The following is a 72,089-nucleotide window of genomic DNA, read 5'->3' as shown; positions in this document are numbered from 1 at the left end:
AGAAAAATAAACAGTGTTTCAGTTGGAAGACTTTCAACAAGGTATGACTTCCAGCAGGACTGTACTCTTCCGCACTGAAACCCAGAAAAATAAACAGTGCTTCAGTTCGAAGACTTCCAACAGGACTGTACTCTTCCACACTGAAACCCAGAAAAATAAACAGTGCTTCAGTTGGAAGACTTCCAACAGGACAGTTCTCCTCCACACTGAAACTCATAAAATTAAACAGTGCTTCAGTTGGAAGACTTTCAACAAGGTATGACTTTAACAGGAATGTACTCTTCCACACTGAAAGCCAGAAAAATAAACAGTGCTTCAGTTGGAAGACTTTCAACAAGGTATGACTTCCAACAGGACTGTACTCCTTCACACTGAAACCCAGAAAAATAAATAGTGCTTCAGTTGGAAGACTTTCAACAAGGTATCGCTTCCAACAGGACGGTGTTTTTCCACACTGAAACTCAGAAAAATAAACAGTGCTTCAGTTGGAAGACTTTCAACAAGGTATGACTCCAACAGGAATGTACTCTTCCACACTGAAACCCAGAAAATAAACAGTGCTTCAGTTTGAAGACTTCCAACAGGACGGTACTTTTTCACACTGAAACCCAGAAAATTAAGCAATGCTTAGTTGGAAGACTTTCAACAAGGTGTGACTTCCAACAGGACTGTACTCCTCCACACTGAAACCCAGAAAAATAAACAGTGCTTCCGTTGGAAGACTTTCAACAAGGTATGACTTCCAACAGGACTGTACTCTTCCATACTGAAAACCAGAAAAATAAACAGTGCTTCATTTGTTAGACTTCCAACAGGACAGTTCTCCTCCACATTGAAACTCATAAAATTAAACAGTGCTTCAGTTGGAAGACTTTCAACAAGATATGACTTCCAACAGGACTGTACTCCTCCACACTGAAACTCAGAAAAATAAACAGTGCTTCAGTTGGAAGACTTTCAACAAGATATGACTTCCAACTGGACTGTACTCCTCCACACTGAAACCCAGAAAAATAAACAGTGTGCTTCAGTTGGAAGACTTTCAACAAGGTATGACTTCCAACAGGACTGTACTCTTCCACACTTAAACCCAGAAAAATAAACAGTCCTTCGTTTGGAAGGCTTTCAACAAGGTATGATTTCCAATAGGACAGTACTCCTCCACACTGAAACTTAGAAAAATAAACAGTGCTTCAGTTGGAAGACATTCAACAAGGTATGACTTCCAACAGGACTGTACTCCTCAACATTGAAACTCAGAAAAATAAACAGTGCTTCAGTTGGAAGACTTCCAAAAGGGCGGTACTCCTTCACACTGAAACCCAGAAAAATAAATAGTGCTTCAGTTGGAAGACTTTCAACAAGATATCGCTTCCAACAGGACGGTACTCCTCCACACTGAAACCCAGAAAAATAAACAGTGCTTCAGTTGGAAGACTTTCAACAAGGTATGGCTACCAACGGCACTGTACTCCTCCACACTGAAACTCAGAAAAATAAACAGTGCTTCAGTTGGAAGACTTTCAACAAGGTATGACTCCAACAGGAATGTACTCTTCCACACTGAAACCCAGAAAAATAAACAGTGCTTCAGTTGGAAGACTTTCAACAAGGTATGACTTCCAACAGGACTGTACTCTTCCATACTGAAAACCAGAAAAATAAACAGTGCTTCAGTTGGAAGACTTCCAACAGGACAGTTCTCCTCCACATTGAAACTCATAAAATTAAACAGTGCTTCAGTTGGAAGACTTTCAACAAGATATGACTTCCAACAGGACTGTACTCCTCCACACTGAAACCCAGAAAAAATAAACAGTGCTTCCGTTGGAAGACTTTCAACAAGGTATGACTTCCAACAGGACTGTACTCTTCCATACTGAAAACCAGAAAAATAAACAGTGCTTCAATTGGAAGACTTCCAACAGGACAGTTCTCCTCCACATTGAAACTCATAAAATTAAACAGTGCTTCAGTTGGAAGACTTTCAACAAGATATGACTTCCAACAGGACTGTACTCCTCCACACTGAAACCCAGAAAAAAATAAACAGTGCTTCAGTTGGAACACTTTAAACAAGGTATGACTTCCAACAGGACTGTACTCCTTCACACTGAAACCAAGAAAAATAAACAGTGCTTCAGTTGGAACACTTCCAACAGGACAGTACTCCTCCACACTGAAACCCAGAAAAATAAATAGTGCTTCAGTTGGAAGACTTTCAACAAGGTATGACATCCCAACAGGACGGTACTCCTCCACACTGAAAACCAGAAAAATAAACAGTGCTTCAGTTGGAAGACTTTCAACAAGGTATGACTTCCAACAGGACTGTACCTCCACACTGAAACCCAGAAAACTAAGCAGGGCTTAGTTGGAAGACTTTCAACAAGGTGTGACTTCCAACAGGACTGTACTGCTCCACACTGAATCCCAGAAAAATAAACAGTGCTTCAGTTGGAAGACTTTCAACAAGGTATGACTTCCAACAGGACTGTACTCTTCCATACTGAAAACCAGAAAATAAACAGTGTTTCAGTTGGAAGACTTTCAACAAGATATGACTTCTAACAGGACGGTACTCCTCCACACTGAAACTCAGAAAAATAAACAGTGCTTCAGTTGGAAGACTTTCAACAAGGTATGACTTCCAACAGGACTGTACTCCTCCACACTGAAACCCAGAACACTAAAAAAGTGCTTCAGTTAGAAGACTTTCAACAAGGTATGACTTCCAACAGGACTGTACTCCTCCACACTGAAACCCAGAAAAATAAACAGTTCTTCAGTTGGAAGACTTCCAACAGGACAGTACACCACCAAACTTAAACCCAGAAAAATAAACAGTGCTTCAGTTTGAAGACTTTCAACAAGGTATGACTTCCAACAGGACAGTACTCCTCCACACTGAAATTTAGAAAAATAAACAGTGCTTCAGTTGGAAGACTTTCAACAAGGTATAACTTCCAACAGGACTGTACTCTTCCACACTGAAACACAGAAAAAAACAGTGCTTCGGTTGGAAGACTTTCCACAAGGTATGACCACTCAACAGGACAGTTCTCCTCCACATTGAAACTCAGAAAAATAAACAGTGCTTCAGTTGGAAGACTTTCAACAAGATATGACTTCCAACTGGACTGTACTCCTCCACACTGAAACCCAGAAAAATAAACAGTGTGCTTCAGTTGGAAGACTTTCAACAAGGTACGACTTCCAACAGGTCTGTACTCTTCCACACTTAAACCCAGAAAAATAAACAGTCCTTCGTTTGGAAGGCTTTCAACAAGGTATGACTTCCAACAGGACAGTACTCCTCCACACTGAAACTTAGAAAAATAAACAGTGCTTCAGTTGGAAGACTTTCAACAAGGTATGACTTCCAACAGGACTGTACTCCTCAATATTGAAACTCAGAGAAATAAACAGTGCTTCAGTTGGAAGACTTCCAAAAGGGCGGTACTCCTTCACACTGAAACCCAGAAAAATAAATAGTGCTTCAGTTGGAAGACTTTCAACAAGATATCGCTTCCAACAGGACGGTACTCCTCCACACTGAAACCCAAAAAAATAAACAGTGCTTCAGTTGGAAGACTTTCAACAAGGTATGACTTCCAACAGGACTGTACTCCTCCACACTGAAACTCAGAAAAATAAACAGTGCTTCAGTTGGAAGACTTTCAACAAGGTATGACTCTAACAGGAATGTACTCTTCCACACTGAAAGCCAGAAAAATAAACAGTGCTTCAGTTCGAAGACTTCCAACAGGACGGTACTCCTCCACACTGAAATCCAGAAAAATAAACAGTGCTTCAGTTGGAAGACTTCCAACAACACAGTACTCCTCCAAACTGAAACACAGAAAAATAAACAGTGCTTCAATTGGAAGACTTTCAACAAGGTAAGACTTCCAACAGGACGGTACTCCTCCACACTGAATCCCAGAAAAATAAACAGTGCTTCAGTTGGAAGATTTTCAACAAGGTATGACTCCAACAGGAATGTACTCTTCCACACTGAAACCCAGAAATATAAACAGTGCTTCAGTTTGAAGACTTCCAACAGGACGGTACTTTTTCACACTGAAACCAACAGAAAATTAAGCAATGCTTAGTTGGAAGACTTTGAACAAGGTGTGATTTCCAACAGGACTGTACTCCTCCACACTGAAACCCAGAAAAATTAACAGTGCTTCCGTTGGAAGACTTTCAACAAGGTATGACTTCCAACAGGACTGTACTCTTCCATACTGAAAACCAGAAAAATAAACAGAGCTTCAGTTGGAAGACTTCCAACAGGACAGTTCTCCTCCACATTGAAACTCATAAAATTAAACAGTGCTTCAGTTGGAAGACTTTCAACAAGATATGACTTCCAACAGGACTGTACTCCTCCACACTGAAACCCAGAAAAATAAACAGTGCTTCAGTTGGAACACTTTAAACAAAATATGACTTCCAACAGGACTGTACTCCTTCACACTGAAACCAAGAAAAATAAACAGTGCTTCAGTTGGAACACTTCCAACAGGACAGTACTCCTCCACACTGAAACCCAGAAAAATAAATAGTGCTTCAGTTGGAAGACTTTCAACAAGGTATGACATCCCAACAGGACGGTACTCCTCCACACTGAAAACCAGAAAAATAAACAGTGCTTCAGTTGGAAGACTTTCAACAAGGTATGACTTCCAACAGGACTGTACTCCTCCACACTGAAACCCAGAAAAATAAGCAGTGCTTAGTTGGAAGACTTTAAACAAGGTGTGACTTCCAACAGGACTGTACTGCTCCACACTGAATCCCAGAAAAATAAACAATGCTTCAGTTGGAAGACTTTCAACAAGGTATGACTTCCAACAGGACTGTACTCCTCAACATTGAAACTCAGAAAAATAAACAATGCTTCAGTTGGAAGACTTCCAAAAGGGCGGTACTCCTTCACACTGAAACCCAGAAAAATAAATAGTGCTTCAGTTGGAAGACTTTCAACAAGATATCGCTTCCAACAGGACGGTACTCCTCCACACTGAAACCCAGAAAAATAAACAGTGCTTCAGTTGGAAGACTTTAAACAAGGTATGACCTTTAACAGGACAGTACTCCTCCACATGAAACCCAGAAAAATAAACAGTGCTTCAGTTGTAAGACTTTCAACAAGGTATGACTTCCAACAGGACTGTACTCCTCCACACTGAAACTCAGAAAAATAAACAGTGCTTCAGTTGGAAGACTTTCAACAAGGTATGACTCTAACAGGAATGTACTCTTCCACACTGAAAGCCAGAAAAATAAACAGTGCTTCAGTTGGAAGACTTCCAACAGGACGGTACTCCTCCACACTGAAACCCAGAAAAATAAACAGTGCTTCAGTTGGAAGACTTTCAACAAGGTATGACTTCCAACAGGACTGTACCTCCACACTGAAACCCAGAAAGATAAACAGTGCTTCAGTTGGAAGACTTCCAACAACACAGTACTCCTCCAAACTGAAACACAGAAAAATAAACAGTGCTTCAATTGGAAGACTTTCAACAAGGTAAGACTTCCAACAGGACGGTACTTCTCCACACTGAAACCCAGAAAAATAAACAGTGCTTCAGTTGGAAGACTTTCAACAAGGTATGACTTCCAACAGGACTGTACTCCTCCACACTGAATCCCAGAAATATAAACAGTGCTTCAGTTGGAAGATTTTCAACAAGGTATAACTTCCAACAGGACTGTACTCTTCCACAATGAAACCCAGAAAAAAAACAGTGCTTCGGTTGGAAGACTTTCCACAAGGTATGACTTCCAACAGGACAGTTCTCCTCCACACTGAAACCCAGAAAACTAAAAAGTGCTTCAGTTGGAAGATTTTTAACAAAATATGACTTCCAACAGGACTGTACTCCTCTACACTGAAACCCAGAAAAATAAACTGTGCTTCAGTTGGAAGACTTCCAACGGGACAGTACTCCTCCACACTGAAACCCAGAAAAATAAACAGTGCTTCGGTTGGAAAACTTTCCACAATGTATGACTTCAAACAGGACTGTACTCTTCCACACTGAAACCCAGAAAAATAAACAGTGTTTCAGTTGGAAGACTTTCAACAAGGTATGACTTCCAGCAGGACTGTACTCTTCCGCACTGAAACCCAGAAAAATAAACAGTGCTTCAGTTCGAAGACTTCCAACAGGACTGTACTCTTCCACACTGAAACCCAGAAAAATAAACAGTGCTTCAGTTGGAAGACTTCCAACAGGACAGTTCTCCTCCACACTGAAACTCATAAAATTAAACAGTGCTTCAGTTGGAAGACTTTCAACAAGGTATGACTCTAACAGGAATGTACTCTTCCACACTGAAAGCCAGAAAAATAAACAGTGCTTCAGTTGGAAGACTTTCAACAAGGTATGACTTCCAACAGGACTGTACTCCTTCACACTGAAACCCAGAAAAATAAATAGTGCTTCAGTTGGAAGACTTTCAACAAGGTATCGCTTCCAACAGGACGGTGTTTTTCCACACTGAAACTCAGAAAAATAAACAGTGCTTCAGTTGGAAGACTTTCAACAAGGTATGACTCCAACAGGAATGTACTCTTCCACACTGAAACCCAGAAAAATAAACAGTGCTTCAGTTTGAAGACTTCCAACAGGACGGTACTTTTTCACACTGAAACCCAGAAAATTAAGCAATGCTTAGTTGGAAGACTTTCAACAAGGTGTGACTTCCAACAGGACTGTACTCCTCCACACTGAAACCCAGAAAAATAAACAGTGCTTCCGTTGGAAGACTTTCAACAAGGTATGACTTCCAACAGGACTGTACTCTTCCATACTGAAAACCAGAAAATAAACAGTGCTTCATTTGTTAGACTTCCAACAGGACAGTTCTCCTCCACATTGAAACTCATAAAATTAAACAGTGCTTCAGTTGGAAGACTTTCAACAAGATATGACTTCCAACAGGACTGTACTCCTCCACACTGAAACCCAGAAAAATAAACAGTGCTTCAGTTGGAACACTTTAAACAAGGTATGACTTCCAACAGGACTGTACTCCTTCACACTGAAACCAAGAAAAATAAACAGTGCTTCAGTTGGAACACTTCCAACAGGACAGTACTCCTCCACACTGAAACCCAGAAAAATAAATAGTGCTTCAGTTGGAAGACTTTCAACAAGGTATGACATCCCAACAGGACGGTACTCCTCCACACTGAAAACCAGAAAAATAAACAGTGCTTCAGTTGGAAGACTTTCAACAAGGTATGACTTCCAACAGGACTGTACTCCTCCACACTGAAACCCAGAAAACTAAGCAGGGCTTAGTTGGAAGACTTTCAACAAGGTGTGACTTCCAACAGGACTGTACTGCTCCACACTGAATCCCAGAAAAATAAACAGTGCTTCAGTTGGAAGACTTTCAACAAGGTATGACTTCCAACAGGACTGTACTCTTCCATACTGAAAACCAGAAAAATAAACAGTGTTTCAGTTGGAAGACTTTCAACAAGATATGACTTCTAACAGGACGGTACTCCTCCACACTGAAACTCAGAAAAATAAACAGTGCTTCAGTTGGAAGACTTTCAACAAGGTATGACTTCCAACAGGACTGTACTCCTCCACACTGAAACCCAGAACACTAAAAAGTGCTTCAGTTAGAAGACTTTCAACAAGGTATGACTTCCAACAGGACTGTACTCCTCCACACTGAAACCCAGAAAAATAAACAGTTCTTCAGTTGGAAGACTTCCAACAGGACAGTACACCACCAAACTTAAACCCAGAAAAATAAACAGTGCTTCAGTTTGAAGACTTTCAACAAGGTATGACTTCCAACAGGACAGTACTCCTCCACACTGAAATTTAGAAAAATAAACAGTGCTTCAGTTGGAAGACTTTCAACAAGGTATAACTTCCAACAGGACTGTACTCTTCCACACTGAAACACAGAAAAAAACAGTGCTTCGGTTGGAAGACTTTCCACAAGGTATGACCACTCAACAGGACAGTTCTCCTCCACATTGAAACTCAGAAAAATAAACAGTGCTTCAGTTGGAAGACTTTCAACAAGATATGACTTCCAACTGGACTGTACTCCTCCACACTGAAACCCAGAAAAATAAACAGTGTGCTTCAGTTGGAAGACTTTCAACAAGGTACGACTTCCAACAGGACTGTACTCTTCCACACTTAAACCCAGAAAAATAAACAGTCCTTCGTTTGGAAGGCTTTCAACAAGGTATGACTTCCAACAGGACAGTACTCCTCCACACTGAAACTTAGAAAAATAAACAGTGCTTCAGTTGGAAGACTTTCAACAAGGTATGACTTCCAACAGGACTGTACTCCTCAATATTGAAACTCAGAGAAATAAACAGTGCTTCAGTTGGAAGACTTCCAAAAGGGCGGTACTCCTTCACACTGAAACCCAGAAAAATAAATAGTGCTTCAGTTGGAAGACTTTCAACAAGATATCGCTTCCAACAGGACGGTACTCCTCCACACTGAAACCCAAAAAAATAAACAGTGCTTCAGTTGGAAGACTTTCAACAAGGTATGACTTCCAACAGGACTGTACTCCTCCACACTGAAACTCAGAAAAATAAACAGTGCTTCAGTTGGAAGACTTTCAACAAGGTATGACTCTAACAGGAATGTACTCTTCCACACTGAAAGCCAGAAAAATAAACAGGGCTTCAGTTCGAAGACTTCCAACAGGACGGTACTCCTCCACACTGAAATCCAGAAAAATAAACAGTGCTTCAGTTGGAAGACTTCCAACAACACAGTACTCCTCCAAACTGAAACACAGAAAAATAAACAGTGCTTCAATTGGAAGACTTTCAACAAGGTAAGACTTCCAACAGGACGGTACTCCTCCACACTGAATCCCAGAAAAATAAACAGTGCTTCAGTTGGAAGATTTTCAACAAGGTATGACTCCAACAGGAATGTACTCTTCCACACTGAAACCCAGAAATATAAACAGTGCTTCAGTTTGAAGACTTCCAACAGGACGGTACTTTTTCACACTGAAACCAACAGAAAATTAAGCAATGCTTAGTTGGAAGACTTTGAACAAGGTGTGATTTCCAACAGGACTGTACTCCTCCACACTGAAACCCAGAAAAATTAACAGTGCTTCCGTTGGAAGACTTTCAACAAGGTATGACTTCCAACAGGACTGTACTCTTCCATACTGAAAACCAGAAAAATAAACAGAGCTTCAGTTGGAAGACTTCCAACAGGACAGTTCTCCTCCACATTGAAACTCATAAAATTAAACAGTGCTTCAGTTGGAAGACTTTCAACAAGATATGACTTCCAACAGGACTGTACTCCTCCACACTGAAACCCAGAAAATAAACAGTGCTTCAGTTGGAACACTTTAAACAAAATATGACTTCCAACAGGACTGTACTCCTTCACACTGAAACCAAGAAAAATAAACAGTGCTTCAGTTGGAACACTTCCAACAGGACAGTACTCCTCCACACTGAAACCCAGAAAAATAAATAGTGCTTCAGTTGGAAGACTTTCAACAAGGTATGACATCCCAACAGGACGGTACTCCTCCACACTGAAAACCAGAAAAATAAACAGTGCTTCAGTTGGAAGACTTTCAACAAGGTATGACTTCCAACAGGACTGTACTCCTCCACACTGAAACCCAGAAAAATAAGCAGTGCTTAGTTGGAAGACTTTAAACAAGGTGTGACTTCCAACAGGACTGTACTGCTCCACACTGAATCCCAGAAAAATAAACAATGCTTCAGTTGGAAGACTTTCAACAAGGTATGACTTCCAACAGGACTGTACTCCTCAACATTGAAACTCAGAAAAATAAACAATGCTTCAGTTGGAAGACTTCCAAAAGGGCGGTACTCCTTCACACTGAAACCCAGAAAAATAAATAGTGCTTCAGTTGGAAGACTTTCAACAAGATATCGCTTCCAACAGGACGGTACTCCTCCACACTGAAACCCAGAAAAATAAACAGTGCTTCAGTTGGAAGACTTTAAACAAGGTATGACCTTTAACAGGACAGTACTCCTCCACATGAAACCCAGAAAAATAAACAGTGCTTCAGTTGTAAGACTTTCAACAAGGTATGACTTCCAACAGGACTGTACTCCTCCACACTGAAACTCAGAAAAATAAACAGTGCTTCAGTTGGAAGACTTTCAACAAGGTATGACTCTAACAGGAATGTACTCTTCCACACTGAAAGCCAGAAAAATAAACAGTGCTTCAGTTGGAAGACTTCCAACAGGACGGTACTCCTCCACACTGAAACCCAGAAAAATAAACAGTGCTTCAGTTGGAAGACTTTCAACAAGGTATGACTTCCAACAGGACTGTACTCCTCCACACTGAAACCCAGAAAGATAAACAGTGCTTCAGTTGGAAGACTTCCAACAACACAGTACTCCTCCAAACTGAAACACAGAAAAATAAACAGTGCTTCAATTGGAAGACTTTCAACAAGGTAAGACTTCCAACAGGACGGTACTTCTCCACACTGAAACCCAGAAAAATAAACAGTGCTTCAGTTGGAAGACTTTCAACAAGGTATGACTTCCAACAGGACTGTACTCCTCCACACTGAATCCCAGAAATATAAACAGTGCTTCAGTTGGAAGATTTTCAACAAGGTATAACTTCCAACAGGACTGTACTCTTCCACAATGAAACCCAGAAAAAAAACAGTGCTTCGGTTGGAAGACTTTCCACAAGGTATGACTTCCAACAGGACAGTTCTCCTCCACACTGAAACCCAGAAAACTAAAAAGTGCTTCAGTTGGAAGATTTTTAACAAAATATGACTTCCAACAGGACTGTACTCCTCTACACTGAAACCCAGAAAATAAACTGTGCTTCAGTTGGAAGACTTCCAACGGGACAGTACTCCTCCACACTGAAACCCAGAAAAATAAACAGTGCTTCGGTTGGAAAACTTTCCACAATGTATGACTTCAAACAGGACTGTACTCTTCCACACTGAAACCCAGAAAAATAAACAGTGTTTCAGTTGGAAGACTTTCAACAAGGTATGACTTCCAGCAGGACTGTACTCTTCCGCACTGAAACCCAGAAAATAAACAGTGCTTCAGTTCGAAGACTTCCAACAGGACTGTACTCTTCCACACTGAAACCCAGAAAAATAAACAGTGCTTCAGTTGGAAGACTTCCAACAGGACAGTTCTCCTCCACACTGAAACTCATAAAATTAAACAGTGCTTCAGTTGGAAGACTTTCAACAAGGTATGACTCTAACAGGAATGTACTCTTCCACACTGAAAGCCAGAAAAATAAACAGTGCTTCAGTTGGAAGACTTTCAACAAGGTATGACTTCCAACAGGACTGTACTCCTTCACACTGAAACCCAGAAAAATAAATAGTGCTTCAGTTGGAAGACTTTCAACAAGGTATCGCTTCCAACAGGACGGTGTTTTTCCACACTGAAACTCAGAAAAATAAACAGTGCTTCAGTTGGAAGACTTTCAACAAGGTATGACTCCAACAGGAATGTACTCTTCCACACTGAAACCCAGAAAAATAAACAGTGCTTCAGTTTGAAGACTTCCAACAGGACGGTACTTTTTCACACTGAAACCCAGAAAATTAAGCAATGCTTAGTTGGAAGACTTTCAACAAGGTGTGACTTCCAACAGGACTGTACTCCTCCACACTGAAACCCAGAAAAATAAACAGTGCTTCCGTTGGAAGACTTTCAACAAGGTATGACTTCCAACAGGACTGTACTCTTCCATACTGAAAACCAGAAAAATAAACAGTGCTTCATTTGTTAGACTTCCAACAGGACAGTTCTCCTCCACATTGAAACTCATAAAATTAAACAGTGCTTCAGTTGGAAGACTTTCAACAAGATATGACTTCCAACAGGACTGTACTCCTCCACACTGAAACCCAGAAAAATAAACAGTGCTTCAGTTGGAACACTTTAAACAAGGTATGACTTCCAACAGGACTGTACTCCTTCACACTGAAACCCAGAAAAATAAACAGTGCTTCAGTTGGAACACTTCCAACAGGACAGTACTCCTCCACACTGAAACCCAGAAAAATAAATAGTGCTTCAGTTGGAAGACTTTCAACAAGGTATGACATCCCAACAGGACGGTACTCCTCCACACTGAAAACCAGAAAAATTAACAGTGCTTCAGTTGGAAGACTTCCAACAGGACAGTTCTCCTCCACATTGAAACTCATAAAATTAAACAGTGCTTCAGTTGGAAGACTTTCAACAAGGTATGACTTCCAACAGGACTGTACTCCTCCACACTGAAACCCAGGAAAATAAGCAGTGCTTAGTTGGAAGACTTTCAACAAGGTGTGACTTGGAACAGGACTGTACTGCTCCACACTGAATCCCAGAAAAATAAACAGTGCTTCAGTTGGAAGACTTTCAACAAGGTATGACTTCCAACAGGACTGTACTCTTCCATACTGAAAACCAGAAAAATAAACAGTTTTTCAGTTGGAAGACTTTCAACAAGATATGACTTCTATCAGGACGGTACTCCTCCACACTGAAACTCAGAAAAATAAACAGTGCTTCAATTGGAAGACTTTCAACAAGGTATGACTTCCAACAGGACTGTACTCCTCCACACTGAAACCCAGAACATTAAAAAGTGCTTCAGTTAGAAGACTTTCAACAAGGTATGACTTCCAACAGGACTGTACTCCTCCACACTGAAACCCAGAAAAATAAACAGTTCTTCAGTTGGAAGACTTCCAACAGGACAGTACTCCACCAAACTTAAACCCAGAAAAATAAACAGTGCTTCAGTTGGAAGACTTTCAACAAGGTATGACTTCCAACAGGACAGTACTCCTCCACACTGAAACCTAGAAAAATAAACAGTGCTTCAGTTGGAAGACTTTCAACAAGGTATAACTTCCAACAGGACTGTACTCTTCCACACTGAAACACAAAAAAAAAAACAGTGCTTCGGTTGGAAGACTTTCCACAAGGTATGAACACTCAACAGGACAGTTCTCCTCCACATTGAAACTCAGAAAAATAAACATTGCTTCAGTTGGAAGACTTTCAACAAGATATGGCTTCCAACTGGACTGTACTCCTCCACACTGAAACCCAGAAAAATAAACAGTGTGCTTCAGTTGGAAGACTTTCAACAAGGTATGACTTCCAACAGGACTGTACTCTTCCGCACTGAAACCCAGAAAAATAAACAGTCCTTCGTTTGGAAGGCTTTCAACAACGTATGACTTCCAACGGGACAGTACTCCTCCACACTGAAACCCAGAAAAATAAACAGTGCTTCAGTTGGAAGACTTTCAACAAGGTATGACTCTAACAGGAATGTACTCTTCCACACTGAAAGCCAGAAAATAAACAGTGCTTCAGTTCGAAGACTTCCAACAGGACGGTACTCCTCCACACTGAAACCCAGAAAAATAAACAGTGCTTCGGTTGGAAGACTTTCAACAAGGTATGACTTCCAACAGGACTGTACTCCTCCACACTGAAACCCAGAAAAATAAACAGTGCTTCAGTTGGAAGACTTTCAACAAGGTATGACTTCCAACAGGACTGTACTCCTCCACACTGAATCCCAGAAAAATAAACAGTGCTTCAGTTGGAAGATTTTCAACAAGGTATAACTTCCAACAGGACTGTACTCTTCCACAATGAAACCCAGAAAAAAAACAGTGCTTCGGTTGGAAGACTTTCCACAAGGTATGACTTCCAACAGGACAGTTCTCCTCCACATTGAAACTCATAAAAATAAACAGTGCTTCAGTTGGAAGACTTTCAACAAGATATGACTTCCAACAGGACTGTACTCCTCCACACTGAAACCCAGAAAAATAAACAGTGCTTCAGTTGGAAGATTTTTAACAAGGTATGACTTCCAACAGGACTGTACTCCTCTACACTGAAACCCAGAAAAATAAACAGTGCTTCAGTTGGAAGACTTCCAACGGGACAGTACTCCTCCACACTGAAACCCAGAAAAATAAACAGCGCTTCGGTTGGAAGACTTTCCACAATGTATGACTTCCAACAGGACTGTACTCTTCCACACTGAAACCCAGAAAAATAAACAGTGCTTCAGTTGGAAGACTTTCAACAAGGTATGACTTCCAACAGGACTGTACTCCTCCACACTGAAACCCAGAACACTAAAAAGTGCTTCAGTTAGAAGACTTTCAACAAGGTATGACTTCCAACAGGACTGTACTCCTCCACACTGAAACCCAGAAAAATAAACAGTTCTTCAGTTGGAAGACTTCCAACAGGACAGTACACCACCAAACTTAAACCCAGAAAAATAAACAGTGCTTCAGTTTGAAGACTTTCAACAAGGTATGACTTCCAACAGGACAGTACTCCTCCACACTGAAATTTAGAAAAATAAACAGTGCTTCAGTTGGAAGACTTTCAACAAGGTATAACTTCCAACAGGACTGTACTCTTCCACACTGAAACACAGAAAAAAACAGTGCTTCGGTTGGAAGACTTTCCACAAGGTATGACCACTCAACAGGACAGTTCTCCTCCACATTGAAACTCAGAAAAATAAACAGTGTGCTTCAGTTGGAAGACTTTCAACAAGGTATGACTTCCAACTGGACTGTACTCCTCCACACTGAAACCCAGAAAAATAAACAGTGTGCTTCAGTTGGAAGACTTTCAACAAGGTATGACTTCCAACAGGACTGTACTCTTCCACACTTAAACCCAGAAAAATAAACAGTCCTTCGTTTGGAAGGCTTTCAACAAGGTATGACTTCCAACAGGACAGTACTCCTCCACACTGAAACTTAGAAAAATAAACATTGCTTCAGTTGGAAGACTTTCAACAAGGTATGACTTCCAACAGGACTGTACTCCTCAATATTGAAACTGAGAAAAATAGACAGTGCTTCAGTTGGAAGACTTCCAAAAGGGCGGTACTCCTTCACACTGAAACCCAGAAAAATAAATAGTGCTTCAGTTGGAAGACTTTCAACAAGATATCGCTTCCAACAGGACGGTACTCCTCCACACTGAAACCCAGAAAAATAAACAGTGCTTCAGTTGGAAGACTTTCAACAAGGTATGACTTCCAACAGGACTGTACTCCTCCACACTGAAACTCAGAAAAATAAACAGTGCTTCAGTTGGAAGACTTTCAACAAGGTATGACTCTAACAGGAATGTACTCTTCCACACTGAAAGCCAGAAAAAAAACAGTGCTTCGGTTGGAAGACTTTCCACAAGGTATGACTTCCAACAGGACAGTTCTCCTCCACACTGAAACCCAGAAAACTAAAAAGTGCTTCAGTTGGAAGATTTTTAACAAAATATGACTTCCAACAGGACTGTACTCCTCTACACTGAAACCCAGAAAAATAAACAGTGCTTCAGTTGGAAGACTTCCAACGGGACAGTACTCCTCCACACTGAAACCCAGAAAAATAAACAGTGCTTTGGTTGGAAAACTTTCCACAATGTATGACTTCAAACAGGACTGTACTCTTCCACACTGAAACCCAGAAAAATAAACAGTGTTTCAGTTGGAAGACTTTCAACAAGGTATGACTTCCAGCAGGACTGTACTCTTACGCACTGAAACCCAGAAAAATAAACAGTGCTTCAGTTCGAAGACTTCCAACAGGACTGTACTCTTCCACACTGAAACCCAGAAAAATAAACAGTGCTTCAGTTGGAAGACTTCCAACAGGACAGTTCTCCTCCACACTGAAACTCATAAAATTAAACAGTGCTTCAGTTGGAAGACTTTCAACAAGGTATGACTCTAACAGGAATGTACTCTTCCACACTGAAAGCCAGAAAAATAAACAGTGCTTCAGTTGGAAGACTTTCAACAAGGTATGACTTCCAACAGGACTGTACTCCTTCACACTGAAACCCAGAAAAATAAATAGTGCTTCAGTTGGAAGACTTTCAACAAGGTATCGCTTCCAACAGGACGGTACTTTTCCACACTGAAACTCAGAAAAATAAACAGTGCTTCAGTTGGAAGACTTTCAACAAGGTATGACTCCAACAGGAATGTACTCTTCCACACTGAAACCCAGAAAAATAAACAGTGTTTCAGTTTGAAGACTTCCAACAGGACGGTACTTTTTCACACTGAAACCCAGAAAATTAAGCAATGCTTAGTTGGAAGACTTTCAACAAGGTGTGACTTCCAACAGGACTGTACTCCTCCACACTGAAACCCAGAAAAATAAACAGTGCTTCCGTTGGAAGACTTTCAACAAGGTATGACTTCCAACAGGACTGTACTCTTCCATACTGAAAACCATAAAAATAAACAGTGCTTCAGTTGGAAGACTTCCAACAGGACAGTTCTCCTCCACATTGAAACTCATAAAATTAAACAGTGCTTCAGTTGGAAGACTTTCAACAAGATATGACTTCCAACAGGACTGTACTCCTCCACACTGAAACCCAGAAAAATAAACAGTGCTTCAGTTGGAACACTTTAAACAAGGTATGACTTCCAACAGGACTGTACTCTTTCACACTGAAACCCAGAAAAATAAACAGTGCTTCAGTTGGAACACTTCCAACAGGACAGTACTCCTCCACACTGAAACCCAGAAAAATAAATAGTGCTTCAGTTGGAAGACTTTCAACAAGGTATGACATCCCAACAGGACGGTACTCCTCCACACTGAAAACCAGAAAAATAAACAGTGCTTCAGTTGGAAGACTTCCAACAGGACAGTTCTCCTCCACATTGAAACTCATAAAATTAAACAGTGCTTCAGTTGGAAGACTTTCAACAAGATATGACTTCCAACAGGACTGTACTCCTCCACACTGAAACCCAGAAAAATAAACAGTGCTTCAGTTGGAACACTTTAAACAAGGTATGACTTCCAACAGGACTGTACTCCTTCACACTGAAACCCAGAAAAACAAACAGTGCTTCAGTTGGAACACTTCCAACAGGACAGTACTCCTCCACACTGAAACCCAAAAATAAATAGTGCTTCAGTTGGAAGACTTTCAACAAGGTATGACATCCCAACAGGACGGTACTCCTCCACACTGAAAACCAGAAAAATAAACAGTGCTTCAGTTGGAAGACTTTCAACAAGGTGTGACTTGGAACAGGACTGTACTGCTCCACACTGAATCCCAGAAAAATAAACAGTGCTTCAGTTGGAAGACTTTCAACAAGGTATGACTTCCAACAGGACTGTACTCTTCCATACTGAAAACCAGAAAAATAAACAGTTTTCAGTTGGAAGACTTTCAACAAGATATGACTTCTATCAGGACGGTACTCCTCCACACTGAAACTCAGAAAAATAAACAGTGCTTCAATTGGAAGACTTTCAACAAGGTATGACTTCCAACAGGACTGTACTCCTCCACACTGAAACCCAGAACATTAAAAAGTGCTTCAGTTAGAAGACTTTCAACAAGGTATGACTACCAACAGGACTGTACTCCTCCACACTGAAACCCAGAAAAATAAACAGTTCTTCAGTTGGAAGACTTCCAACAGGACAGTACTCCACCAAACTTAAACCCAGAAAAAGAAACAGTGCTTCAGTTGGAAGACTTTCAACAAGGTATGACTTCCAACAGGACAGTACTCCTCCACACTGAAACCTAGAAAAATAAACAGTGCTTCAGTTGGAAGACTTTCAACAAGGTATAACTTCCAACAGGACTGTACTCTTCCACACTGAAACACAAAAAAAAAAACAGTGCTTCGGTTGGAAGACTTTCCACAAGGTATGACCACTCAACAGGACAGTTCTCCTCCACATTGAAACTCAGAAAAATAAACATTGCTTCAGTTGGAAGACTTTCAACAAGATATGACTTCCAACTGGACTGTACTCCTCCACACTGAAACCCAGAAAAATAAACAGTGTGCTTCAGTTGGAAGACTTTCAACAAGGTATGACTTCCAACAGGACTGTACTCTTCCGCACTGAAACCCAGAAAAATAAACAGTCCTTCGTTTGGAAGGCTTTCAACAACGTATGACTTCCAACGGGACAGTACTCCTCCACACTGAAACCCAGAAAAATAAACAGTGCTTCAGTTGGAAGACTTTCAACAAGGTATGACTCTAACAGGAATGTACTCTTCCACACTGAAAGCCAGAAAAATAAACAGTGCTTCAGTTCGAAGACTTCCAACAGGACGGTACTCCTCCACACTGAAACCCAGAAAAATAAACAGTGCTTCAGTTGGAAGACTTTCAACAAGGTATGACTTCCAACAGGACTGTACTCCTCCACACTGAAACCCAGAAAAATAAACAGTGCTTCAGTTGGAAGACTTTCAACAAGGTATGACTTCCAACAGGACTGTACTCCTCCACACTGAATCCCAGAAAAATAAACTGTGCTTCAGTTGGAAGATTTTCAACAAGGTATAACTTCCAACAGGACTGTACTCTTCCACAATGAAACCCAGAAAAAAAACAGTGCTTCGGTTGGAAGACTTTCCACAAGGTATGACTTCCAACAGGACAGTTCTCCTCCACATTGAAACTCATAAAAATAAACAGTGCTTCAGTTGGAAGACTTTCAACAAGATATGACTTCCAACAGGACTGTACTCCTCCACACTGAAACCCAGAAAAATAAACAGTGCTTCAGTTGGAAGATTTTTAACAAGGTATGACTTCCAACAGGACTGTACTCCTCTACACTGAAACCCAGAAAAATAAACAGTGCTTCAGTTGGAAGACTTCCAACGGGACAGTACTCCTCCACACTGAAATCCAGAAAAATAAACAGTGCTTCGGTTGGAAGACTTTCCACAATGTATGACTTCCAACAGGACTGTACTCTTCCACACTGAAACCCAGAAAAATAAACAGTGTTTCAGTTGGAAGACTTTCAACAAGGTATGACTTCCAACAGGACTGTACTCTTCCGCACTGAAACCCAGAAAAATAAACAGTCCTTCGTTTGGAAGGCTTTCAACAACGTATGACTTCCAACAGGACAGTACTCCTCCACACTGAAACCCAGAAAAATAAACAGTGCTACAGTTGGAAGACTTCCAACAGGGCTGTACTCCTTCACACTGAAACCCAGAAAAATAAATACTGCTTCAGTTGGAAGACTTTCAACAAGGTATCGCTTCCAATAGGACGGTACTCCTCCACACTGAAACCCAGAAAAATAAACCGTGCTTCAGTTGGAAGACTTTAAACAAGGTATGACTTCCAACAGGACAGTACTCCTCCACACTGAAACCAAGCGTGGTTCCAGCATATACTGACATGTAGATGTGAGATAGTTACCTCACTGATGTTTGTTTGTTTTGTTTTTTGAATTTCGTGCAAAGCTACTCGAGGGCTATCTTTGCTAGCCGTCTCTAATTTAGTAGTGTAAGACTAGAGGGAACCACTAGACCACTCACCGCCATCTCTTGAGCTACTTTTTTACTAACGAATAGTGGGATTGACCGTCACATTATAACGCCCCCACGGCTGTAAGGGCGAGCTTGTTTGGCGCGACGGGGATGCGAACGCGCATCCCTCAGATTACGAGTCGCTCGCCTTAACACGCTTGGCCATGCCGGGGCCTCACTGATGTTACCAGTAATTTTATACTTGAAACCACCCTTTTGATTAGCCATCTTTTGCTTCTTGTAACTACACATCATAGTAGTAAAGTTTCTTTGTTCATACAATATTAGCTGCCATTATTCATTTTTGGTTCATTTCTTTTACGATTTCTAACTCCATTTTTTGTCTGCTTTTAGGAAGCTTGAATGTTCCGCTGGCTTTATGCAGAATGTTACTGTTCTATGAGAAATTAAATTGCCGAACCAGCTCTTTTGCTATCTTTGGTGCAGGAATCGTGAGTGACTGGTCATAATGGTCTGAAATACTGCTCTTCCTTTACTTTCACACTTTACTTACCCAATCCCTACATTTTCTGAACAGACTACTCTTCACAGATCCTACTAGCAACAAATGTGTATTCCTTTTGAGATCTGGTATTGATGAATGATATCGGTGGTGACTGTATAACATGTCTCCAATCATGACTGTCTCTTGAGGATTTTTCTTGTTTTAAATCAAGCACAAAGCTTCACAATGGGCTATTCGTGCTCTGTCAACCATGGGTATCGAAACCCGGTTTTTAGGGTTGTAATTCCGTAGGCATATCACTGTACCAGTGAGGTTCGACAGTTGAGGAACCATTGCTTTGTTTGGCTGATGTCTCGTAAGATCGCTGTGGAGCTGGAATGTCTCAATTGAAAAAGGACTTCGACAGTATTAACGGAATGTATGGTCTTTACACAGCAAGACCTTAGACTAAAAATTATGTTTCTACATATTGTTGGTGTTCTCTAACGATGATGAAGATTGTGACGTATAATACGTCCCTGATGAGGACTGAAGAGATACATCCAGTTTGAAACAGATTGTTTTGTACCTTTTCAACCTTATCTAATCATGGAGCACTAAAACTGATCATCAGCTCTGCAGAGTCCAGGATCAAGCAGACAAAGACTTGATGGAGCATAATCAGTATGTGTTATTCAACATTCTGTTGCAAGAGGGAAGACAGCTCTTGGACAACGCTTGTGTGTTCAGATCATCACTCTTATAGCACACCCAGTAACTCAAAGAGTGTTTCTCTGACGAAGAGTTAGAACACAGAGCTGGATAACGTAAAGGATAGATCACTCATTAGCCCTAATCAAGATCTTGAAATAGTTTCAGAGACCAAAGATATCACTCTTGGAAAATATTAACAATTAACATCTTTGTTCCAGATTAAGTAACACCTGGTTGTATTTCCTTTTTACTATAAGTTGTTGCTTTGTTGTTTTTTACACTGTAATTTTGAAATGTTATTCTTGGAATGTATAAAATAGTTTTTTCTTGTTTTTTATGTTATACAATAACATGGTGAAATATTTATAGTTTTATTATTCTTTCAAAATACTTACTTATTTTCCCCCAGTGGCACAGCGGCATGTCTGAAGATTTACAACGCTAGAAACCGGATTTCGATACCCGTGGTGAACAGAACACGGATAACCCATTGTGTAGCTTTGAGCTTAACTTCAAACAAACTTACTTAATTATTAATTTATATGCACACTAAATCTAAGATTTTCCAGTCTCGATGGTGTTCCAGCAATAAGCTCGAAGTATTATAATGGGCCTGGCATGGCCAGGGGGGTTAAGACGTTCGATAGTCTGAGGTTCGCAGGTTTGAATCTCTGTCGCATCAAATATGCTCGCCCTTTCAGTCGTGGGGGCGTTATAATGTGACGATCAATTCCACTATTCGTTGGTAAAAGAGTAGTTCAAGAGTTGACGGTAGGTGATGATGACTAGCTGCCTTCCCTGTTACATTATTTTACATTGCTGAATTAGGGACGGCTAGCGTAGATAACCCTCGCGTAGCTTTGCGCGAAATTCAAACCAAATTCAAACAAACTTCAAAAAAAGAAACAATCCCTATTTAATCCTCACCCACTCACGTGTATTTACTAATCCTCATCTAACATTCGAAGTCCTTGTTATACTACTGTGTGAAAGATACAAACACTTTTTTTATACTTTAGCGGATATCGACAGACCAGCAAATAAAACATTTTGCAAAATAGGAGTATTTTATTGGTTTCAGTAAAGAACGGAAACAATGTCATGCGTCACTAAAGACACGTCCTTTTCGAAATGTTGTGGCAATAACATTTAACATAACGAAAACAGTCACGCGCTGAGGTGTCCGTTTTGCCATTTATCTCGTCCTATTTGTATCGTTTACTGGTAATTCCATGTTGGTCAAAAAATCTTAAAGCAGGTGAGACAAAATACATAGTTATTTAATCACACATTAACGTATTGAGCAGTTGTTTAAACCAATGAAAAGTTAGGAAAATCTTAAGTTTATAGCAATATCTTTCCGCTAAAATATCAATGATTTAGAATTAAGACATACGATATTCTGGAACAGGTAAAACAGTTTTCTAGATAGGGTTATATGAATTCGAAATGATACCTTGAATAACGCTTTGAAGAAGTGCATAGTTTTTGTTCGTGGCAAGCTTATAGCGTTTTATCCTATACTTTTTTACTTCGTGTAAATGAAATAAAACAAATTATTTATTGTTTGTTCATTTTTTTATAATTATAATATTCGCAGGTTTACAACGCTGAAATCAGGGGGTTCTATTCTCTATGGACGCAACGGATAGCCCGATATAGCTTTGCTATAAGAGAACGTCAACGTTTTTATAATTTCAACCCTCTTTATTCACATAAGTTATTGAAATTTAATATTTTTTCGCTGTTTCAATGTCTCTTTGAATACACAAAAGGCTATGTATGTATCGTCATAACTTTTAATATGTTCATAATAATACGTTTATATATATATATATTAGAATACTTTAAAATATTCTTGTTTTATTTTCAGAGAGCTGTGCAGTAAAAAATTGGATACACACTGGATAACGCTTGAATTTCAAGTTGTTAATACCAAGTGTTTACGCGCGTTAAAATATGAAAGACTGTAATGGCTGACGTAGAAGGTATATTTATTGTTCTGATTCTCGCCGCTATTTTCTCAATTTTGTTTGCCGTGATTATTTGGGCCTGTTGTCTGCACGGTACGCCCAAAACAGACAAGCGTGAAAAAGAATACAGTCGTCAAAAACCCAAACTGACTGCACAGGAGCAGCCATCTGGTAAAGAAAAACCAGAAGTGGAGGCTAACACGAAACAAGAAGAAATTACAGTTCAACCAGACTTTTTGAACGGCACTTTAGATAAAAAACTGGTCCAGTTACTAAAAAAGGAGAAGTTGAGTGCTGACCAGAAAAGACAGTCTCTAGAAACCTTGGTAGCATCTGTGATGTCAACAATAAACTTCGCCGTTTCCTTAGCTCCTTACTTAACAGAGACTGTTGATCCGGATTCACCCTTGAACAACGTTAGTGTTTATCATGAAAACGGAAAGGAACCAGAAAATCCAGTTGCTGAGAATATAGCAAAAGAAGAGCAGTGTCGTCAGACAGCACTTGAAGACATTTGTGTTGACATAGAAACACCACAGGAACAGTTTCTGTAAGCTTTAATACGCTAATATAAAAAACTTTTGATGAAATACTAACTGGTGAAAGTAGGGAGAAAATCCAATTGTTTCCTAAATTTAAGAAAACTTTAGCCTATAATCAACATGTAAATCTGTTAACGCGTGCTGTACTATAAGCACAGTAAACACTGTGTATGTTTCATTCCACTTATTTTGTCTCTTCCTGACACGAATGATTTTTGCCTGCACTACGTGACTTTTAAAAACAGTCACATAATGCATATGAACCTCTCAGTTAACCTCACTGTAATGTCATCCTATACATAGTGCGCGATATTTTCATAGACCTTATTCTTGGATGTACAGGATTTCCTCTTATTTTACGGTTCTAAGCACTAAAAGCTCGAAAGATATTGCAATTAATACGCTTAACTTACATCAGTGTAATAAAAATCACATTAGACTGTAGATACGTTTCTTGACATTCCGCTTAATTAGGTATAAATCAGAGGTGTGCACGTATTTCAGATCTATCCTTCGTTTGCTACGTTTTAGTAACTAAGACACTGTTCATTCAATACCAGAATTTGTCATAAACGGGCCCGGCATGGCCAAGCGCGTAAGGCGCGCGACTCGTAATACGAGAGTCGCGGGTTCGCGCCCGCGTCGCGCTAAACATGCTCGCCCTCCCAGCCGTGGGGGCGTTATAATGTGACGGTCAATCCCACTTTTAGTTGCTAAAAGAGTAGCCCAAGAGTTGGTGGTAATGACTAGCTGCCTTCCCTCTAGTCTTACGCTGCTAAATTAGGGACGGCTAGCACAGATAGCCCTCGAGTAGCTTTGTGCGAAATTCCAAAAAAAAGAAAAAAAATTGTCATAGATGTTTATATGTGCTCTCGGCCGACGTCTTTATTACAGTGAACGATGTTTAGTAAAACCGTTTAACGAAAGTTACGTTTTTGACACTACTTTTTAGTCGGAATTAAAGATGAAAATTGTGGTAAGGATATCTATTTTCCTTTTGTGATATAATGAGAACTATTTGGAAACATAAGTGAAAACAAAGGATAAAGAAAGTAATAGGCACAAGTTAGTAGTAATTAACTTTTTAAGTTTCTGGTTATCAAAATGGGAGGCAGATCTGTGTGGTATATACTGTTTTCTATCTGCTTATATCTTATAGAATATGTTCAAATTTTATTATTTATGGATGTAGTTTCCACATAACACATTGAACGCACAGTAAAGTTAGGCATTTATTATTTCTACTGACCGTCACGCTATATTTTAAGATAATGAATTTTATTATGTTTGGCTTGGCATGGCCAAAGTTGTTAAGGCGTTCGACTCGTAATCCGAGGGTCGCGGGTTCGAATCCCGGTCGCACCAAACATGCTCGCCCTTTCAGCCGTGGGTGCGTTATAATGTGACGGTCAATCCCACTATTAGTTTGTAAAAGAGTAGCCCAAGAGTTGACGGTGGGTGGTGATAACTAGCTGCCTTCCCTCGAGTGTGACAGTACTAAATTAGGGACGGCTAGCACAGATAGCCCTCGAGTAGCTTAGTGCGAAATTCAAAACAAACAAAGCAAACAAATATTTTATTATGTTTCATTGGGAACATCCGATCACGTGGGTAATGCTAATCGGTCTGAGCTAATCCTACGTTAAACAGGTGAGTAACGTGAGATTTGTCCAATGTTGAACACGACATCAACAAAATTAATCTTGGTAATGAAATCCTCTGAAAATGTTAGAACAACTTCATATCTAACTCATCAGAAATGTGATTGTTCATTATGGCAAATAAAGTATATTTTCACTGTATTTATTTAAATAAATATTGGGTTTCTGATTGTGCAGTTGTCTTTCTAAATCAGTTAAGAGAGTACAGTATTATTTTTAAATCAGTTAAGAGAGTACAGTATTATTTCTAAATCAGTTAAGAGAGTACAGTATTATTTCTAAATCAGTTAAGAGAGTACAGTATTATTTCTAAATCAGTTAAGAGAGTACAGTATTATTTCTAAATCAGTTAAGAGAGTACAGTATTATTTCTAAATCAGTTAAGAGAGTACAGTATTATTTCATAGTAAATATCTTGATGAATTTAGTAAGGAGGAAATCAGTTCTATCTGAAAATACCACAGAGTAGATAGGAAGCGCCCTCTAGTTGCACAGCGGTATGTCCTCAGACTCACACTGCTAGAAACCGAGTTTCAATACCTATGATGGGCAGAACACAGATAGCCCATTGTGTAGTTTTGTGCTTTATTCCAAACAATCAATCAAATAGGAAGGAGAAAATGTTGGGGTCATAACTACGAGATATCTTATTTAAGTGTTTTTGTGTCTCGTCTTCCATGTATATGTATAAACTCTAGTGTATTTAGGTTTAACTGCTTCCATACTAAAGAACTCATGAACAAGAGATATAAATAAGTTAGTCAGAGAGAAAAAAATATTTTGTGCAAGATAACTATCATGTCTCGAATATTTGACCGATGCTGCAAGGGTCCATTACTTTTTCTTCTCATTGTGGCCAGTGACTTAAAAAGGAGAGCAAACAGTGTCTGGTGAACTCTGATCAGACGACCAAACTTTTCCTATAAAGAATGGCTTTAGTACCAAGGATGTATAAATGACTGAGAGTCATCGCAATTGTATGCTGCTTGATAAGTGGGAGACTGGATGGGTTAGTCTCTATGGTCCCCATACTTTCACTAACTCAAGTAGCCTGACTTTAGTCCTGGCCAAAAATGCACGATGATAGAAAAGTGGATGTGCAGTTTGTGGATTGTGTTCGCCAATAAGATTTACTTCACTGGAACGTGAGTTAGAGTAGAGTTAATTATAAGAATAGTAACATATAGAGCTTCTCCAAGCAAGGAGGTAAACTGCTAGTATGGTCAATGATCACTGGGTCAAGCAAAAACGATGGATGAGATGTCGAGAGTAACTCATCATTTGGCCATGTGAGACCAGAATTTGACCACGTATCTAAGGGCCAGGACCCTGAGGACGCCCAGCACACTTGTACTCGTGATGTCGATAATACCTTAGCGAGGTGTTGGCCTAGAATTCGTGGAGGAGAAGCTTTGGTCATAACCATGGGCTTTCTACGAATTAAGAAAGAGAAATTACGTGCACGGCTTTGGGTGGTATAGTAAAAGGAGATCCTAATTGTTTCCTGAAGTGTTTCAGGCAGATAACTCTCTGAAATGGTTCGTCTCTAGTACAGGCTGCCCAAAGACCGATCTGAAGTTTGGACATTACAAACCTAAAATCAGTTAAGCACCTCAGTGGGATACAACTGTGAGTCTGTGAGACAGTCATTACTCATTTTTACTGATACTTGGGCAATTCATGAGGCTGAGTTCAAAGTTTTGAAGAAGGGCATCATCGGAGGCCTATTTCGTTGTAATGACGACATGTAGCATTTGCATGTGAAGGCATACCTGTTTTTGGATCGAAAAGACATCTTGGTGGATAAATTTATTCGGGAACGTTCTGCGGAAACACATTAATAAAGAAAGTTTCTGTTGCGACAAGACATGTAGTGATAGTTTCAAACTATTCAGAGGAGAGGAAGAAACCTGCTGTACTTCATGCAGGCCATCATGCATAGGAACCTCTATCATAACAGAGTTGAGCCATACGAAGAACTGACCAGCCTCGCACATGTCCTAGCAATGTAGCACAAGCATCCAGTGAGCAGGCAGAGCTGTACTACTCCTTCTATTGTTTATTTGATGCTGACCGTTCTTCCAGGTTATGAAAGAGAAAAACAAAATATCTACTTTGCATGTGGAACGTTTGGTCATCGTAAAGTAAACTGCAAAGCAACTGACCATGCAGCAAAGTAAGCAATATTTCAACAAACTGTTCAACGTGCCAAAGAAAATACACAGGAAGTGGTAACTTCTATTACTACAAATCCAGAAAATAGAATCCTAGTCAAACCTGGCCACTATCCAAAAGTGAAGGGATTGATTTCATGATAATGGGTGTCGAACCATGAACCCTCGGAGCTTGAGTTCAGGTACGTTATTCGCTTGGCTGCGCCATCTTCTTTCAGAAAAAGTAATTAAAAACATATATGAAATAAACCTTCAATTCTTGTTCCTTTAGTTTTCAAATCTTCCCTGAAAACCTCTCAGTTCTAAAAAAAAAAATCAGAAAAATAACAATTCAAAACCGAATTTTATTTTTAAACACTTAATATTTCCATATAAATAAATATATATCCATATTTATAAATATATATATATATACTGAATACAAAATAAAATTGTTTAAAACAACTAGCACTTGAGTGTGTGTTTTATTTATAGCAAAGCCATATTGGACTATCTGCTGAGTTCATAGAGAGGAATCGAACCCCTAATTGTAGCATTGTAAATCCGTAGACTTACCGCTGAATCAGCGGGGCACAACTAGCACTTCCCTATAAAAATCTATTTGAATAACTTTGTTATATAATTTACTTTTCCATTAACAAAAAGCAATATAATATAAAAAATTATTTTCATGAAACAAAGTTTATCTTTCTTAAGTTTTTAATTAATATTATATTTCAAAATAGAGTTCTCATCAAAATTTTCTTACAATTAATATTTTTGTTGTTGTTTTGTTTGTTTTTTTGAGGGGAGGGAAATGGTTCTTACCTTTTAAATTCTTCACGTCTCTCAACTAGCATAACTTAGTTAAATTCGCCTTCGCTTTCCGAAGTGTTAATAAATTATTATAACCTTAATTTGGCCCGGCATGGCCTAGCGCGTAAGGCGTGCGACTCGTAATCCGAGGGTCGCGGGTTCGCGCCCGCGTCGCGCTAAACGTGCTCGCCCTCCCAGCCGTGGGGGTGTATAATGTTACGGTCAATCCCACTATTCGTTGGTAAAGAGTAGCCCAAGAGTTGGCGGTGTGTGGTGATGACTAGCTGCCTTCCCTCTAGTCTTACACTGCTAAATTAGGGACGGCTAGCACAGATAGCCCTCGAGTAGCTCTGTGCGAAATTTCCGAAAACAAAAACAAACATTTCTGTGGAATGTGTTGATTTTCAATAATGTATAATAAGTTGTGCATACATAATAAACTCCAAAAATATATGTTTCTTATATAGAGCATTGTTTTAAAGTGTCTTAAATACGAAAAACAAGTGCTCGAAACTTTAAACGATGAATCACTTTATTCTCAATAATGTGAAATTTTGTTGTGTTGCTACTTCCGTGTGAATAACTTCCTTATTTAATTTGTGTAACCACGCTAATTCGAATCATTTGATCTAGACAAATCTAGATCTAGACGGGTAAAAAACTACAAGTGAATCTACTGGTTAGATACGTTATTACAAATGGTTTTATAAAGCATGTCTTTCACAATTTAATATTTATTAGCAAATAAAAGTTTTAATAACTATAGTTTCAATATAAAGTTATGCTTAACAGCTTTTCAGCTTAGTTTAAACATTCTACCTAGTAATTTATTCATGTGAAGTTAATTTGAACTTTTAATGTAATGACATTGCCTATTTTTGCTTATTATAAAATGGTAAAGTTTATTTTATGAAGTTCACATGACCAACACATTAAAATATTGGAATATATCGAGGCCTATACTGTTCGTAAACAGACTTCTTTTCTCTCGTTATATTAAAAATGCTAAAAGCAAAGTGAATGGTGCGACACGTTACCTACATAAGTAGTTTTATAATTTAATAAATATTTTAATATAAAACAGTTGTGTGTATTAACCCTAATGGAGCTGTAGAAGCGAAACGTTGGTTAAAATATTTAAAATATCATTTACGTATAAATATATCTGTAACGTATAGGCTTTTTTTTTTCTACACCTTTTATCTACATGGTTAAATTTGTTACAGCCGACAACACTATCAAGGGACAGCGTTACGTGAACACTACATGGGTCAAAATTGTTACAACTAGCAACAATGCCAAAAATTCAGTTGCAGATTAATTATCAAAACTTTAAACAATATGAAATAATTAATAGTCTCATTTGGACTTTACTTATTGATAAAATATATTTTATTACAATTAACAGCTTTTACAGTAAAAAAGGTTAGTTTTTAAAACAGGTATACGACTTTTTGTCATACATGTCCTAAAAACTAATCTTGCTTACTGTTAAAGCTGTGAATTGTAATAACATGTCAAAGAATGTTGTTTACTAACTGCTTCCTCTGTATAAATATAATAGTACTATTTGTTATCTGTCCATGTAACTGTTTCGCAGAGTGTGGATGGATCTTTACCAAAATTTGTATGGCGTTTCAATGGGTAAATTTCAGTCTGCGTTTTGCAGTTTGTTTCTCTTACATGTAATTATAAAAAAAAAAAAAAAATCCTGACCTAGTATGACGTTTTATTAATCATGAATTTGCTTAACTTCCATATAGGGGACAGGTACTCCAGCTAGTATTAAATAAATATATCATTGTTATAAACATTGCAAGTATAATAGTGTAACTAAAGGTATAAATAAATGGTTAAGACCGCTAATAGGGAAAAATTAAATAACCAACATAAAGACCTAGAGAAATAATTAGGTTCCTTGACCGACATATTGACATCATAATTATCTTTGCCTTTCAAAGACTATCCATTTTTCTACAACATTCTTAATTATTTGATGGAATGACTTTCCAGTTTTCAACGACCAATGTTTTTATAAATTAAGTTCATGATTTAATACGTCTCCTGTTCACCCTTCTAGGTTTTCCGCAATTATTGTTTTTAAGAGACTGGTTGTTCAGAGACAATTACGTTAATCGTCTTGTCTTCAAAAGCACTGACAATTTTTTAAAGTATAGAAAATGTCTACTTAGTGTCTTTCAGTTACAATGTTTAAAAGAAATTTCTAGAAGTCTTTCAGTTCGACTAGATTACCAGACATGTGTCAGAAAAATAGTTGTGTTTTTACCTGCTTTATTTGCTTATTTCAGGTCTCTGTAACATTATATACACGCCATTTACAGGAAGAGAAATATATTTATAAAGTAAAACTTGTGAAACAAAACTTTAGCATGTTTGTCCTAGTAATTTGTTAACTGTAAAGATTTGAAAATAGATTATCGATTCAGCACCCTCCGCAAGGGGCTCTAACTATATCATTGTTAGTACAAAGTTATACAACGAATCATTGCACTCTGTCCACCACTAGAGCTCAACCCTCAATTTTTATATATATTTTTTTTTTAGCGTTATAAGTTCGTAAACTTACAAGTGATTCATAGGAAGGGAGAAGGGATTTGGAACTTTTTAAAATGAAACTTAACTGTACTTGCAGGAAAATACGGTCCTTTCAAAACATTATTTGTGTCATATTATCACTGAAGAAGGTAGGTTAGTGTTGGGATGTGTTACAATCAAAGAAATTAAGATTGATGAAAAACTAATAGAACCATTTTAGATTATTTGAAAACTCAAAAAGCAGACAAGATTGTACAATATTCGTGCACATCAAAGAACATCTTAAACTTATGAACATTCATTTTTTAAAACAACACATGTTCACCTCTTCTGTTTTAGTGATAGAATAAGGCAGCTTTTGCTCAGAATCACTTAAATGTGTGTGTATATATATGTTTTTATCACATCGTAGGCTTCGTTGGAACTGTTGACTAGCAATGGAAATCATTCCGTTTTTGGTTCTGACATGTTATTTGATAGGAGCCACCTTAATTTGTGGAGGAGTCGGGTTGATATCAACCAATACGAGCTTCACACCTTGAAGCGATCGAATCCGTTGGGTTGCTTTTCTGCTTGTAGGGGTCGTGTCGATATTTACAGGGGGTATTTTAGTTGCAGTTGGTATCTTACGCCCCTGTAATGAGGCAAATGTGATTAAAAAAACAACAACAAAACAACTTCGCTAGAAGCCTGCTTTTTCGACCCTGTTTCCAAAGTGGGCAATGAGATAACAGAAAACACCAAGAACGCCGACTACCATGGCCCATGGTGGACTTTATGAAGAGCAAAAGTTGTATAAGAATTTTTAAGAGCACTAAAACATGTCAGTCTTACGAATTCACCCACCCTAGTACATGCCCTCACTGCTCTCTGGTATGCAGCAAACCTTTGATTTCCTACCAGATGGCGGAAAATGTTAGCGAGAGTCTTTCAGTGTAGTAGCGCGTCGATAATCAAACTAATGACAAATTTCCAAGCTTGGAAAATTTACCTTTCCTTATCCGTTTGGAAGCTTTCCAAGTTCACAACCAGAACTAAGATCGGTTTGTTTTTATTTAGTCGCCACTGATTGTTGGAAATGACAAGTTTTACTTTCTTAATTTGTATTCATGATAGTTTCTATAATTGGTTATTATTTCTTCTTATTTTATTATTGGATGGATGTATTTTCCTTTTGTATACAATTGTATTTTAGAATAACAGATACTTTATTGTATGTGCATTTGTTTTCTCTTTGATCTCAGGTTTATTTCTGTTTATCAAATCAAATTATTCATTTAGTTTGGTTTCTTTTGAATTTCACGCAAAGCTACACCATGGCTATCTGCATTAGCCGTCCTTAATTTAGCAGTGTAAGACCAGAGGGAAGGCAGCTAGTCTTGGGCTACTCTTTTACCAACGAATAGTGGGATTGACCGTCACATTGTAAAGCCCCCACGAATGAAAGAATGAGCGTGTTTGGTGCGACGGGGATTCGAATCTGTGTCCCTCGAATTACAAGTAGAGTGCCTTAACCATCTGGCCATGCCGGGCCAGGCTCAGTGATAAGTTGGGTGGCTTATAACACTAAAAACCGGGATTCGATACTAGTAGTGAGCAGACCACAAACAATCCATTGTGTAACTTTGACAACAAACAAACAAAATGAATAAAAATAATAGCAGTTGGCCGCTGTATTATATAAAGAAAGGCAATATCTGTATCTCAGAACGGCTGGTATGGATATTAATATTTTTATTGATAAGGAGAGAACATGAATATGACCTAGAAAGGTCGAAACGTTGTTCTCTCCTTATCAATAAAAGTGTTAGTACCCATACCAGCCGTTCTAAGATACATTTTTATTTCAAGTGAGTTTCTCGTCATCAAAAAAGACAATATCTGTTAACAGAAACTTAGGTGGATAGTGTAAATCGAAAAGTTGGTACTAAACGCATAGAAACACCTATTTATCGTTAAGTCGAAACGCAATATCCTTCACTTTATCTGTGGGGGCTTACATATATAATAAAGAATTCAACTATTCGGTTAAGAGTAATCCCTTAGGCATTGAGTGCCACTGACTAGACGCCCTTCATTGGGATAGAAGCTTTAAATTAGGTCTGAGCCTCAGGAGCCCTTTTACCTAGCCATTTAACCCGTTTGATGTATTAGATAATATTCGAGATGAAAATAGTGACATTATTAATAACCAGCAAGAATCGTGGATAGCGTTAATTACCTTATAGTCTGACGCTTTTGAGACTCGTGCACATCCTTTTTTTACAAGAGAATTGACTAGTTTTTAAAAAGATGGCACAGTTAATTTGTTTTTCAAGTTGGTACTTGAGTATAAATGAGGAACATGAGGTAATTCAAGGTCTGGTTTTCGAGTGTAGAGAGAACGTAGCCAGTTAGGCATCAAGGTCATTCGTGTTTTGGAGAAAAGCAGTCGAAATACGTTTTGTTATGCATTTCGCATAGGAAAATAAAAATTGCTTCAATTTTGTATCTCTCAGACACAAAAAAGTATGGAAATAAAAAATGATATGGAAATAAATGTTTCCATATATTATCAAACGAAACTTTGTGAGTTTTACCATAAATTATTTTCGTATGAACGCTAAAAATTTGTTTCTTTTAAAGCACAAAGCTACACAATGCGGATATCGAAAACCGAATTTTTCGCACAAGTTTTCAAACGTACTGTTGAGCCACTAAAAGGAACATAAGTGTCAAATAACAGTAAGATTTAAATGTGTAATGTTTCTTTTTTATTTTACCCCTTCCCGCACACCTACATACGTGTAGAGAAAAAATAAAATGTTCGGTAAGATACTGTTTTTACATCTTCGTCATAAATGTGTCGAAAAATATTCCAGTTAACAATAAAAACCAAAATTGAGAAAATATCTTCTGCTCGCTTCTTTCTTCCAAGTTACAGTTTAAACGCCGAAACCTGATAAAACCATTTCATAGCCATTGTTGACGTCTGTTTATTATTGTGTTGTCATGGTAACAAATCTGCAGCTGTTTCTTACTTTCACGACGCTGAGATGATTCTTTCAAAGAATTTTGATTTTTTTTTAACTATATTCGTTAATTAATAATAACAACTGGTAAGACGTTGTACGTCATACTCAAGAAGTCGGTAAATGTATAAGTATAAAAGTTAACTGCTAGTCTCCGGTAAGTGTCGTGGCGCTTTTACGAACTTCGAAGCTGGTTCTCGCTCATGACATCATGCATTAGTGTCAAAGTACTCTGTTAGAGGGCGCTCTGATATTCTGAAATAGTGACAAACTTCGTGCAACAGCAATTTTCAGAACTGCTTTTATTTTCGACTTACTTAGCTGTCATAAAATAGAGCAGTAGCAAAAGGTTGAGCTCAATAAAGGTAAGGCGTTCGTTTTATGATTTTTGTCTGTATATGTTACGTGTATCAAACCAACCTGATGCGAACAGCTCTTACCAACTTTGACAGTGCTGATTGCATGTTAAAGGGAAAAATCAATACATTTCTTTAAGTCTTAAGAAATTAAATGAATTACCCATCATTCCTCAGTATGTCCGCTTTCCTTCAAAGAGTCAAAAACTAGTTTGACATTCAGTTTAAAATTATTAAATTGGGTACGTTTCATTTTTTACGTCATCTGCGAGTGTGGTTCTTGTCGTCTGTATCACGAGTCATTCAAACCAAATTAGACCCGGCATGGCCAGGTGGTTAAGGCACTTGACTCGTAATCCGAGGGTTGCGGGTTCGAATCCCCGTCGCACCAAACATGCTCGCCCTTTCAGCTGTGGGGGCGTTATAAGTGACGATCAATCCTACTATTCATTGGTAAAAATGTAGCCCAAAAGTTGGCGGTGGGTGGTGATGACTGGCTGCCTTTCCGCTAGTCTTACACTACTAAATTAGAGATGGTTAGTGAAAATAGTCCTGTTGTAGCTACGCGTAAAATTCAAAACAAACCAAACTAGATTAATCGCCGGCATAAAAATATGTTCATAATTTCAGGATAGATGAGCACATGGGTTATATGGGTCTACATACAAACTACCTTTCAGAAAGCTTGGTTGTAAACAAGCACAAAGCTACACAAATGGTATCGAAACCCGGTTTCTAGCGTTGTGCGTCACTGGGATAAAGAGATAGAAAGCTTCTCAAATGATAGTAACGATGTCACCTTACACGTAGTCGGACACAGGAGGACAGATAATCGATTTGAGGACGTGCTCGAACGAATAATAAGCATGTCAATAGAAATCAATATTACGCTATCCATCAAACGAACTAAAAAATTTAACTGATCTATACATAAATAAGGAATTTTGCTATGAGGAAAGAAACTCAAGATTTGTTGAGTTTTTTTAAATTTCGCGCAAAACTACTCGAGGACTACCTGCGCTAGCCGTCCCTAATTTAGTAGTGTAAGACCAGAGGGAAGGCAGCTAGTCATCACCACCCACCGCTAACTCTTGGGCTACTCTTTTACCAACGAATAGGGGGATTGACCGTAACATTATAACGCCCCCACGGCTGAAAAAGCGAGCATGTTTGGTGCGACGGGGATGCGAACCCGCGACCCTCAGATTACGAGTTGCACGCCTGAACTCACCTGGCCATGCTGGGCCGAGAAACTCAAGAAGTGGAAACTTCTACCATTAGATGTAGCCGGAAGAATATGTACTGTTATAATTGGTTATAACGAAAACAATAAAACACGAAATTTATTACTCCTACAATACATATTTTTTATGATTTTCCTGCTTGTTTCCATTTGTATTAACAGTTATAACCTATGATTTATATTTTACACTATTTATTTTATCCTTACAGTTCAGTTATCATTAAATACAGTTGTATTTAATACAAAACGAACCTTATGACTCTAATCCTTTCATAGTACTCTACAGTTTGTGGTTGCGATGGTTCTTTTCTTTTATTGAAAATGATACTAGTATGTGTGTGTATATATATATATATATATGCGCTACTTTAGACGTATAATTAGATTTGAGGGTAGATTGGTAGAGATCCTGATGGGTGATAAGACCGAACCCAGTATACCATACTTCATATTAATGGACATAAAATATATCTAACAAAAATAAAACGCACAAGTATGATAAAAAATATTTTTATATTTCGTGTAAAGACAAGTAGGAATCAATATATACGTAGCCTAGCTAGCTATATAGTAATATATAAAGTTTTAATGATACAAAACATACTGGCCCGACATGGCCAAGCGTGTTAAGTACAGATAGCCCTCGAGTAGCTTTGTGCGAAATTCAAAAAACAAACAAACAAAAAATACTAAATAAAGAAACTCAAAACTACAAAACCCGAGTCGCTTAAGATTTTTTAAAAATTCTTTTCTTCTGTGGCTCAGCTTAGATAATTACAGTGATTTGCCTGATAAAATTTAAATTTATTATACTTTTATAAATACGGCTTCTGTTTTTATTGTTTATTTTTAACTTTTTATAGTTTTACTTAAATATCTTAAAATTTTGTGTTTTTTCAGGGTTTCATTTTTAATTTTATGTAGATACCTTTTAAAATCTGTTTTGCGGAGTTTCCGCTTTTAATCTGTAATTTAATATACTAACACATTACATATTCTCTGCACGCTAATTTTCCTTATGGAAATAATAACAGGTTCAAAACATATACTCTTCAAAACAAGAAACGCAAAAGGGATATTTTTTGTTATTTTAAAGAGAAATATATGTAATAACGTTACAAGCTCAGAGTATGTGATGTTACACGTGTTAAGGCACTGATTGTCAGACCAAAATGACAATAAAAGTTGTGCACTTTGAAAACGGAGGAAAACATCGGATTTTTCACCAAAACGCATTCGTGTCCAATAAATCTGTTTGAGAGATCTGCATTTTCTGCAAGTGCAACATGTGCAAAATCCCTATAAAAGTGACGGGTTCTCGGTTTCCATAGCTCAGTGTTAAACCACCGACACGCAATATAGTTACGCCAAGACTGACTGAAGCACAACGCAACAACGCCATTGGTCGCTTGGAAGCAGGCGAATCTCGATCAGATGTTGCCAGAGCTGTGAATGTCCACCCAAGCACCATCACAAGGCTATGGAATCGTCACCAACAACATGGATCAACTCGTGACCGTCCACGATCTGACAGACCTCGTGTGACCACGCCCGCGCAAGATCGCAACATCCGGTTACGTCACCTTCGGGATAAGACCACCACTGCGACGTCTACTGCCTCAACCATACCAAGGCTGCGTAGGATTTCCGATCAGACAGTACGCAACCGTCTACGAGATTCTTAGGCCCCATGTGCAACCCATCATTGTGTACGTCAACGACGTTTTTCGACATGACAACGCCCATCTTCACACAGCCCGACTCACCACTGTCTTCTTGAGACACCACAACATCAACGTTCTTCCATGGCCCTCCAGATCACCAGATTTAAACCCCATCGAACATCTTTGGGACGAGTTGGACCGACGTCTGCGACGGCGACAACCTCAACCGCAGACTCTACCTCAGCTTGCAGCAGCTTTGCATTCCACAGGATGTGATTCGTCATCTCATCGCTTCCATGGGCAGGAGATGTCAAGCAGTTATTGATGCTGACGGGGGGCATACTCATTATTGACGTTGAGTGACGTTAAACATTAACTAGTGAGCGTGAACTTCGCCTTTGCAGACTTTGGATGTTCAGCAGTGAATGTGCAAAGTTTCACACATGTTATACAAAACTACCCGGAATAAACTTGTTAAAAATTTGTCTCATGTTTTGCCTTTTGCGTTTCTTTTTTTGAAGAGTATAGTTTTATTTATGTTAAATCTTTCTAAGAGCAGCTAATATTTTATATGAAACTATAAATACAAACTTACCACAAACGGACAAAATGTTTTTGTTTTGTTTTTTTCCTTCAGGTTAGTTATTCCAAAGCAATGCAGTCGTCATAAAATAACCACAGATGTCATATCTAAATGTCCATTTCCAATTTCTTTTTCCGATGTTTATTGGAGAGAAAAAACGATTTCATTTTGTTGTTGTTTTTTTGTATCGGCAAGTGTTTTAACAGTTTGTCTGTTCAAACCGAAAATGAGAAACCCTAGTTATGTAATATGACTTTTATACACAAATAGTTTAGTAAAACTTGCAGTTTGAATTGGGTATTCCAATAACTAACATGAACAAAGAGAAAAAAATTCGACTCGCAATCTGACTGTCGCAGGTTCGAATCCCTGTCACACCAAACATGCTTGCACTTTCAGCCGTGGGGGCGTTATAATGTCACGGTCAATCTCACTATTCGTTGGTAAAGGAGTAGCCCAAGAGTTGACGGTGGGTGGTGACGACTAGCTGCCTTCTCTCTAGTATTAGGGAAGGTTAGCGCAGATAGCCCTCGTGTAGCTTTGCAGGAAAGGGCTGAAAGGGCGAGCATATTTGGCGTGACGGCGATTTGAACCCGCTAATCTCAGATTAGGAGTTCTGCGTCCTAACCACCTAGCCATGCCGGGTCAAGAGAGAGAGATTTTAAAAACATCAGTAGACCAATCCTTCTATTTCATTGATTACCCGTATAGGCAGCGGCTCTTGCTGTCTTCTCCCTTGATAGCAGTCTTGAATCTGGTCTGAACGTAGTAGTTGCGAACCTGTTCGTTAAATCCCAGTAGTGTTAATATTTAGTGGTTGAAAATAACAAATAATGTTTTATCGACATGCTCTACTTATCAATACAAATTTGTTTTGAACATTTGCGCAAAACTAGGCAAGGATAATCTGCCCTAGCCATCCTTAATTTGTAACTATAGACTCAATGGAAAGCAACTAGCCAGGAACACCCTCCGCCAATCCCTACGACACTGCATTCAAATAGTGTTATCACTTGAGGTCCTCTAATCATACAGTGTAACCTTTTGAAGTACTTTAATCGAATAGTGTGGTTTGACTGTCACTTTTATAACACTCACGGCTTGAAAGTATGAAGTGCGATTAGGCACAGTATGACCCAACCTACAGTTCACCACGTCTAGTCCTTCAATTAAGCAAGCATCTAATGTTCAATGAACCAATCTCAGTAAATCTTTTGTTTTAGAAGTGAGTGCTATGTTGTATTTATCTTTCCAATAATTAATCCCAAGTGACGCTAAATGTTATTTCTAAACTAAAAAAAAATAAATCAACCTTTGGTTATTTTTCTCAATACTTCTTATTATGACACATTCATTTCTGAAACGTTATAAGTGTAAACTGTTGGTCAAATTTTAGTTCGACCAAAGGAAATAACGTTCACGTTTCCAAAATGCCAGAAATCATTAGATTCCGTTCTGTTATGTAGATGATAAAAACTATGACAAACAGCTGACTTAGGACTCATTTTATTAACACGGTAAGCCTTAGCTGTGTTACAGCGTGATGTTAATTAATTTTAAAAAATTTCGAACGTTAAAGTAATTTAATTAAATTCAAGTTAATTGGAACTTTAGTGATACGACATCAACTATGTTACGTAACAGCAACAGTACACTCTATTATTTAATTATTTTAGCCTTATCATATTTTGTGTATTGTTAAGTCGTTGTTTAACCTTTCACAGTACATTCGTGAATGAAGTAACCATAATTGAGTAGTACACCCTACATAGTACAGTCGCAGACTGTTACATAATAACGCCTGTTTAACTACACCTAACACATTACTGTCACAGTGTGTCCAATATTTTTTTAAACGACACCTTACATTGTAGGCTCACAAAATATAATTTTGTAGACTCATAAAAATAATTATTATGCAACTGTGCTCAACAGAATATCTTCGTTTAGTGTTAGATAACGATAGTTATTTAACTACACCTTCTGTATAATTCTCGCGGACTGCTAAGTAACTAATTCTTTAGTTACACCTACACGCAGAATACTCGCAGTCTATTTAATAACAATAATTATTTTAAACACGCAACGTAATGTGCTAACAAACTTTACAATAATATTAAGTGTTAAATTAGGCCCGCCATGACCAGATGGTTAACGCACTCGACTCGTAATATGAGGGTCGCGAGTTAAAATCCCCGTCACACCAAATATGCTCGCCCTTTTAGCCGTAGGGGCCTTATAATGTTACGGTCAATCCCACTATTCATTGGTAAAAGAGTAGTCCAAGAGTTGACAGTGAGTGGTGATGACTAGCTGTTCTCCCTCTTGCAAAATTGGGAACGGCCAACGCAGATAGCCTTCGTGTAACCTTGCGAGAAATTCAGAAACAAACAAACAAAAAAATCCCAGTGTGTTCAGAAGTTATTAAATAATAATAGACTCAGTATAGCAAAAAATAACCTTATGTGTAAGTTACTTTGTGAACTTACCTTTTAAACGTTTAATATTATTTGTACAATATCAGCAATATCACAGAAATATATTATTTTAATTTTACTTTTGAAAAATCCAGTGGAAGCCCTCTATAGCAGCCACCTTCGGGACTGAGACAAACTGGCCTGATTAGAGGGGTTCCACTGTACATAATTAGGGATTATGTAAACAAAAAAAGGGACTGTGATTGAATGACCGCTTTCAAGGGGTGACCGCTTAGAAGGGTTCCACTGTAACATAAAAATTGCTGTTTTATGTGTCAAAATAAGAAATTTTCAAGAAATTTAAAAATGTTTGTAATTTTTCACCAGGCTACACAACGTATATTTGTTCTCTGCCCACCAGAGGTATCGAAACCCGGATTCTAGCGTTGTAAGTCCGCAGACATGTCGCTGTACCCCTGAGGGAAGGCTTAAGAATGTTGTAACACTACCGTGTCAAGTTTTTATACTTGTTCATTCGGTTTTATAAAAATAACGAATTTAATTAAACTTAGTCATATGATCATAAAATAATCCATTTATTGTTGTTATTATTACTTCAGCACACTACTAATGGAGCTAGAAGTTTAGCTCGCTGAGTTGTATTGGTTTGTTTGAATTTCGCGCAAAGTTACTCGAGGGCTATTTGCGCTAGCCGTCCCTAATTTGACAGTGTAAGACTAGAGGGAATGCAGCTAGTCATCACCACCCACCGCCAACTCTTGAGCCACTCTTTTACCAACGAATAGTGAAACTGACCGTCAAATCATAATTCTCCCACGGCTGAAGGGGTTAGCATGTTCGGTGTGACAGGGATTCGAACCCCCTAACCCTCAGATTACGAGTCGAGTGCTTTAAGCGCCTGGCCATGTCGGGCCAGTTATATTGGTAAGACTCTTATTAAGCACTTTAATTATCACGCCATCAAACTTCTGATTCTTAACAGCTGTGTTATTTATTACGTTGGTTAAGCTTCAAGTGGCTTGAATAATCCTGTTAAAAAAAACAATATAAACAGTGCGTATAAATATTTTTAGCCTTCAAATTTATTTATTTTTATTTTTTTAGAAATCTAAATAAAGTAGAATGTTTTGTGTGTATGTGTACTGGAACTTTGGTTACTTTTAATATCAGTGGAAGTCGCCACTTGAAGAGAGCACCGTTTAGTGCGTTCTGAAATCAAACAAGGAACAGTTAAGAAAATATTTCTTTTGAAATAAACTAATCTGTGTACAATTAAAGATGCCTAATATACAGTTGACTGCTTTGTTGATTGACGAAATATTTTGACGTCAGGAGAAAATTTAATGCATGTTTCATACATCTATAACCTGTTGGCCAATACGTCATATTATTTAAAAGCGTTTTTACCCTATTCTTTCTTTTAAGAGTTGCTCTAGCTTGCAATGTGAGTTGGAATACAAAACAGTTTCTGTTGTATTTTCTTGCTTGTGAAGCTTTGTACTTTGTTTCTAGTGCTGCAAGTCCGCAAACATACCACTGTGTCACTGGAAGGCATTAGGCTTATTGTTTGTTTGTTTGAAGTTAGTCGCAAAGCTACACAATGAGCTATCTATGCTTTGCCCACCGCGGGTATCGAAACCCTATGTCAGATATACCACTGTGTCACTGAGAGGCTATCAGGCTCGTTAATAAGATTATTTTGCATTGCTAGCTTAATACATACGTTTAAAAATATTTTTATATGATTTACACAGAAGGTCAACACTGTTATTTCTTTAGTGCTGCTTTCGTTAACAGTATTGGTAGAAATGTTTAATACCATTACGTTTTTTAAAGATTATTTGCTTCGCTTATTTATTATATTGGTTTAAAACTAGCCTAAATCTCCTAAGCTTACCTTTACCTCGTGATAAATTATTAAGTTTACGGCCGAAAATACCATTATTAACGAGAATACTCAACTGATAAAATAGTACATATTTTTATAAGCAGGACGTAAGAACGGTGTGCTTATGTCTTACTCTTTGTCCATCTGATTTTGTTTTCTTTTTTTCAATTCAATTACATATTTTGCTTTAGACAGTAGTTCATGTTAATTAATAGTAGAATTAGATACATTTTAGTGCAAGAACATTTATACAATGTGTCAGTTATAAAACGTTAATGTGTTCAGAGCTTCCGAACACAAAGTTGGTCTTAAAATATCCATAAATTCAAATCACAGAAGTGTGTCCAAAATGGGAATATCCCTTGCAATTAACAGCACTAGGACAAAGAAAGATCAACGTGAGACGTCAGAACTATCTAGAGAAAGACCTGCAATAAGTCGTACTTCAGCCGTAGTAAGCAAAGTGCGGCATATTGTAACAGATAAGAATCTATGAATGCACAGATTAGTTGCAAAAGTTGTCCTAATGATTTAGGCAACAGTAGGTAGCATAATCAAAAAGGATCTCTGTCTGGAAATGAAATCAATAAGGTATAGGTCACAGAGATAAATTTATCCACAGCATCTTCTGCAGCAGCCTCAAGGAACTGAAGAATGAAACTTACATTCATGCTATTCCAAATGAAGTCGCCCGACAGTCGATTTGTTAGCGTAAATGGCGGATGGTAACGATTAGCTCTCTTATTTCTAGTCCATAATTCAAAATGAAGGAGAGTAATAGATACCCTTAGCAGCTTTACCATAAATGCTAAACAAATCTTTTTTTTAACTGTGAAATAAGATTCCCTTTGCACGAGTGCAACTTTTGTTGTTGTAACATGAGAATTCCACATGTTTACTAATTCATGTTAAAGTTTTCATCTTATTATTATATTTTTTTACAAGCTATCACTTTGTGTTTAATCTCCCGCTCAAAGTGTGTGTGGTTTCTTATAGTAAAGCCACATCAGGCTTTCTGCTGAGTCCACTAAGGAGAATCGAACACCTGATTTTAGCGTTGTAAATCCGTAGACTTACCGCTGTACCAGCGGGGAAACCGATCTAAGTAATCTAAACGTTAAAATATATTTTTGGTTTGCAAATACAGTTATTGTGGAAAAGAAAGATGTCTTTTGAAGTAAGAAAATTTAAGAAAAAAACACTGAAACTCAATATAAGCCAAAATATTCAGCTAATTGTAGTACACGAATATTTAAAAAAAAAATTAATTTGGTAAAATTGAGGCACGTGTGCAATTTTTTTAAAAATTATCATTAGTCTTATAAGAAAGTTCCAGAAATCCATAAAGAATTTAATAACGTATGTAATACTCTTTAATCTCATGTCGTGATTATACGATAAATGCACGAAGTACAGACCTAGTGACGTAGTATTAAAAATAAAAATACATGTATCATAATCTTCAAGCATCACGCGCTCTATTGTTCCTGCTACACGCTCGTCCCTTAGCAACGAATAAACAAAATCAAAACATCAAATCTTCGTGCTTTTATGACATTGGTCAACAATATGCCCTTATAAGCTGTTGCATAAAACCATCAATATGTTTTCGTATATGTTAATTAGATACATGCCTTGTTTCTAAAAATAATAATATCCACAATGGAATTATATTTTATAACCCAGAGTTATGTCTTATAACCCCAAATAATCGTGTCTTATAAACTGAAGCGCTTGAAGACGCCTTAGGAAGGTAATTATTAGTTGGTAAAAAAGTAGCCCAAGAGTTTGTGGTGGGTGGTGATGACCAGCCGACTTCCATCTACTTTTACACTGCTAAATTAGCGATTACCTTCATGTAGCTTTGCGCGAAATTCAAAAACAAACAAACAAAAACGAAATATAAAAATATGATTAAAAATTTAATATCTTACAATTAATTCTGCCGTATTATGAATTTTGCAACGTTTCGTAAGGATTTAGGAATCACGACTTGGTTTTTGAAAAGACACTCAAGAAACAGCTCGGGTAACAGTAGCCTTAATCATTAAGTTAGTTAGTTATCACCATTAGATTCCATCAAGGAACGTAGGGCCGCAATCGCTTGCGGATTCTTCAACAGGTATTTAAGTGAGCAGGTTGTTAGCCCGCTGCACCGAGCCGTCCCTAATTTAGCAGTGTGAGACTAGAGGGAAGGCAGCTGGTCATCACCACCCACCGCCAACTCTTGGGCTACTCTTTTACCAACGAATAGTGGGATTGACCGTCACATTATACGCCCCCACGGCCGGGAGGGCGAGCATGTTTAGCGCGACGCGGGCGCGAACCCGCGACCCTCGGATTATGAGTCGCACTCCTTACGCGCTTGGCCATGCCAGGCCATAATCATTAAGAGATTGCAGTAATTTTTAAATTATCGAAGATTTTTATAGTTTTATTTTAAGAATTTTCCTTAAAAACTCCACACGACATATTTACACAGCCACTCTAATTTTAAACTGATTAACTAGGAAAAAGGCAGTTAGTCAGTAGCACCTACCGTCAACTCTTTGGATACTCTTCTCTGACCAGAAATTTAAATGTGAAAGTCACTGTCAAAGCTCATTTGTAGCTCTAAAATGCGTTTTTGAACAAGTCGTGAACCATGGATCCTTTGTGTCAGTCTTGACCCTAAAATTCTCAAACCATTTGTTTAAAAATATTTTGATATAGATAATTTGGAGACAGGGGGAAGGAACTGAGAATAAAAAGGAAAAATTGGGAAACTATTCTGTCTTTTGACATTTTGTAAGAAAGGATAATGTGTATAGATGTGGGAAAGTCGCAAGAAACTCTTGTTCCAGAGACTTTCGGGAACTTGTTATGGCATTTAATACGACTCTATATTTCCATTGTTTGCCTGAGAACGGCGTTACGTTCGTTGCTACCACAAAACTTTCAGTTAATCTTTAATGAAATAGTTTTAAATTTTCAAATCCATTATGTCGTAAGGAGAACATTGTTCGTTTGTTTTGTTTTTCAGCATTAGAGTTTTCCAACTTTGTTTTTCTTGGTGAACCTGGTGTTTGTTTGCCGTCAACTCTGAAGGTGAAAATTTAGTTTTTAACACCCTTGTATTTTCCGTTTAGTCTTAAAGACAACCGCGAATTTTAAAGGGTTTTTTTGTCTTGTTTTTTAATTCTACATAAAGTTACTCTAGATTTGATATGATTAACAACATCCATGGCCAACTTTTGGGCTATATATGTTCTTTGCCAACGAAAACTGGAATTTGAAAGTCGCATCTAACGCCCTAGCAGCTGAAAGGGCTCTGATTTCTATCCTGTGACCCGTAGATTTTAGTCGTTTGTTCCAACCTGCAGGTCCAGATCTTATTAATACTAGTGCCTTTTATTAAATTCTAAGGACAACTTTCGTTGTTGTTGTTTAATTACGTTAGTATTTTCCAATAAGCCTCCCGCTAGTACAGCGGTAAGTCGTCTACGGATTTACAACCCTAAAATCAGGGGTTCGATTCCCCTCGGTGGGCTCAGCAGATAACCCGATGTGGCTTTGCTATACGAAAAACACACACACATTTTCCACTAAGGATAACGTCAAGTTTTAATCAACCTTATAATTATCTATTAAATCTTAAAACAGCTTCTTATTTTGCTAATGCTAAAGTTTCCCATTAAGCCTTAAGGACTACCCCAATTTTTATTGACCACATAGTTTTCTGTCCAATTCTGAGGACAATTTCAGTTTTTGTTAATATCTAGGTTTTATAGCAGAATATGGTTGAAGTAAAAACTATTTCGGAAATGCTCTTTTGACATACAACATGCATCTTCCATATTTCTTCACGTTTTTCTCCGTGACTTTTTACAGATTTGGCAATTTTATTTTTTTTAATAGAGCAGCTAACTGACAGTTGAAGCACTGTAATGAAACCGGGAATACGAGGGTGTTATGGAGCCTCCTGTGCGGCTACGCTCACTGGGATCTTGGTGGTCGCTGCTGGAGTGATAGCGATGGTCTTATCTATTTTCCGATCAACTACTGTTACAGACCACAATAGCTGGTGGTTCCTTGTAGGTGTTTTGGCAGCTGGGTTTCTTTGTCTGACACTAGGATTCTTAGGATGTGCGTTTGGATTCTGTTGCCACCTGGCGGAAACTTCAAACGAAGCAGCTGTCCATCCAGTTGAAGACAGGAAGATTTTACCTTCACAACCAATTACTCCTTTCCATACAGCAGTAGCTCCTCCTCCATTCATGTATCAGCCACCATCTGGACACATTCAGGCCTGGTCCCCTTACCATCAGGAATCAAATAATCTACCCCCCTCCCATCCAACAGATGGCACCACCAGCGGTGGTCGAAACTTAAGACAAATTTTGATATCAAAAACATTGATCCATTTGACAACGTCACAGGCCGTAATAGTTTTTGTTTATTATTTCTGGGACATAAAAGAGGGGATAAGACAATTAAGCTGTTAGTTTAGCAAACTTTAAATAAAACTAATGACTGAAACGTAAATAAAACAATTTGACCAATACTAGGATTTTCTTCACGGCTGATTTAAATTAGGTTATGCTGCCAAATAATTAGGAATACATTCCTTTCAATTATTAATATCAGTGTTTTAATAAAACGTAATGAGTTAGACCATCACTTCAGCAGTTCACTGCTCTAAGGACAACCAACTGTCGAAAACTTAGCAAATGAATCCGGAGAGGTCTGAGTCAATAGTCCCCCACTGGGACAACGGTAAGTCTACGGATTTACAACGATAAAATCAGGGGTTCTATTCCCCTCGATGGACACAGTAGATATCCCGATGTGGCTTTGCTATTAGAAAAAACGCACATTGACTCAATAGGTGTGCAGGGTTTCTACAGTCCATTTGTCTGGAAAACAATTTAAAGAATTTAATTCAAGGATACTTTTGATGTGTTACCATTGAAAATTCTTTAAGAATCATCTCAAGATTTAGAATCTCGAGAAAACTTTGAGCACTTCGCTACGTATGTCATCTTCTCGCATATTTCCTAATTGATAATGAAAAATGAGGAAGTTAATGGGACTAATGGATTACACAGATTTTAATATTTTGGTATTTTTTAAAAATTCTAACCACGGAACCAGTTGAGAATGATGGTGGGTGGCATCAGAAGCGAGCTTTCCCTTTGTTTTACAATAGCCCACAAAATATTAATTCTATAGGAATCATGTAACCACTCCAGAGGGCGTTTTAACCAATAACGTTGATTTTCTGATTTTGTTTTGTTTGTTTGTTGTTAAGCATAAATAAAAGGGCTTATCTGGGCTTTATCCGCCACGGGTATCGAAACCCGGTTTCTAGAAGTATAAGTTTGCAGGCATACCACTGTGCCTCTAATCTTCTGACACAACATGGCATACAGAATGACATATCTTTTGATATTGTGCTTGTACTTTTTTTTTTCCTTAATGGTTGGATTAGCTACTAGACTAAACTTCTGTAACTATTGTCTGACGTAAGCTTTCTTAGTCCCCTTGAAGAACGTTTAGGTATCTTAAATGTTTGGTATGATCCCATAGCTAATAATAATATGTCATAGAAAACGTTTTGGCTTTAGTACAACCTCATAATAAATTAGGAGAAATGTATCGGTTAGCAATTAGTCATAGTAAAGTGTTGGTGTTTACCACAACAACCAGAAAAGGATGTTGTGAGAAACATTTCAATATTTAATTCAACAGTATAATTAATTAAAAGAAATATGTCAAAGCAATGGCGCTGAATAAGGCATACAAAAAGTTTAATATTTTATAAGAGCAATACACACTACAGATATCTGAATGGATCATATGTTTTGATATCGGAACCTCTGCCTCTAGAAGGGGGTTTTCCTGTAGTAACGTGGCATCAATATATATTGTAAGTCATAAATAAACTTTAAGGCTTTTAGTTAACGTAAATTATTAAAACAGTACCTGTTTCATTTATCGTAATGGAGATTCAAGTATGCTAAGTTTTGGACTTAATTAAGGCAAATCTATTTAGTGTCGTTACTGGTAAATAACTGTTAGCACAAAACTGATGTAGTTTGCTTTTTCCTTGTGTATATATATATATTTCCTTAAAACGAATTTTTCGTGTCGTCATTTGTGGTTTCGCATATTGTTGATAGTTAATGACAGATTTTAAGATATATATTTAACTAAATATTTTCCACTTTTTCTAATAATAAACCGTTTATATATTGGATCACTGTCCTTATACGTGTAAATGTAAAAAAAAAAATGTTCGATTTTAATTCAAAAATATCATTAAATAATGTAAAAATATGAAGTGTGTAATTATCTGTTGTTTTTCTTTGTGTGCTCTCTAAGGTGGTGGTAGTAAAACACAACGAATGAACCCCAGGTTTTGGCTATTTAGCTAAAATACAATATAAGGTCTCTAAAATCAAAAGCATATCGCTAGAGCTAAAGGTGGTATTGTGGATTGTTTGTAAAAAATTAAATACGTAGATGATGCATTACTACTCATTCTGTAGCTTTGCACGAAATTCATCAAAACACCAAAGTCAAACTATTTATCCTCTATCGTTTTAATGTTCGAGGTCGGCAGTATTTTAACCTAAACTAACCCTCACAAAAGTATGAAAAATATTACTAAATATATGGTACTATTAATTAATAATTTCAATATACATTTATGTTGATCGTTCTCGATCTTAGGGTTTTACACTTGAGGTGTAATTCGTTAACTCAAACAAAAAAAAAACCTTCCAAAACTTAAAGTACTAGAAAAACAACATAAAAATATATATGGTATAGTATTTGATTATTTAGTGGAAAACAGAAATTAGTGGTATTTCAAATATTATTAGGACTATTTTATTGTGTTTTTGGTTAAGTGTGACAACTAACGAAACACCTAGAGGGAGAAATCTTAAGATTTTATAAAACTTTTTTGCAGCGTCCAAACACTCATGTTGTGAAAACAAAAACTATTTAAGACGGACTCACAATAAAGATATACTGTGCTCGAAGATTAAATATATATTATTGGACAAAGTATTAGTTTGAATTCTAAGTGTGAGATATCTTGTTGTATGCATTACTAATATATTTTCACGCAACAAGATGGTAAAGTTGACATATTTGTATTAGTTCTGAACACTTGAGTGAAATGAGTTAAAGCTATTTCAAGTTTAGCTCTAACTAAACGTATGATAACCAGCATATGAATTTATCAAAGAACTTTCCAAAATTACGCTGTGTTAAACAATGGTTTAATCGAGAACTATTAGGTTAGAAACGATCAGTAAGTTACTTTCTAACAATGGTTAATAAAATTTTAAGTTATGTATTGTTAGAACGTATTATAACCTTACACCCACTTAATGAAATATGTTACTTTTAAACATGATTATATTCAATGATTAACAACACAGATAGCAAAGCAGGCTTTAGAAATACGTTAGAATGCAAGTCTTTTGCTTGGACAAATTCGAAAAAGTAGAGAATCTAGAGATAGACATGAGCAGAGACGTTGTATGGAATAACTTGTTTAAACAAAATTTTAAAAAATACTTCAACAGAAACAGCTTATATCTCACACACACAAAACACGTAGTTAAAACATAACATCGTAAGTCACAATATTTCTTCATATATTTTTCGGATAAGAAATTGTTCCGCCATTTTTCTCTCCGTTTATCTTGTACATTATCATACAAGAGAAAAAATAATAATATTCTGAAATATACTGAAATGATGTAAGAGATGTATCTTAAGGATTTCATTAGGCTTAAACTCCTACAGTAAAAGTTCACTGTTTAATAAGTAATGATCTAAAGAAAAAAAGCCACATCAACTTTTACTTTCAGAAATTCAAGTGCAAATTTTATGGTAGATCTTTATCAAGGAAAAACGAAAAGGAGGAAGTAACAGCAATAATCTGTTTGGTAAATGTTCTTTCATCGATCAAGTCATTGTCTCTCTGTGTTACCTTTACTTCTGTATACCAAGCTTGAATAGATCAACTAGCTAACGATGGATATCAAACGTCTGCTTAACAACATTATCGAGCTCTTTCGAACAACGATCAATTTTCAATGATGGTTCGGTTAAACATGAAAGAACAAATCCTGCTGTTTGAAGAATTGGAAATCTTTTAGAGCAGTCGTGAGTCTGGTACTTGTACATTGAATGACAATCAAGTAATATTCAAGTTAGTGATTTTACTCAGAATGGTAACAGTTTCGTTTAAGACAACTTTACCTTTATTTAAGGATCAATTGTCGTTAAAAATACAAGTTGTTTTTCCAATGGGCGACATCTATTGATATAACCTAATGTATGTTTTGTTCATCTCCTTTAATTCAGCAGTAAATGATGCAATTTAATACCAGCTGATTTCTGCCACAACGTACATGATTTTACTTTACGATAAATTAATTACAAAATCCTTCTCCCAAGTGAGATCCTCCAAATTAACCCCACCTCTTCTAAAAAATTACATTCCTATATTTACTTGAATTATACTTCCCATTTCCTCTCAATTGTTTACTCAATTCGCTGTAATAAAATAGAGGATCTCACGTTACTTGAAATCGATTTCCTTTACCATACAAAAATATTTTGGTTTATTTTTAAGTCTCTGTAGTCTCATGATACTACACCATAAAAAAGTTATTTATGATTTCATTCGTTTCATGGATAAGTAAGAGCTGGGAATTTTGTTAAAAACACACACACACACACACACACACACATATATATATTCTTTTTACACGTCTTCCCCCTCCACAGTGATTGATAGAGAAGTCATCAAATAAGTCTCCTAAACGTTACCAGTGACGAGCAAGATGATCCTATAGTTTGTCTATCTAGCATCAGCACACACTGGCAGTATCTTATTGGTACATTGTAGAACAGGAGTATGAATATCTAGGAAAACTATCAATGTAAACTTTCTTTACTTCATTTATTCATTAGAACGTATATAAAGTTCAATAACAGAAGAATGAAAATTTATTTAACTACATTCTAAACTATTTACCAAAATGGAAGACTATCTAGCTCTACGTTGGACATCTAATTGCTATTTAAAAATAACTATATACTGTGAAATGCCTAAGTACAAAATTGTAACGGGGTCGGTCAAATATACCAACCTCATAGTTAGAGTCTATAACAATAAGAACAAATTTTGACTCCACATGCTTTACACTGTACGCAAGTTCTAGGCTCTTAGTTGTATCACATTGATCCCTACCCTGTCACTACAATGATATGATAAATAAACTGCATAACAGTAGTCAGGAGTATATAACTTCCAATTACAGTAATATTAAAGTTAAATATGCATTTTACAATGTAACATTAAATTTTAATATTAAAAATTTTGTAGTGATGATCTACATATACCTGTATAATCCCTATATTCTTGCTTGCATTCTTTTAGGCACTACCGTCCCTATATAATTTTACATTTATAAAATATTATTGTTTTGTAACGTTCTTTCCCCCGATTAAAAGTGAGTGTATTATGTGAATGTGTGTAATAAAACTGGATATTATTTAAATTTATTTTTTACTTCTTCACTTTGTACATAATATAGATATTGGCTCCTTAGAGACACCAACTGTATAATGTACAAAGCATTACATATTCTACATGTTACAGTCATCTAATATTCAGTATTGACTGACAATTCCTGTTTAATCTCGTACTTGAGCTTTTTAAAGGAACACCATATTGTTGTTTCAAAAAAACAAAACAGAAATTAACTAAAAAGGGTAATGATTATATCGTTTACACAAAAATTATTAATTTATTTTTTAATTACTACTAGTTATTAAGACTAAACGAAGCAATGGCATCCTGCATTGTGGCCCAGCATGGCCAGGTGGGTTAAGGCGTTCTACTCGTAATCTGAGGGTCACGGATTCTAATCCTCGTCGCACCAAACATGCTCGCCCTTTCAGCCGTGGGGTCGTTATAATGTTACGGTCAATACCACTATTCATTGGTAAAAGAGTACCCCAAGAGTTGGCGGTGTGTGGTAATGACTAGCTGCCTTCCCTCTTGTCTTACATACTGTTAAATTGGGGACGGTTAGCACAGATAACCCTCGTGTAGCTTTGCGCGAAATTCAAACAATCCTGCACTGCCCCGACACTGACGTTATTAATAATTAGTTGTAAGGATCTCGATTAAAATAATAATAATTAGAAAGGTAAACAATTTATGGGTTGGTCACTTTTTTAGTTTGGTGTTCGAGCGATGGCTTCCTGCCATGTTTGGTAGAAAAAGAAATGAAATTGAGTGGCAATCCTCTTTTAAAATAAAACTCGGTCATTGTTTAATTTTAGCTTGAATATTTGTATTATGTCTACTGAGTACCTTAAACATCTCTACATACAGTCCACGAACTCTACGATTCCATAAAATAAAAAACAAAAACATTACTAATTATATTTTTGTTACTTAATGACTATAATCTAATACAGCAGAGTTATCTAGTTTCAAAAATAACCTTTCAGAATCCAGCTTTGAAACAAAAAAAAAGTCAACAAAATATTTTTTCTATTATTTACGAACCAGACAGATAAAGTATAAATGTTCCAGTATTTACATATAATTGTGATAAAGTGGAAGGCACTCTCAGTAACGTATTTCTATTTTAGTATTACACAAAACCAATACATCTTTCCACACTGAAACTCGCATCATACAAAACATGTATGACAAAGCCCAGTTCTTAACTCAAGGAATATTTTTTAAAATCGTATGTTTTTTAAAGAAATTAAACAATAATACTAGAATTGTTTGTTTCTGCATTTCGCGCAAAACTACACGAAGGGTATCTGCGCTAGACGTCCCTAAGCTAGCAGTGTAATACTAGAAGGAAGGCAGTTAGTCATCACCACCCACCGCCAACTCTTGGGCTATTTTATTACTAACGAATAGTGGGATTGACCACAACACTATAATGCTTGCACAGCTAATAAGTGTGACGAGGATTCGAACTTTCGAATTACAAGTAGTGCTTTAACCACCTGGCTATGCCAGGCCTTATAATACTAGAATTCGTGTTTGTTGTTTCAAGATGTTAGGACTGGACACACAGTAAAACCTGTCTAAGGAGGAATCGCATGGGACCAAATAAAATTTCTGGCTTAAGCAGGTTTTCTGGCATTTCCTTAATTATATATAATTTGTGATTAAAGTTATTATACTGTTTACGCTATATTTATTAGGCTAAGAACAAAAATAGACATTAAAAATATACACAAGTACACAAAATCTTAAATTTATTTGAAAAAAAGTGTCCAATTTCAACCGTTTCGTTTTTTTAATGGGCTTTCTCATGCAGTTAAAAAGAGAAGGCTAGTTCTACGACCTTTTCATGAAGTTCATTTTTGAATACAATTTGATAGCGTTAATATAACTTAACATTTGCGATGAAGTAGGGATTTCTATTTCCTCACTATATCTTCCATTTTGTTCATCTTCTGAATCTCTCACACTGTTACCATCTTGCAGTTCTATTATAGATTTTAAATGCCAAAGTTGTGTATTGTTGTTAAGCAAATTCAGATTTACAATTTTACTTTGGGAAAAAAATTATCCAACGTTTTGCCCGTTAAGACGGATTATACTGCCCGTTTAGCGATACAGGAAAGAATGAAGCTAGTAGCATGTTTTTTTTCCGTCGATTACAATACTAAATTAATTATTCTGATGCCATATAATTGGAGCAAAGATTTGTTACAAATGAAATAAGGCTATGAAACAATAAGTGTAAACGTACATTTATTTCTGTTAAACTTATTACATTTTTTTATAGATACTTTAGTTGGTCAGTCTTGAAAAAATATTATAAACGAAAAAACAAACATACTCTTCATAAAATATTTTTTCACATTGCAATACGAATGTGCAAATCTACCTTTAACAGACGGGTTGTTAATACCTGAATAATTAAATTTTTTTTTTTTCAATACAAACCTGTATATATATATATACTACTTCAATAGTATGAGAATAAAAGCGACATAAATCCCTAAAACCGAAGTAAAAAGTTTTCGAAACAATGTATATTCAAATTAGATCAACTAACAAAAACGTTTGGAATGTTTAGTTTTAAAACAAATTCACCATCAACAAAATAATTAGTGTCATAAACATTTGAAAAGGGTACAATCTGAGATTCTAAACATATAAAACCAAAAAAAAACTTAACACAGTTAAATTGCATATAATCTTAGCTAGATTACTTAAGTGTTCTTTTCCATCATCCCTTATTTGGTCTGTATATAAAACCAAACAATCTCCTCGATATATTTTGAAATAAATTTTAAACTATGCAATAATTATAAAACATTCGGTATCATCCCATGACTTAACATTATTTTTCTCTGAATACGTTTGCGTAAACTTCGTCTATAAAAATAAATAAAAAACACAGTTTATAGTTGCTTTAACGTGCAGCAAGACCAACTTCACTCACTAGTTTTTAAGGACTGTGATATTCAAATTATGTATCCACTGAATACTGTGTATGAGGGTGCTATGTTCTATTTACTCTATTCGTCAACTATAATAATTGTTTAATAATTTTATCTAACATACTGATTCAGTACAGAAAGAATACACTAACACTTATCTTACTCCTTATAAAAGATACAAATTTTCAGACGATATAAAAATATTTTTTAATTCATATAGAGCAAATTGTGGACAGTACGAACACAAATGGACTATGGTAAAAAAATTCCCGATTATTAATATTGAAGTTCATTTAGTGTCAAAATAATCATTTTCTTTTAATGTATAATTATCACAACCAATCGAAATTATGTAGGTGCATTTTATCTGAATTCAGTCTTGTATAGATCCAGGTATCATAAAAAAAACTCAGACCTCTCGTGTTCCATGAAATATTTCAAATCTGTTCTGATGTATTATTTCCTATGGGGAAAAAATGATAAAAAGACGAAAAAAGTCATCGTCTGTTTTTTTTTATACGCAATATTAAAATATCTAATAAAGTTCCCTTTAGGATCTTTTTTATCACCCTAACTTTTTAACTGTTAACCACAATATTTATATCTAAAACATTTTACTTTGTCACACCCAGAGAAAAAAATTCTACGTTTATCAAAAGCTGTTCGTAGCTAATCATCACTATTTGCAGCAAAAACATTAATGAAGCTAAATATTTATAGCGTATCCTGAAGCAGTGCTTCCATCAACAGGAAACAGGACTCCTTAAATTAAAAGTAACACCGAGGAAATAATGTGCATAATTCAAGAGTTTCCCACAATACAAACTGCTTGTGTAACAGGAAAAAAAGGTTAGTTGAATTACACTAAATAATAGGATTCTATGAAATACACTTTAAATGTTTCTAAATGATTCCACGTTAAAAATATAGTTAATACAATAGTTGATATGTAAAACATAAAAATGGTTCGGAATGACTGCATAACCCTAACTTTAAATAAAAAAACTGTTCTACAGTGAAGGAAGGCACTTTTTTCTAATCCACTTTCAATGCCTGAATCAAAATAACTTTCAATATTAGAATGAATAAAAATAACATCTAATACCACCATAATATAAAACTTGTTTGGGAATATTACATCTTTATATGTGATGTACAAACTAGGATATAAAAAGGTTGTGAAAATTCAACTACATTGATGGTACCTTCTGGAAAAAAACCTACTCATTTCATACTCAAATTTTATATATCACTTTAGACTGGGTTGATATTTTCAATAAGTCCAAATTAATATTATAAAATAAATGATAGCATTTTTTAAAAAACTAATCCAAACAAAATTGGAAAGGTTTAATAGAACTATGAAAAATAAACTTGGTAACGTCACACCACGTAGCTATCTATTTGCAACGTTAAAATACTGACAGATCCAAACAGCATTATGTCAAGGAATGTCTGCTGAACTAGTAAAGTGTTATTAAAAAAACTACAGTACAAGATAAAATCACAAATGGAATGCATAAAACATGGCTTAAAATTAATGTTACTTGCAACTTTAATAACATTTGAAAAACAAGACAGTATATGGTTAACCATGCAAGTGTTAAGAAATATACCCTCATGACAATATGTTATTTTATAACCCTTACATAAAATATTGCTTTATTTAATTAATAAAAATTGTACTATAGTTAAAGCAGATTAATCAAATCTACTTTTTTTGTTTTGTTTTTGGAAAAAAATAATAAACAGAATGGATAATGAAAAGAATGCAAGTGATATTATCCAAGTACATGTCAGAACAGATTTACAAGCTATGATAAATAATGTTAAAAATGAAAATTTAAATAAAATGCTTTAAAAATCTTTAAATAAATGGAGAGATGTTTAGTATGACTCTTCTTTGCCAACAGTATCACACATCACAGAATACACAAGTACATACAGGGTATCATTTGAACAAATACAACCATTATTATAATATCACAAAACATCATAAAAAACTGGTGTATATATGTGAAAAATATATTCGTTATCAAAGTTAAAGCCATAAATAATGGTTAACTTTCCTACATAACTGTTTTGATTACATCTGTCTAAGCCTAACTCTTCCTGCAGTTGGGTTACAAGAACATAGCTGCATCATGATGGGTCTTTCCATCACATTACAAAACTGACTATGAGAAGATGCTGTGATCTAACAAGTAAGAACACTTTTGCTGGTCTGAGCAGCTCAAATGATGAAGACAGCAATGGCATAATATCAAAAAAACAGTGAAGGCTTAAAACGTACAGAAAAAAGTAAATTAGTTTTACTATATATAAAGGGTTATTTAGGGTTGCATGTCTTGCTCAGTTATAAGTGCAGTGAGAGATAAGTTTATTTTCACCAGGCAACAAAATAGAGATTGCTACTTATTCCAACTGGAAACTGACAAGGGATAACACGTCCAGTTGATACACGTACTAATACACCCATGATACAGGTACCCACTGATAGCTGGTGCTCAGTGTATCGATGGCTTCTCTGAGCTGTTCATAGGTTTTGTCAAAGTTGTTATTCACCAAAGTTAAATCAAAGTGTTTCTCATAGGCTCTCTGGAGTCTACTACTCTCTTCAATGGTGTTTTTTAGGTCTTCATCCTATATAGAAAATACAATTGAATCTCTTTCTCTTTCAATAGGAAAGTTAAAGATTCACTCAGAAAAACTCAAACTGCTTTTTGAAGGAAGTTCAAATATAAATTTCTCTCAAGTTTATTTTTCACTGGGGTAAATGAATGAAATCAGTACAAGCTTTAAAGAAATAACTGCTCCACAGAAATACCTGTCTCATTCAACTGAGCCTACATTTTTAAAACTTAAATACTCCTCTTAAGTTTCTTCAAAAATATTTACTCTGAAAACAAACTTGAACTGTGGTTAAAATATCTACAAGTCTACCATCAAATATATTATTGGTTTTGAGGGGATTATAAAAAACAGAAACATATTGAAATATTATTACAACGTACTTTTGAATTAATAAAGCTTCCTCAAATTCGAATGACAAAGTAATAACAATCTCTTTCATCTTATCAACAAAACAGTGTAGTTTGTATGGTCTATAAAATAAACACCTAGTATAATTTGTATAGTTTATCTGAGGTTAAAAAATCCAAGTGTATAAAGTTTTAACTTAAGTCTGACATTTTATACACATTGGTGTCTCGATTTAGATAGGATTAACATATTTATCTCCATACCTCATATAGGGAAGCTAAACTCTCCAAAGTCCTTGCTCGACGAGATCCGTGGCGACCCATAGCCCGATCAAACTACAGAACGGCAAAGCACATGAAGATAAATAATTATCCAGTCCGAATGGAGTATTGTAAAACAGTATTATATGAATGTCTACGTCAGCACAAGTTTTAATAACAGATGACAGTAAAAACCAAGATTAAATTTGTTCACTGTACCTTTAGTTTTTAAAATATATATCCAGTATTTGATCCTAACTCACTAAAAACCTCAACAGCTAGTTCTTTGATGACAATGAACTGTGAACATTAAGTTTTTCCATAGTTTTATTTTACAGGTATACACACAAAAATGTCACAAGTGTCAAACTCCACTATATCAGAATAATGACAACAAGGACATGAACATACTTGTTTGAAAAACACAAAATTATTTCCTGACTTTCGTACTCTGTTCTAATAAGAGACTATTTTCATTTGTAAGGTAGTAGTACAAAGCACAAATTACTGCAGAGTTGAGATTTTTGTTACAGGATTCAAACAAAACATTAAAATATTTTGTAAAATATAAATGCTAATTATTCATAGAAAAAGGTCCCCAAAATTATTTTTTCCTTATCCTTATTTTCACATCCAGTATCCTTTCTCCATTTTCAAGTTTCAAAAACTTGTATCATTGCCTTTTTACTTGGCGTGAAAATTATTGAATGAAAGAGGCATCATAAAAACGTTACATTGTTAGTTTCATAACATTTTATGATGTTGAGAAGTTTACACTAACCTTTAAGTTGAGGACAATTTCACAACATTATTATCTGACCATTAAGACACAAAATCACTTACTGTAAGACTCCTGTTACTTGTGTAGCCATGGTTACGTCCATAGAAATGCATTTGCTTCAAAAGTTCGGCATGAGGTGCTGAGATGAATATGATATATGGCATAAACTCAGGTGTTTTCAGTAGTTTCAGAGACTAATAAAAAACACATCCATTAAACCTTAACGAATTATCCATGTTTAAGTTTTAGAAAATAACTAGAACTAAAACTATAAAAAATATTTTTTTTAAAATTTCAATTTATTTGGTAAATTGTACCATGCAAGAAGTAACAAAAAACAGAACAGTTTCTATTTCATGCTAAAACAATGCACTTGTATATAATTATTACCCTTAAACAGTAAATAAAGTGTGTATAACACATTAACCATGAAATTTATGAATTCAGAGAAAGGAAAAACTTTACTATTAACACAACAAATGACATGAACACCAAGCAAGATGTGTTACTAGATTTACACATTCTGGAATGAAGGCAATACCTGGGGGTTGCAATCCATTATACACATTTTTCCTGAACGAATAATTGCACGGATGGAATCGAGTTTAGTTCCATAGATATGTTCTCCATATTCTCCCCACTCTAAGTACCTATTTTCGGCTATATCGGCCTCTATGACTTCTCTGGATACAAAAAAATAATTTTTTCCATCTTGCTCTCCATCTCTCTTAGGTCGAGAGGTATCTATTAAATAATCATTTAAATTGTGTATAAATTTCCCTATGACGTCTAATAAAATTAATTTTACTTAATTAAAAATTAGCAACAAGCAACTCTGTTAAAAGACATTTGGCTGCAAAAATAGTGACAGATTTAAAAATGACTAATGATGATGAACATTTCTAATTTTTCCTTGAATTTCCAGTAAATGCTAAGTCGGTTTCTTGACTGTTTGGCACAAAAAAGAAACAAAACAAGCACAGATATTAAAATACAACTTGATGTTTAACAACAGCCAATAATATAACTAATACTTGAGCATGCATATTAAGATATTCATATACAATTTGATGTTTGGCAACAGCCAATAATATAACTTAAAATGTATGCTCAAGTATTAGATATTAAAATATGATTTGATGTTTGGCAACAGTTAATAATATGACTAATACTTGAACATACAGGTATTTTATAGTGACAGCATCATGAAATAAACACTTCACTATTAACAGGATATTGAAATGATATAAATGAACACATACAATACAATAAAATGTTAAAACTTAATCATTTCTGTATCACAAGAACCATCTACTTCAACAAATACTGACAGAACTGTTAATTAGACTCTGTTTAACATTACCACCACTTTGGAAAATTTAAGAATAAGTTAATTACAGTAGTTATTTATTTAATATATTCTAACAGCTCTTTCAGTATTTACAATGTAATTGTCTTCAGTCTTCTGGTATCCTCGTCAAAATTAGTAACAAGTTACAGAAAATAATTCTTTCAACAAATGCTTTACTAAAGTGGACAAAGCTGAATGTAAGACAGAATGATGTAAAACATCAACACCATTCTATTTTGTTTTCTATCATTACAACTGTTCTAAATGTGCATCGTTGATATCACAACAGCAATATTATTCAAACCCTTTTACTGGTTTATCTAATTTCTAGAAATGAATTAAAAAAAAAAAAAAGCCATAACCCACCTAACACAAGAAATTGGTCAACTTTGCTCTCCTATCACAAACTTCCTTACTATGAATCACTTGTTACCGAGATTGTTGCTATGAATATCTTGCTTCCGAGATCTTTACTATGAATTATTTATTACATCACAGAAAATAAATAACAGTTACAGAGAACAACAACAATCCTTTCCAAATTTACAAGTTCCAAGCACATAGCATGTCAAACATTAATTTTGCATAGAAATATGTGGGAAAGAAAATACTTACGAGGCAAGGGGGAAGCAAAGCGTGAGGGATTAGAACTTATCAATCTATTTTTTAGAGATCGTCTTCCTACTCCTTGAGCACCAATCAGAATAACACTCTTCCGTTCAAATGGGGGCATTCGAGCAACTTCTTCGTATAGAGTCAGTTCTGCTTTGTCATATTCTAAAATGATATATGTATTTCATTATGAAACAATCCCTTAGCTAATGAAATTTCAAACACAATATAATATTACCTGCTGTATATTCTGTATAATGTTTCCATAAAGAGAGTGAGAGCACAACCCTAGGTAATAAATATACAAAAATTAACTCAAATCTAGTTCATAATTGTTTAATGTTTTTTTAATTTTGCACAAAGCTACACGAGGGCCATCTGTGCCAACCGTCCTTAATTTTGTAATATAGACTAGAGGGAAGGCAGCTAGTCATCACCACCCACCATCAAATCTTGGGCTACTCTTTCACTGACAAATAGTGGAGTTGACTGCCACATTATAATGCCCCCACAGCTGAAAAAGTGAGCATGTTTGGTGTGACGGGATTCAAACCTGCAACCCTTGGATTACGAGTTGAGTGCCTTAACCACCTTGACATGCTGGGGCCTAGTTCATAAATTCAGAATACTTTACAAACTTTATGTTTAATATTCTGAATCTTAGTAGGTCATTAACCTATTAGTTTGAACCTCTACATATAAAAAAACATAACATTTAAAGATATAGCCAGAACAAATTTGAAAACATGTATGAATTTGTTTACAATCTCACAGAGGTTCTAACAAAGACTGGAAAAATACAGTTAGAAAAAATAAGAAAAAACTCTAAATAATGGATTAATCATAACTTTATTAACATTAAGATATTTTTGCTACTATACAAGTGTACTAATATTTTTAGCCAGGAAAAGCTTCAAATGGTAAGATGTTGGATTTCATAATTTATCATTTGATTTGGAAGAACAGGTGATGTTCTCTTAAGGATGTTTACTTTAGCTGGCAAAGAAAGAGCTGAGAAAGTACATAACTAAAGACCTTTATACTCTAACACAGACAAGTTCTATTTTAAACTAAACCAGTAGATATGTTCAGTGTACAGCACATAACCTTTGGCTCTGGAAAAACTTTCAAGCATATCACCAGGCTTTACTTGAAATCCAACTTCTACAGTTGAAGCTTTACATTTCTTTACTGTTTACATGTTATCTATAAATGTTTTTTACTCCAACTATTGCTACATTTACATTTACCAATCAATGTAATTTTATGAAAGACATCCTGTGAAGTCCTCTAAATTTTTGTATTTGCATATTATATTGAAGGAAAAAAAATCACTTACCAGCATTTCCTTTAGTGTGATACATGGTTTTTCGTTTCTTCTTTGTAATCTTTGTCCCACACATTGCTGAGAGAAATAACTTAAATATCTATTTTGTTTTTTAATTAGAATCTCACTTCCTGACTCACAAAAAAATCATTCAAGACATCATCTTTAACTCATGAAATTATCTTTAATGATGAATTAGAATCATTCCCAGTAAACTTCAAATTGAAACTGAACTTTTTTTTTTTAAATCAACCACATACATGGCTATCCTCATTTATCCTCATGCCTTAACAAAATTCTGTTGAAAATGTAAAACAGCATACAGATTTTGTTATAATATAAATCTTTCTTTGATAGATTGTTTGGACAGAGTATTTATGATGAAACTTTGTAGAATGGATGGCAGCTGCCTGTTGTGGAGACACAAGTGTAGAGGACGACGTTTCTTAAAGACGAAAGGCGGAAGACTTTCGAAGCGTTGTCCTCTACACTTGTGTCTCCACAACAGGCAGTTGCCATCCATTCTACAAAGTTTCATCAATATAAATCTTATAAATCATATGTATAAAAACCCCACTGCTCACTTGATTTTGTAGCATAGTCATATTCTGGGCGTACAAAAGCACGTCTTCGTTCTTCCAATTCCTGGGATGGAACAAGTCCAGTTAGACCAAGAGAATCAACTTTACGAGCCTGAAATATGCAAAAAATAAAGAGTGTGTAGTAGAAAGTAAAACATCAAGAAAAAGTATGCAATTGATCCATCTTGAGAAAGTTTCAACAGACAATTTATACACTATATATATATATATAGTGCTTTGTCTTTCTAGAATAACTTTCAACATATATCACATTTTTAATTCATCACAACAACAACAACAAAAATAAATTACAATACATTATAAAATAACTGAAAGTCATAAAATAAAGCCCTAGATCAAAATGTGCATGCCATGACTGTTTCTACAGTTACATTCAAAACTTGATTAAAACACTTTATTACTGATTAACATATAAACTTGGCATAAAAACAATTTTCAATGTTATATAAGATTTAACTTCTCAATATCAAAATGAAATATCTAAACAAGTTCTAACTCTTCACTCCTCTGTACCACAGAACTTAAGATTTAACTTCTCAATATCAAAATGAGATATCTAAACAAGTTCTAAATCTTCACTCCTCTGTACCACAGAACTTAAGATTTAACTTCTCAATATCAAAATGAAATATCTAAACAAGTTCTAAATCTTCACTCCTCTGTACCACAGAACTTAAGATTTAACTTCTCAATATCAAAATGAGATATCTAAACAAGTTCTAAATCTTCACTCCTCTGTACCACAGAACTTAAGATTTAACTTCTCAATATCAAAATGAGATATCTAAACAAGTTCTAAATCTTCACTCCTCTGTACCACAGAACTTAAGATTTAACTTCTCAATATCAAAATGAAATATCTAAACAAGTTCTAAATCTTCACTCCTCTGTACCACAGAACTTAAGATTTAACTTCTCAATATCAAAATGAGATATCTAAACAAGTTCTAAATCTTCACTCCTCTGTACCACAGAACTTAAGATTTAACTTCTCAATATCAAAATGAGATATCTAAAGTTCTAAATCTTCACTTCTCTGTACCACAGAACTTCTTTGTTCTGATTGCCAATTTTAAATTTTCCTTTCTACAACTATACATCTTCCAGGTTTCTCATAAATTACAAACTTATAATATAGATGTCACTAAGCCAAAACAAAAATGTATAACCTCCAATGCCCTTGTTTTACTGAGATATAAATAAAAATTTAAACCTACATGTTAGCCCATTCCATCACATCCTGTCTTTCAAAAATGTCAATAATTCCTTCTGATACTTACTACTAGATTATTTATAACCAATAGAAAACGAATATCTTCCTTCTCCGATTTCATCATGAGGCTAGGTCAATCAGAAAAACAGTTAAAATATTTGACATCAGTTTCATTGTTTGCCATTGTGTTGTTTAACATGACCAGTTAAAAGAATCTTGTAAACACGTCTATGTAAGAGAGCCATATGGCATTATATTTTTTGTGCATTAACAATATTTTGTAATTAAAGCTGTATATTTGAAATAATAATTATTTGTAGAAAGCAGGATTACAGCTCATCTAAGGACAAACAAAAAAGAGCCCAGACTCAAGTACTAACTTCTTGTGTTTTTTTTTCTATAAATATATAATTTTTATTTAAGAAAATAACTAAAATTTTAAAATTAGAAACTTGTTAGGTTAAATAAATTGAATTAAAAAATACTTGTTCTCTATCTATCACAGTGTGTGCTCATTACAAAACACAAATGAGCAATATGACTGTGGCATACTTCTAATTAGCCATGTTTATACAAAGTTGTCCTAATGAGAAAAGTGGATTCTGACAATTTTCTACTTATTTTTCCACACATTGTTTAGTGAGCTACAGGTGAATGTTGAGGTAGAGAAAATCAAAAATAAAGTTATATTACAAATATTTTGATATTCATTCAGGATTCTTCAGAAGTTATTCAAATGAAATGTGAAAACTGAGAGAAAACATTTTTTAATTTTAATATGAAAATCAACATCCACTCAGATTGATTCACTATAGGTTTTGTAAATCCAGACAAATGCTCAGTTAAAAAAAAAAAATTTTTTTTTCTTTTTCTTTCCACTAGGTCTGTAATGTTTGTTAAAATCTTGCTAAATATTGTTTAGGTTCAAAGTTATAATACGTATATTTTCATGGTTACATGGTGGTAAAATGTTCAATCTGAGCACGTATGCATATTTTAATATTTCTATCAAGAGACTACAAATCATTCATATGTTCATTAAATAAATACTGTTTGGAAGGAATGTTACCCAAGATATTAATCACAAAACACCACACACTGACACTAACATGAAACTCTTACCATGAACCATACTGACTCTTTCTCTGTGATAAAATTCTCTCTCTCTCTTACCATCCAATGAATGGAATGCTCACTCTTTCTCTGTGATAAAATTCTCTCTCTCTCTTACCATCCAATGAATGGAATGCTCACTCTTTCTCTGTGATAAAATTCTGTTTCTCTCTCTTACCATCCAATGAATGGAATGCTCACTCATTCTCTGTGATAAAATTCTCTATCTCTCTTACCATCCAATGAATGGAATGCTCACTCTTTCTCTGTGATAAAATTCTGTTTCTCTCTCTTACCATCCAATGAATGGAATGCTCACTCTTTCTCTGTGATAAAATTATGTTTCTCTCTCTTACCATCCAATGAATGGAATGCTCACTCTTTCTCTGTGATAAAATTATGTTTCTCTCTCTTACCATCCAATGAATGGAATGCTCACTCATTCTCTGTGATAAAATTCTGTTTCTCTCTCTTACCATCCAATGAATGGAATGCTCACTCATTCTCTGTGATAAAATTCTGTCTCTCTCTTACCATCCAATGAATGGAATGCTCACTCTTTCTCTGTGATAAAATTCTGTCTCTCTCTTACCATCCAATGAATGGAATGCTCACTCATTCTCTGTGATAAAATTCTCTCTCTCTCTTACCATCCAATGAATGGAATGCTCACTCATTCTCTGTGATAAAATTCTCTCTCTCTCTTACCATCCAATGAATGGAATGCTCACTCATTCTCTGTGATAAAATTCTCTCTCTCTCTTACCATCCAATGAATGGAATGCTCACTCTTTCTCTGCAATAAAATTCTGTTTCTCTCTTACCATCCAATGAATGGAATGCTCACTCATTCTCTGTGATAAAATTCTGTCTCTCTCTTACCATCCAATGAATGGAATGCTCACTCATTCTCTGATAAAATTCTCTCTCTCTCTTACCATCCAATGAATGGAATGCTCACTCTTTCTCTGTGATAAAATTCTGTCTCTCTCTCTTGCCATCCAATGAATGGAATGCCCACTCTTTCTTTGTGATAAAATTGTCTCTCTCTCTTGCCATCCAATGAATGGAATGCCCACTCTTTCTTTGTGATAAAATTGTCTCTCTCTCTTGCCATCCAATGAATGGAATGCTCACTCTTTCTTTGTGATAAAATTGTCTCTCTCTCTTACCATCCAATGAATGGAATGCTCACTCTTTCTTTGTGATAAAATTGTCTCTCTCTCTTACCATCCAATGAATGGAATGCTCACTCTTTCTTTGTGATAAAATTCTCTCTCTCTCTTACCATCCAATGAATGGAATGCTCACTCTTTCTTTGTGGTAAAATTCTCTCTCTCTCTTACCATCCAATGAATGGAATGCTCACTCTTTCTTTGTGGTAAAATTCTCTCTCTCTCTTACCATCCAATGAATGGAATGCTCACTCTTTCTTTGTGATAAAATTGTCTCTCTCTCTTACCATCCAATGAATGGAATGCTCACTCATTCTCTGTGATAAAATTCTCTATCTCTCTTACCATCCAATGAATGGAATGTTCACTCTTTCTCTGTGATAAAATTCTGTTTCTCTGTCTTACCATCCAATGAATGGAACGCTCACTCATTCTCTGTGATAAAATTCTCTCTCTCTTACCATCCAATGAACAGAAAGCTCACTCATTCTCCGTGATAAAATTCTCTCTCTCTTACCATCCAATGAACAGAAAGCTCACTCATTCTCTGTGATAAAATTCTCCCTCTCTTACCATCCAATGAATGGAACACTCACTCTTTCTCTGTGATAAAATTCTGTCTCTCTCTTACCATCCAATGAATGGAACACTCACTCTTTCTCTGTGATAAAATTCTGTCTCTCTCTTACCATCCAATGAATGGAATGCTTACTCATTCTCTGTGATAAAATTCTCTCTCTCTCTTACCATCCAATGAATGGAATGCTCACTCATTCTCTGATAAAATTCTCTCTCTCTCTTACCATCCAATGAATGGAATGCTTACTCATTCTCTGTGATAAAATTCTCTCTCTCTCTTACCATCCAATGAATGGAATGCTCACTCATTTTCTGTGATAAAATTCTCTCTCTCTCTTACCATCCAATGAATAGAATGCTCACTCATTCTCTATGATAAAATTCTGTCTCTCTCTCTTACCATCCAATGAATGGAATGCTCACTCTTTCTCTGTGATAAAATTCTGTCTCTCTCTCTTACCATCCAATGAATGGAATGCTCACTCTTTCTCTGTGATAAAATTATGTTTCTCTCTCTTACCATCCAATGAATGGAATGCTCACTCATTCTCTGTGATAAAATTCTGTTTCTCTCTCTTACCATCCAATGAATGGAATGCTCACTCATTCTCTGTGATAAAATTCTCTCTCTCTCTTACCATCCAATGAATGGAATGCTCACTCATTCTCTGTGATAAAATTCTGTCTCTCTCTTACCATCCAATGAATGGAATGCTCACTCTTTCTCTGTGATAAAATTCTGTCTCTCTCTTACCATCCAATGAATGGAATGCTTACTCATTCTCTGTGATAAAATTCTCTCTCTCTCTTACCATCCAATGAATGGAATGCTCACTCATTCTCTGTGATAAAATTCTCTCTCTCTCTTACCATCCAATGAATGGAATGCTCACTCATTCTCTGTGATAAAATTCTCTCTCTCTCTTACCATCCAATGAATGGAATGCTCACTCATTCTCTGTGATAAAATTCTCTCTCTCTCTTACCATCCAATGAATGGAATGCTCACTCTTTCTCTGCAATAAAATTCTGTTTCTCTCTTACCATCCAATGAATGGAATGCTCACTCATTCTCTGTGATAAAATTCTGTCTCTCTCTTACCATCCAATGAATGGAATGCTCACTCATTCTCTGATAAAATTCTCTCTCTCTCTTACCATCCAATGAATGGAATGCTCACTCTTTCTCTGTGATAAAATTCTGTCTCTCTCTCTTGCCATCCAATGAATGGAATGCCCACTCTTTCTTTGTGATAAAATTGTCTCTCTCTCTTGCCATCCAATGAATGGAATGCCCACTCTTTCTTTGTGATAAAATTGTCTCTCTCTCTTGCCATCCAATGAATGGAATGCTCACTCTTTCTTTGTGATAAAATTGTCTCTCTCTCTTACCATCCAATGAATGGAATGCTCACTCTTTCTTTGTGATAAAATTGTCTCTCTCTCTTACCATCCAATGAATGGAATGCTCACTCTTTCTTTGTGATAAAATTCTCTCTCTCTCTTACCATCCAATGAATGGAATGCTCACTCTTTCTTTGTGGTAAAATTCTCTCTCTCTCTTACCATCCAATGAATGGAATGCTCACTCTTTCTTTGTGGTAAAATTCTCTCTCTCTCTTACCATCCAATGAATGGAATGCTCACTCTTTCTTTGTGATAAAATTGTCTCTCTCTCTTACCATCCAATGAATGGAACGCTCACTCTTTCTTTGTGATAAAATTGTCTCTCTCTCTTACCATCCAATGAATGGAACGCTCACTCTTTCTCTGTGATAAAATTCTGTTTCTCTGTCTTACCATCCAATGAATGGAACGCTCACTCATTCTCTGTGATAAAATTCTCTCTCTCTTACCATCCAATGAACAGAAAGCTCACTCATTCTCTGTGATAAAATTCTCCCTCTGTTACCATCCAATGAACAGAAAGCTCACTCATTCTCTGTGATAAAATTCTCCCTCTCTTACCATCCAATGAATGGAACACTCACTCTTTCTCTGTGATAAAATTCTGTCTCTCTCTTACCATCCAATGAATGGAACACTCACTCTTTCTCTGTGATAAAATTCTGTCTCTCTCTTACCATCCAATGAATGGAACACTCACTCTTTCTCTGTGATAAAATTCTGTCTCTCTCTTACCATCCAATGAATGGAATGCTTACTCATTCTCTGTGATAAAATTCTCTCTCTCTCTTACCATCCAATGAATGGAATGCTTACTCATTCTCTGTGATAAAATTCTCTCTCTCTCTTACCATCCAATGAATAGAATGCTCACTCATTCTCTGTGATAAAATTCTGTCTCTCTCTTACCATCCAATGAATGGAATGCTCACTCATTCTCTGATAAAATTCTCTCTCTCTCTTACCATCCAATGAATGGAATGCTCACTCTTTCTCTGTGATAAAATTCTGTCTCTCTCTCTTGCCATCCAATGAATGGAATGCCCACTCTTTCTTTGTGATAAAATTGTCTCTCTCTCTTGCCATCCAATGAATGGAATGCCCACTCTTTCTTTGTGATAAAATTGTCTCTCTCTCTTGCCATCCAATGAATGGAATGCTCACTCTTTCTTTGTGATAAAATTGTCTCTCTCTCTTACCATCCAATGAATGGAATGCTCACTCTTTCTTTGTGATAAAATTCTCTCTCTCTCTTACCATCCAATGAATGGAATGCTCACTCTTTCTTTGTGGTAAAATTCTCTCTCTCTCTTACCATCCAATGAATGGAATGCTCACTCTTTCTTTGTGGTAAAATTCTCTCTCTCTCTTACCATCCAATGAATGGAATGCTCACTCTTTCTTTGTGATAAAATTGTCTCTCTCTCTTACCATCCAATGAATGGAATGCTCACTCATTCTCTGTGATAAAATTCTCTATCTCTCTTACCATCCAATGAATGGAATGTTCACTCTTTCTCTGTGATAAAATTCTGTTTCTCTCTCTTACCATCCAATGAATGGAACGCTCACTCTTTCTCTGTGATAAAATTCTGTTTCTCTGTCTTACCATCCAATGAATGGAACGCTCACTCATTCTCCATTGATAAAATTCTCTCTCTCTTACCATCCAATGAACAGAAAGCTCACTCATTCTCTGTGATAAAATTCTCCCTCTGTTACCATCCAATGAACAGAAAGCTCACTCATTCTCTGTGATAAAATTCTCCCTCTCTTACCATCCAATGAATGGAACACTCACTCTTTCTCTGTGATAAAATTCTGTCTCTCTCTTACCATCCAATGAATGGAACACTCACTCTTTCTCTGTGATAAAATTCTGTCTCTCTCTTACCATCCAATGAATGGAATGCTTACTCATTCTCTGTGATAAAATTCTCTCTCTCTCTTACCATCCAATGAATGGAATGCTCACTCATTCTCTGTGATAAAATTCTCTCTCTCTCTTACCATCCAATGAATGGAATGCTTACTCATTCTCTGTGATAAAATTCTCTCTCTCTCTTACCATCCAATGAATGGAATGCTCACTCATTCTCTGTGATAAAATTCTCTCTCTCTCTTACCATCCAATGAATAGAATGCTCACTCATTCTCTATGATAAAATTCTGTCTCTCTCTCTTACCATCCAATGAATGGAATGCTCACTCTTTCTCTGTGATAAAATTCTGTTTCTCTCTCTTACCATTCAATGAATGGAATGCTCACTCATTCTCTGTGATAAAATTCTGTTTCTCTCTCTTACCATCCAATGAATGGAATGCTCACTCTTTCTTTGTGATAAAATTGTCTCTCTCTCTTACCATCCAATGAATGGAATGCTCACTCTTTCTTTGTGATAAAATTGTCTCTCTCTCTTACCATCCAATGAATGGAATGCTCACTCTTTCTTTGTGATAAAATTGTCTCTCTCTCTTACCATCCAATGAATGGAATGCTCACTCTTTCTTTGTGATAAAATTGTCTCTCTCTCTTACCATCCAATGAATGGAACGCTAACTCTTTCTCTGTGATAAAATTCTGTTTCTCTGTCTTACCATCCAATGAATGGAACGCTCACTCATTCTCTGTGATAAAATTCTCTCTCTCTTACCATCCAATGAACAGAAAGCTCACTCATTCTCTGTGATAAAATTCTCTCTCTCTTACCATCCAATGAACAGAAAGCTCACTCATTCTCTGTGATAAAATTCTCCCTCTGTTACCATCCAATGAACAGAAAGCTCACTCATTCTCTGTGATAAAATTCTCCCTCTCTTACCATCCAATGAATGGAACACTCACTCTTTCTCTGTGATAAAATTCTGTCTCTCTCTTACCATCCAATGAATGGAACACTCACTCTTTCTCTGTGATAAAATTCTGTCTCTCTCTTACCATCCAATGAATGGAACACTCACTCTTTCTCTGTGATAAAATTCTGTCTCTCTCTTACCATCCAATGAATGGAACACTCACTCTTTCTCTGTGATAAAATTCTGTCTCTCTCTTACCATCCAATGAATGGAATGCTTACTCATTCTCTGTGATAAAATTCTCTCTCTCTCTTACCATCCAATGAATGGAATGCTCACTCATTCTCTGTGATAAAATTCTCTCTCTCTCTTACCATCCAATGAATGGAATGCTTACTCATTCTCTGTGATAAAATTCTCTCTCTCTCTTACCATCCAATGAATGGAATGCTCACTCATTCTCTGTGATAAAATTCTCTCTCTCTCTTACCATCCAATGAATGGAATGCTTACTCATTCTCTGTGATAAAATTCTCTCTCTCTCTTACCATCCAATGAATGGAATGCTCACTCATTCTCTGTGATAAAATTCTCTCTCTCTCTCTTACCATCCAATGAATAGAATGCTCACTCATTCTCTATGATAAAATTCTGTCTCTCTCTCTTACCATCCAATGAATGGAATGCTCACTCTTTCTCTGTGATAAAATTCTGTTTCTCTCTCTTACCATCCAATGAATGGAATGCTCACTCATTCTCTGTGATAAAATTCTGTTTCTCTCTCTTACCATCCAATGAATGGAATGCTTACTCATTCTCTGTGATAAAATTCTCTCTCTCTCTTACCATCCAATGAATGGAATGCTTACTCATTCTCTGTGATAAAATTCTCTCTCTCTTACCATCCAATGAATGGAATACTTACTCATTCTCTGTGATAAAATTCTCTCTCTCTCTTACCATCCAATGAATGGAATGCTTACTTATTCTCTGTGATAAAATTCTCTCTCTCTCTTACCATCCAACGAATGGAAAGCTCACTCTTTCTCTGTGATGAGGTACAAATTGGAAAGTTCTCTCTATTACCACACTGATTTGATACTCAATAGCAGCAAATTGTTAGCTTGTAATAAATGAAAACTCTATTACCACACTGATCTGATACTCAATAGCAGCAAATTGTTAGCTTGTAATAAATGAAAACTCTCTCTATTACCACACTGATCTGATACTCAATAGCAGCAAATTGTTAGCTTGTAATAAATGAAAACTCTCTCTCTGCTATCAAGCATCAAATTGATACACAGTGGAAAATTCTCTCAAACAATCTTTGCAACATTAAGGAAACCAATTGCTTATAACAAGACATGTTGTTTGAAAACCCCTTATATTAAACATGACACAAATTTAGTGGTTACAAAACATTCATACTCTCACCTGCCACCAGTTAGGATCTTCTTGGTTGAGAATCTGCAGTATTTCACCTTGTTTAAAAGATAGGCCTATCTCTTTACAGGGAAGTAAGCTGTCTTTGCTTGGATCATACGAGTAGAGTGTTTTGACATAGAACTGAGAGAAACATTACACATCACCATCATCATAAGAAACAAATAATCTTATAAACTTATGATTATTTTGTTAAGAAGAAATATTTTCATCAGAAATAAAGAAAAAAACTGGTTTCAGTGGTAAAAGTCACACATTCAACATGAAATACCAGTTTTACAGTCAGTAGTTTTCTGGCACTCTCTGTGACATCCACATTTAATGCATTTCAAAGTTCCATTTGTCACTTGTTAACAAGGATATAAATGACAATAAATGTGTAGTCTGTGTAAAATAAAATAAAGTAAATGTACAGTTCAAAACCAAATGCCACATATCACATAAATTGTAACTTGCAGATTACACACTGTCAGCTTACATACACATCATATAAATCTTTATAAAC

At 36.2% G+C, this 72,089-nt stretch overlaps 3 protein-coding genes across 3 annotated transcripts in view; 2 read left to right on the top strand and 1 right to left on the bottom strand.

Annotated features, from left to right (window-relative positions):
* The first annotated feature begins 17,547 nt into the window (after nt 1-17,547).
* On the top strand, nt 17,548-24,906 carry LOC143229024 (uncharacterized). The gene is made up of 2 exons (XM_076460668.1): nt 17,548-19,202; nt 22,432-24,906. The coding sequence occupies exon 2, from the start codon at nt 22,531-22,533 to the stop codon at nt 23,083-23,085; it is 555 nt and encodes a 184-aa protein (XP_076316783.1). The 5' UTR covers nt 17,548-19,202; nt 22,432-22,530; the 3' UTR covers nt 23,086-24,906.
* An 8,523-nt stretch (nt 24,907-33,429) lies between these two features.
* Nucleotides 33,430-46,284, top strand: LOC143229022 (uncharacterized). Its single transcript, XM_076460667.1, has 2 exons — nt 33,430-33,635; nt 45,340-46,284. The coding sequence occupies exon 2, from the start codon at nt 45,369-45,371 to the stop codon at nt 45,924-45,926; it is 558 nt and encodes a 185-aa protein (XP_076316782.1). The 5' UTR covers nt 33,430-33,635; nt 45,340-45,368; the 3' UTR covers nt 45,927-46,284.
* Nucleotides 46,285-53,233: 6,949 nt separating this feature from the next.
* Nucleotides 53,234-72,089, bottom strand: part of LOC143229021 (protein PALS2-like) — a 29,967-nt gene continuing 11,111 nt past the window's right edge. The window contains exons 7-14 of the mRNA XM_076460666.1: nt 71,576-71,707; nt 61,838-61,946; nt 61,266-61,331; nt 59,930-60,091; nt 58,505-58,707; nt 58,026-58,157; nt 57,186-57,257; nt 53,234-56,583 (exon numbers count right to left, since the gene is read on the bottom strand). Coding sequence (XP_076316781.1) covers nt 56,407-56,583; nt 57,186-57,257; nt 58,026-58,157; nt 58,505-58,707; nt 59,930-60,091; nt 61,266-61,331; nt 61,838-61,946; nt 71,576-71,707 — 1,053 coding nt within the window. The 3' untranslated portion in view covers nt 53,234-56,406. The remainder of the gene's footprint in view (nt 56,584-57,185; nt 57,258-58,025; nt 58,158-58,504; nt 58,708-59,929; nt 60,092-61,265; nt 61,332-61,837; nt 61,947-71,575; nt 71,708-72,089) is intronic.

This window comes from Tachypleus tridentatus, chromosome 10, assembly GCF_004210375.1.
Source record: "Tachypleus tridentatus isolate NWPU-2018 chromosome 10, ASM421037v1, whole genome shotgun sequence".
Lineage (NCBI taxonomy): Eukaryota > Metazoa > Arthropoda > Merostomata > Xiphosura > Limulidae > Tachypleus > Tachypleus tridentatus.
Note: the sequence above shows the minus strand (reverse complement) of the source record. Positions and strands in the feature narration are given on the sequence as shown.

What these genes read in the sequence shown, in the direction of transcription:
- LOC143229022 (XM_076460667.1), top strand. Translation starts at nt 45,369, where the DNA reads ATGAAACCGGGAATACGAGGGTGTTATGGAGCCTCCTGTGCGGCTACG.
- LOC143229024 (XM_076460668.1), top strand. Translation starts at nt 22,531, where the DNA reads ATGGCTGACGTAGAAGGTATATTTATTGTTCTGATTCTCGCCGCTATT.